The sequence below is a fragment of the Gossypium raimondii genome, chromosome 5 (assembly GCF_025698545.1).
Source record: "Gossypium raimondii isolate GPD5lz chromosome 5, ASM2569854v1, whole genome shotgun sequence".
NCBI classification, from domain to species: Eukaryota; Viridiplantae; Streptophyta; class Magnoliopsida; order Malvales; family Malvaceae; genus Gossypium; species Gossypium raimondii.
This window is the reverse complement of record NC_068569.1, coordinates 39,295,618-39,367,706: the sequence shown is the minus strand read 5'-3', so window position 1 is coordinate 39,367,706 and position 72,089 is coordinate 39,295,618. Positions and strand designations below refer to the sequence as shown.

General features: G+C 33.1%; 2 protein-coding genes across 2 annotated transcripts; one reads left to right on the top strand and one right to left on the bottom strand.

Moving 5' to 3' along the window:
• Positions 1–9,410: 9,410 nt before the first annotated feature.
• On the top strand, positions 9,411–10,379 carry LOC105766060 (uncharacterized). The gene has a single exon (XM_012585356.2). The coding sequence runs from the start codon at positions 9,600–9,602 to the stop codon at positions 10,062–10,064; it is 465 nt and encodes a 154-aa protein (XP_012440810.1). The 5' UTR covers positions 9,411–9,599; the 3' UTR covers positions 10,065–10,379.
• A 52,910-nt stretch (positions 10,380–63,289) lies between these two features.
• Positions 63,290–70,024, bottom strand: LOC105766059 (probable pectate lyase 1). Its single transcript, XM_012585354.2, has 6 exons — positions 69,781–70,024; positions 68,130–68,213; positions 65,284–65,926; positions 65,111–65,214; positions 63,867–64,005; positions 63,290–63,772 (listed from the first exon to the last, which is right to left on the bottom strand). Exons 1-6 carry the CDS (start codon positions 69,870–69,872, stop codon positions 63,551–63,553), a joined length of 1,284 nt encoding a protein of 427 aa, XP_012440808.1. The 5' UTR covers positions 69,873–70,024; the 3' UTR covers positions 63,290–63,550.
• Between the last annotated feature and the right edge of the window lie 2,065 nt (positions 70,025–72,089).

The window sequence follows — 72,089 nt, the reverse complement described above, 5'->3', positions numbered from 1 at the left end:
AGGTTGTCTTCGGCACATCAACATCTTTAATTTTAACCTGGTAATAGCCTAATCTCAAATCAATTTTGGAGAAGACTGAAGCTCCACTTAATTGATCAAACATGTAACAGCCCGTTTTTCTGTGGTGTCGAAAATAATGGTTTCGGGACCACAAATCTAACGAGTAAGTTCATAAGTAAGTTCATAAATATTATTATTTAACATTTACAAGTCAAACATGGTTTTAAAAATGTTTTTTAGATATAAATGATTTATTAAGTTCAAGTGGTAAGACCCTAAGGTCAAGTGGTTTTAGAAAATGAGGTATCAGAACCTCATTTTTATAAATCGAGTAGTAAATATTTTTATAAGTATTTATGGAGCTTCATTAAGGTGGTATTAAAGTTTCGTTGAAAAATTTTAATGTTTCGATAGTTAATTAATTAAAAGAACTAAATCGTAAAAGATATAAAATTTGATCATTATTTTATTTGAGTGATTAAATGGTTTATTGAATAAAGGAAAAGGGACTTAATGGTAATTAGACCATTTAAGGATTTAGTGGACGGTTTTGGGCCACTAAAAGCATAAAATTTGGAATTTTTTTATGGACAAAATGGTAATTTTTATTATCAAATGAATTAAAAGAAACAAATGGCCAATATGCTGTCATCTTTTTGAATTTTCTAAGAACATAACAGAATACCATGGAGGTAGGAATGAAGCTTTTAGCTAAGGTGATTTTCTCTTGCATGGTAAGTGATTCCTACCCGATTTTTAGTAATTTTGATTTTTTGAGATCGTTGCAACTAGGTTTAGCTATCCCGTGATTTCGATTTTGAAACTGTTAACGATTTTGAATGCTGCCATTAATGAATCTATGTGAGTTTAGTAAAATTTGTTAAAACTGTTAAGGGACTAAATTGTTGAAATAGTAAAAATACAAGGATTTGATGTGAAATTATTACAAATGTGGGCTATTTTGTGTGCCATGAATATCCGGCTAATTGAATTGGCATTAAAAATGGTCAATTTGTATGTTTTAGGCTCAGGGACTAAATTGAATAAAACTAAAATATTAAGGGCAATTTTGTAAAAAAGTCAAAATGAATAAATTGCATAAAATACATTGTTTTACTGTCTAAATTAATAGATTGAGTGAAATTATTAATTTAGATCAAGATCGAGTGGAAAATCGAGAATAATAGAAAATTACCAAAATGCCCTTGTACTTTGTCATTTATATAATTTAGCGAGTAAGTTTGTGCGGTTTAATTTTAGTACATTTTAAATGAAATATATGAACCTAATTTCATAATATTAGATTATATTAATGTGTGCAATTGAAAACAAAAATAATGAATTGATATTATGCCAATCATCGATTGAGATACTCTAAGCCATTACTACAAATTAGTCATGTAAGTTCATTTAATTTGAACTCAATTATATTTCTAATTGTTTATGAATGTTAGAGTTTGAATAATGTAAAATTACTAATATTAAATTGATTTTTGAATAGAATAGGAATTGTAAAAAGTTACGAAAATGATAATTTCTGATATCAATGGAGACAGGATGCATTTGCACGTAAGACCATAGGTAAGACCACATTTGGGCTATGGCATTCTGATGATAAGACCATAACTGTGTTATGGCATTATAGACGTAAGACCATGGTTGGACTATGGTAGTGTTTATATGTAAGACCATAGCTAGGCTATGACATTCTGATGATAAGACCATAATTGGGTTATGGCACTATGAATGTAAGACCATGGAAGGGCCATGGCAAATGCATATGTATGACCATAGTTAGACAATTGCACAATAAGAAACGTGTACCAGGGTTTCAATCGTCTTTACAATATTCATCGATTATAGAAAATAGATGGTTTCGACCATCGTTTAGCACCCTTTGTGTGAGCTCCAGTAAGGGTTTCAATTGACTTCATTATAAAAAATATGGAAAGGTATTATGTACCAATGATCAAAGTATGAATATTCATGAATATGAAAGGTGTAATTTAAGTGATGTTATGTTTATATACCAAATATTACCATGTGATGATATCGCTAAGTTATGTGTTCAATCACTAGCTTGTTGTAACACCCCAAACTCGGCTTAGACGTTATTGTCGAATCTGGCGTGTCACATTGAAGTGTTTTTCAAAAATCATGTTTTCATTGAAAACTCTTCTTGAAATTTCAAACTTCTTGTCATTTAAAACTTGTACAAAACCTCAGTCTGTGTTTGTTTAATTTCAATTGAAAGAAAAGTTGTTACCTTCAAAACCTTATTATTGCGAAAGCTTAATTTAAAACAAATGATTTATGAAAATGTGATATTTAAAAATTGAGTTACGAAAACGTAACATTTGAAAATAGTTATTGTTTTGGAAAACCGGGTTCTACTTCTAGCAGATAAGAATCTCAATCAATAAAATCTCGAATTTAAAATCCAAAATTTAAAGGCCTTATTACAACCCGAAACAAAATCAACTTACTTAAGTAGATGAGCTAAACAGAATAAAACTTGTGCAGTTATGTGGCCCTTTTCGAGTCCCTCGCAGCTCCGAACCGTCTGACGCTGTGGATTACCTGAAAGGTTAACAATGGGGTAAGTTTACAAAAACTCAATGTGTAATCCCCTATCATTCAATCAGTAATATAAGCAGTAACAGTCTGGGCCTGAGCCCTTTTCAGTAACAGAACAATGTGGGCTTTAGCCCAAAATAGAAAAAGTGTAGTGTGGGCCTTAGCCCATTACAGTATTAGAATCAGAAACATAACACATGTGGCCCTAAGCCCATTACAGTGACAGAATCAGTAATAAAAATGCAACAATGAAATCATGCAGCCTATCCCAATCCAGCCAACACACCACCCGTTCAAACCAACACACCATGTGGGGATAAAATTGACCCACCCAGCCAACACACCAATATCAGCACCGGTTGCGGCACTAATCAGTATCGTAGCAAAGCTGTCAGTAACCAGAATGGTTAAGAGCCGTAAACAGGATAGCTATAAGCTATAAACAGAATGGCTATAAGCCATAAGTACAGTAATATGATTGGCACAAAGCCTTCAATAGCAGTGATATGATCGACATACAACCATCAGTAACAGTAATATGATCGGCACAAAGCTATCAGTAACGGTAATATGATCAATACAAAGCTATCAGTAATGGTAATATGATCGGCACAAAGCCATCAGTAACATCGCAGCAAAGCTGTCATCAATAGTATCACAGCAAAGCTACCAGTAATAGTATATGTGGCCAAGCCACCAGTAACAGTGATTGTGGTAGAGCCACCAGTACAGTACTTCCTTCATAACAATATCCCAACCCCATGCAGTATGCCATGTATACAGAATGCCATGCTCGGAATCAGTTATACAAATCACAGACAAATCAATCATTTACATCATAGACAAATTAATCATTCACTCGAGGGGGAAAATAGTCATTTACCCTCCAAGGGCATTACGGTAATTTTACCTTACAGGGGCTTTACGGTCATTTTACCCTATTTGGGTATTACGATCATTTTACCTTATGGAGGTATTACGATCATTTTACCCTATGGGGGTATTACGGTCATTTTACCCTACAGGGGCATATGGTCATTTTACCCTATGGGGATATTACTGTCATTTTACCCTATGGGGTATTATGATTATTTTACCCTACAGGGACATTACGATTATTTTAGCCTATAGGGGCATTACGGTCATTTTACCCTATAGGGTTATTATGGTCATTTTACCCTATATGGGTATTACGGTCATTTTACCCTACAGAGGCATTACGATTATTTTACCCTACAGGGGCATTACGGTCATTTTACCCTATAGGGGCATTATGGTCATTTTACCCTATAAGGTATTACGGTCATTTTACCCTATGGGGTATTACGGTCATTTTACCCTACAAAGGCATTATAGTCATTTTACCCTAAGGGGCATTACGATCATTTTACCATACAGGGGCATTACAGTTATTTTACCTATTTTAGGGTTTTAATACCAATAACGACCTTCTCAAAGGTCTACAGTCGCCTCGAGCGACACAGATAATCCACACGATCAAAATAGTGTAAACGGGCCCAAAGCCTAATATTCGGCCCAAGTGGGCCCACAGGCTCGTGTGGCCTATTTGGCCCAAATTCAATCACGGCTATGCGAACTACATAGCCAAATCCAGTTCCTACCACTTTTCGTAGCTTTTATCCGTGTGGGACACACGACCCATTTCAGCCTAACGAGACCCATAACGACCCAAGAACACAAGAATGCTCGTGGTGGCCTCTACAGTCTAACGCCTATATTTGTGGGCTCGATTCACCACACGAGCATTTGCACGCCCATGTGGCCTCAATCTCCGTATTTTTGGCTTTTCGACTTTACAACAGTAATGATTTACGGTGTACAGATACACACCTTATTGTAAAGACACGTTAAATCCATGGATGCCGAACCTATATTTCGCAATCAAACTTCGTTAATCGATTATACAGTTGTACAGTTACTTAAAATCAAGTTGTTACGATCGCTCACTTACCCAAATTCGATTGAGCAAAGAAGAACAGTTTGCTTACTCAGGTATTCGCCAACCCTCGTCCCTTCATAAGATACCTAGGCACCAACTGTAATTGATAAGCACTTAAGTTAACCGATAAAGGGAATCACCATTCTATTATACTTACCAATAATGTATGAGAGAGCGACCACCCAAAAGACCCACAATCAGCCTCCAAGGATGGGAGGATTCGGTAATCAGAGAAAATAAAAGAGGAAAAGTTGTCTAGAGGAGAAACCGACAAGATGAGGAGGAAACATAAAAGAAGAGGTGGGAGAAGAGTGATGTAGAATTCGGCCACAGGGATTCGGCTTAAAGAAGAAAGAGTAAAAAGTTTAGGGTTTGGGAAAAGAAGAACGAGAAAGAAAGCAACATAATGGAGAGGGAAAAAAGGAAGGGAGATTTCGGCAGATAAGAAAAGATAGGGGAAAAGAGGTTCGGCCAACAAGAAGAAAAGCATTGGAGAGGTTCGGCCAAAAGCAAAAAGAAAAATAGAGAAAACGAGCAAAACGAATCGAAACTTGCCAAAATCAGTACCAATTGCAAAAAAAGAATAAACCGAAACTAACCAGAATTCCACCTGTGCAAGAGGGAAAACACTCCAATACTGAAAGCCTCAGAATGACCAATTCGGCACTAGCAAACCCCCTTAGCCAAAATTTCTAGAGTGCTAGAGTCCTGTTTTGGCACAACACCTCCTCTCCACAACCCCTCGATTTTCTCCACAAATCTCTCCCCTTATCACTCTACTGAATTCTCCTCAACTCCCTCCATGACCAGTTCAAACTTTCTTCAGTAGTATTCCACTCCAACTCTGCCACTTACACGGCTCAAGCAGCAAAATAACAATCCATTGCGCAACCCAGGACTTGAACCTCAAACCTCTCAGTTACATCACACGTCACCTTGCCACCAGACCACAAGCCTTTTTTGTGTCATAAAACAAACACTATTACTGATAAAGCCTATAAACCAGCGTCTAGATTCATTTTAGGGAAAAAACCAAAATTTTTGCTAAAGCCCAGGTTTGAACCCAGGACTTTTCCAACTCCTCTCAGGACCCTTAACCACTAAAGCAGACATACTTTTGTGCATAGTTTCCTAACCGTTCCCTTGCTTAAGGCCCAATACTTCTAGGCCCAAATTTCGGGGCGTTACACTTGTGGCTATGGTAAATGTTATGTTTAAGTCTTTTGTGTTATGCAAATGAAATGGTAAGTGTTCAATATGAACCAAGTCATGTGTGTATGAAACTTACTGAAATGGTGATACATGGAAAACATGATATGTTATGAAGGATGGTAAATCCAATTGGATTATGCTCAAGTATAATGGTTATATATGTTAAGTTCACATGAATTATATTCAATTATGCTAACATGTGTTGTTGTTGGTTCTTAGGCTTGTGCCAAGATTCTGATTGAATTATATCATGTTTAATCTTAATGAAATTCATTGAAACGGTAAGTGTTCAATTGGTAATGTTCTTATGTCCACAAAAAGGTGAAATAAATCCAAGTATGTAATTTCTTATACAATGGTTGATTATGTAGTTGATTCCAAAAGAGCTATGTTTAAATGCACTAGCTTGTAGTCATGGTTGAAATTATGCTTATAACTTGTGTGTTATGCATATGAAATGGGTGAGGAAAGGGAATGAAATGGTAAATTCATAGTTGAAATGAAATTTGAGTAAAAGGAAGTAATGAGTTTGAATAATTTATTACATGTGAGAAATTTACGTATGCTATGTTTGTATATACCTATAACATAGATAAATACACTAAGTTGGGAGTTGATAATGTTGTTTAGACTTATGATAAGCATTGAGAACAAAATGAAAAGTGAGTAAATTGAAAAGTGAGCAATCTTATAGAAAGGTTGATGATTATCTATTAAGTCTCATAAAATCCTATCATGTTATGAATGATAAATATATACGACATTAATGAACTTACTCATTCGTGAGTCGTTGATCATATCGATTTATGAATCTTATGGCATTGGCATAGATTTATGTGTATTCTATAAAGTTTATTATTGAAATGGAATATTATTCTTAAAGTTTATACGAACTTACTAAGCATTCATTGCTTACGTAGTTTTTCTTTTACTTTACAGATTATCGGAAGCTTGATTAGGTTGGAAAATAGTCAGAGATCTGTCACACTATCCATCGAATTTATCAGTAGATTTTGATGCTTTAGTTATGGTTATAATGACATTTATAGGTGGACTATGTCCAATGTTTAATTAATGATATTGGCATGTAATGCTGTTTTGAATTTGTGAAACTTATGTTATTTTGATGCCTTGATGGTTGGTGTGCTTTTGGCACTTTGATGCATAATGGTTCGTATTTATATGATCAAATTGATGCATGGTTTTTATGGCCAATGTGGTAAGTGTTGGCATTTTTGCAAAATGATCATTTAGGGCATGATTTGATATGGAATTTAGTCAAGTATAATTGGTTGAATTATGTCCCATTTGGTATGTTTGAATGTGAATTTGGCTTGTGGTCAATTATGGTATAACTTGGTATGGAATTAAGTTAAATATATATGGATGAAATATGGTCAAATATATATGAGTTAGATATATGTGTATTTGGGATGCATGAAAACAATGGTTCAAATGATAAGTTATATTGGACATGGTATAAGTCAAGTATGATAAGTTTTAAAATGGTATCAAGGTGACCAATTATGCATATGTTTAAGTATACTTGATTGTTTTGATTGAGGTGGCTTTTGGCATATTGGTTGAATGAAATTTTGGTTATTGAAAGTGGTCATTTTATGCATGTTTGAACATGTTTTGATACCTTGGCCATATGTGCAAATGGCTTGTAAGGGTGTGCTTAAATTGGGTGAAAGAAATGGCTTGAATTTGGCCTATTTCTTGTCCACACGGCCTAAGACATGGGCGTGTGTCTCAGTCGTGTGTGCCACATAGCCATGCGACACGGCCGTGTATCCTCTGTAGGTTTTTTTTAAAAGGTTGCATTTCGAGTGTTACACGGCCTGGCACACGGGCGTGTGACTTGGACATGCGAAGCAAGTCAGAGAGTTACACAGGTGAGACACGAGCTGGGACACGGCCGTGTGTCCCTGTTTCGAATGTGACACGGCCTGAGACACGGGCATGTGTCTCAACCGTATGAGTGACACCGCCCGGCCACACAGCCGTGTGACCCCTGCAGTTCAAATTTTTTGACTTTTCCCTGAACTTTTTGATTGTTTCCGATTTAGTCTCAAATCACTTCTAATGTGATTTTAAGGCCTTGCAGGCTCAAATAAAGGACAATATGCATGTTTTTGAATGGAATATGATGTGTTTTATAAAATGGTTGTAATTGAATGTTTTAAGTTAAAAGTTTTTGGTAATGCTCCGTAACCCTATTTTGGCGACAGATATGAGTTAGGGGTGTTACAAAACAAGTCTTCAATCCTTGGTAGAAGGTACCTGTTCTTTATCGTGACTTTATTCAACTGACGATAGTCCATGCACAGGTGCATAGATCCATCCTTCTTCTTCACAAACATGATTGACACACCCCAATGTTACACACTAGGCCTAATGAAACCTTTACTCGATAGATCATGTAACTACTCATTCAATTGCTTAAGCCCCACTGGCGCCATTCTATAGGACGTGCATGAGATAGGGGGCGTCCCTGGTTCCAACTCAACCGAAAACTTTATCTCCCTCTCAGGGGGCATTCCGGAAAGTTCATCAGGAAGCACATCTAGAAACTCTTTTACAATAGGAACCTGACTGATTTCAATTCCAAATTCGAGCATCTGTACCCTAGACAATCAAGTCCAATTGTTAACATTTATTACAATTATAAATATATCAATAATAATTTTTTTGTTGTATAATTGTTAAAAACATGTCATAAGTCTATGTACTTTTCACAAATTTAGAATTTTTGTACTTTTATTTTCAAGAATTTAGTCCCTCTACTTTTCAAATTTGAAAATCAAGTCCAATTGTTAACATTGTAATTTTTTGTCAATTTTGTTGATGTCGCATTTTTAAATAAAAATATTCGAATTCATGTAACTAAAAATGACATTATAATGAACATGAATTTAACAAAATATTTTTAATAATGCTAACAACTGACTTGAATTTTGATATCTAAAAAGTAGGACTAACCCAAAAATAAAAGTACATGGCCTAAATTTTAAATTTATGAAGAGTACAATTACTTATAACATATTTTAACCTAGTATAAGAATATGAATATTTTAATTATATAATTTTGATTATTTGTTTCAATAATGCTTAGCTTCATTTATCCCTACAACTCTAATGTGTCAATATGTACTCTCATATGGTAATATATGTAATTTAAATTAAGTTTCAATTAAGCATCATTTATTATTAAGTTTATATATGACATTGATTGTTACAAAATATTTTCTTATTATAAAATAAATTTCGATTGTTAAAAGGAAATTGTACCATAATATTTTATAACACATATATTTATGTGTTTTACAATGAACAATGTAAAATATAAATTTATAAATATAAAATAAACTCAATTAAACAATGAAAATATACAAAATTCTAAATATATACTAAATAACAAAATATATTTTATACAGATTCATCCAAACACTAAAAAATATTAATTTTTTAAAAAACGTAAGAAAATGATTTTTCGAGAATTCGTTTTCAGTGAATCAAACTCTACACTAATATAAAGTTTACGTACTATTGGTCAATCCGTACTGTTTAGTCGAACCGAACCAAATATTCATACAAATGAAGTGTTTGGTTTATTAAAGGCGATGCACTTTGGTGACAAAACACATGACTTCCTTAAATTTTCTCCTCTTTTCCTCTACCTAACACTCTGATGCCAAATTCAAAGAATTTCCTGTCTCGAGATTGTGATAGGCAATGTCTCATTTTCAACCTTTATTACCCTCAACTGTCTTCCACCTTTGAGTCTCCTATATATAAGGCATTTCCATGCAAAACTAGCTAGCTAACTCCAGTGAACAGCCGTTTTATGGGGAAAGAGGGAAAGATGGGTAGGGTTTTCGCAGCTCTCGTGCTTGTTTTGGTGGTTGTGCAAGCTAGCCATGCACGTAATGTGCCTAGCCATGTCGGCCTCGATAACCGACAAACAACGATGCCAGGTGGCTCAACGGAGGAGCAAACGTTGCAAGCCGATGCACCCAAGGCGGATTCACCGAAGGGTACGAGTGGCATTGATGACAAGAAGAATTTTATTTACGGTGGAGTTGGTGGCTTTGCTGGGATGGGTGGCTATGGTGGAATTGCTGGTGGAATCCCTTTTCTTGGCGGCCTTGGTGGGATTGGGAAATTTGGTGGAATCGGTGGTGCCGCCGGAATAGGCGGTTATACGGGTATCGGTGGCCTGGGCGGTTTAGGCGGTGTTGGAGGACTTGGTGGTGGTATTGGCGGTGGCGGCAGCCTCGGAGGTGGCAGTGGCATTTTCCCATCCCCTTGATGTTTCGTGATTTGGTGATGTCTAGATTTTAGGTGTTGTGATGTTAGATGTTAGATGTTCATGTCTTAAGTGGTTTAGCTTTTTTCTAGTAGTGTCTTCGGAGACAGCATGTTATGTTAGCTGTCACTTGTCTTCTGTTGCAGTGTTCTTTTTTTTTTTTTTTTTGGGGTAGTTTCTAAAATTCTTTCATCACAGCATGGTAATGTAATCGCATCTCAGTGATGAGGATTTAAATCACCATTACCAATGAGGTTTTATCGTTTCTCCTAGATGTAATAGATTTTATTTATCGTGGTAAATATTTTCATGCATGAATCGTGTTGTAATCTTTAACAAGTTTTTTTCCTCCCACAGCTCCTAAAAAAGGTGAAAAATAATTGATTTAAAGCATGAATTTATCCCAATAGTTGGTGTAACCCCAACCAATTCAGTAATTTTATTTAAAAAATATAAAATATCTTTTGATGATTAAAATAAATTATATCATTTGAGAGTATTTCATTTTATTTTAAAAATCAATAAAATATACATATTATAAGATTTGAATCTAAATCAATTACACTAATAAAACCTTTAATTTACTATAGCTAAAGTTTTATCTTAATATTTTTATACATTTTAATTTTATTACACATTTTATTATTTCTTTTATTTTTATTTTTATACATTTTAATTTTATTATACACATTATTATTTCTATCAATTATATATTATTTAAGCTTTCGATTGAGTTGGTGTCACCCTCAATCAAGTCACCAACATGATTAGAAAAATTACAAAAATACCTTTTAAATTAAAATAAGTTATATTATTCAATGTATTTTAGTCTTTTTAATTAAAGAAAAATAAAAATATGTATATGTTGAGATTTTAATCCAAACAAATTGTATTAACAAAACCTTTAATTTACCACCCAACTAAAGATTTGTTTTGAATTTTTATACATTTTAATTTTATCATACACACTTTAATACTTCCATCAATTGTAGATATATTACTAATGTATTTGATTGAGTTAGTATAACAACTTAACTTGACACCGACTGAAAATTGATAACGCAATGATGAATAACTTAAACACACATTTGTGTTCTATATTTGTAGTTTCCACACGCATACGCGTGTGATAGGATTTTTTGTATTAATAATGTATTTATTGAATTGGTGTCACAAATTAACTCAATACCGACTCAAGATTCACGAGAGCACCATAATAAACAATTTAATCTAATTTTTCATTTTAATATCATACATATTCGTGTATTATTATTAATTAGTTTCAGACCATGTATTTCGTTATTTATTTTATGTTATTTTTAAACATAAATTTGTGATAAGAAATTTTAGTATGGATTACATATTTGATTGAGTTGATGTCTCAAGTTAAATCGACACCAACTTATAAACAATTTATTTATATTTTTAATGTTAATATCGTGCATAGTTCATGTGTTATTTTATTAATTAGCTGCAAGTTATACATTTTATTATTTATTGTATGCTATTTTTAGACACATATATTTTTTATATTTGTGATTTTCACACATATACGTAATTTCTAGAATTCTAGTATAATTAATGATTGAGTTGAAATCAATATTTTTTTAAAGCGAAACCTAAAATAAATATCTATGTCATTTATGAATAAAATGAAGCTCTTCAAGTAATTTCAAGATTTACAACACCGCGGACGGCATGAATGCAATGCAAGGATTTAAGCTGCAAAATTATTCGCCTACAATTGAGTTAATTGAATTAATCACATAATTTAATTCGTTCAGTTTTGATTGAGGTTAAAAGAAAATTTCATTTTTATTAAGAGTAGCTGGGTTTGAATAATTGTTATATAAAAGAAATTGATATCATATTAATTTAATGTTAATGAATCTTTGATTTAATGATAAGACGAGGGTTTGTAAATTTTAAAATCTTGAGTTTTACTTTCACAATGCGTATATATTATATTTCGAATTTATTTAAATATATTTTAATTATTAATTAATTTATTTATGCATTATAATGATTGATTGATCTGATTGTAGATATATATATTATTTAGCATATTAATTATACTTACAAATCTATTTTATATATTGTACTTTAAAATTTTTATTATAATTATATAAATGTATATGGATAGCTGAACTAATTAAAATATTATATTATTAATATGTATAATAGTAAAAAATGGATGACATTTTCTTAACCCATTTATTCAACTTAAATCCATTCAAATAATTTCATTTTCTCCTTAAAAGTCAATTCAATCTCTGATTATTATTTATGGAAGATAAGTCAAGCTAAATTCTTCATTTCTTTGACAAAATCGAATGAATGTTAAAGCCTTTCACAGTGAGGCATGTGAGACATCACACGTTTATTGGTGTGGCTATTATTAATATATATGAGGCAACTGAATACTGAACTGCTCGTTTGCATGTCTACCATGTGTACGGCCTGGGTGCCATGAAATTACTTCTTTACCTTTAATGCCTGACATGTGTGTGTATTATAGCTACATATTAATGAAACTCAGAAAACATGAAAAGACAGAAAATATGCATGGAAAATTAATTCATAAACAAGAAACGGCATCCTACAATTTTAATAATATGAAACAGGTAAATTAATCAAACAAAAAAACCATAACATAAATTTATCTGAGTTATATTTTCATGATTTATTCACCTAGATTAAATACATAATAATATTTAACAACTTATTTGACATAAAAACACTTTCAATTGTCAAATATATTGATATAGACATATTTTCTATTGGGATATCGAATCAAATTGCAACTTTGCATTTAAAAATATTTTTATACATAATTGTTTACTTATAGTTTTAGACATAAAATATTAAAATATAATTTTAAATATTTTTATACATAATTGTTTACGTATAGTTTTACACATAAAATATTAAAAATATAATTTTAAATATTTTTCTTACGATTGGTCATTCAACTTTAATAAATTTTCATTTTAGACATAAAAAACTTTGCAAATTGAGCATTATCATTGACAATTACTTTTATTTAATCACATAATTTTAATAAATTTTATTTTGGTCACTCACTTTTAAAATTAATTTTATTTTTCAAAAAAGATCTTAATTTTTACAGAAAATTTCAATTGTGGAGATTAAAATTCAAAATTTTTCTTATAACTCAATTCTCTGTAAAACGCTCATGATTTTTCTCAAAAGAAATCGCTGTTTTTCCTTTTCTTTTAATAGAAAAACTTTCTAAAAATAAAAGAAATTAAAAAGATAAAATTATTTTTATAAAAACTTAATAATATTTTTGTAAAATCTTAGTTTTTCCTTTAAATTGGAAAAATACTAAATCTAATTCTAAAAAGGGAAAATAAAGAGATAAATTATTTTTCCTATAAAATCCAGATAATTCCTAGTAAAATCTCATTTTTTATTGAAAAATTAAAATTAATTTTTTAAAAGGGAAAATAAAATAAATTAAAATGATAAAATGGTATTCCCTAAAATCTAAGATCTTCCTATTAATCCTCTAAAACCCCACTTTTCCCTTTTACAAAAAGAATTAAACTTAATTCTTAAAAAGATAAATAAATTAATTTTTAAAAGATAAAATGAGTGACCAAGGTGAAAACATATTGGGTGGCTAAAATGAGTGTACAACAACATTAAATTAATAACAAATAACTAAATGAAAACAATTGTTAATGATAATGCTTGATTTGCAATTTTTTTTATTTTCGGTGTCCAAAATGAAAACTTATGAAACTTGAGTGACTAACTATTTAATTTACCCAAAATAAAAAGTATCTAATAAGTTATTTGATATAAATAAAATTCAACTGTTAAATAGATCTATATAACACCTCTGGCCCGACCTAGGAGTTTCGGCTTAATCAAAGGCGTTACATTTGATCACTGAAGTGATCCTGTAAGCCACTTTATTAGATTTGTATGGAAATCATTCTTTTTGTTTTTTTAGGAAAACATTCATTATTATTAAACTGGCTTTGCTTAACAATTTAATTTCATCTTTATTTTTCATGGTATTTTGAAAACGGCTAAGGTTTTCGACAAAAGACTTTATCAAACTCTTTTATTTTGAGAAACAACGGAAAACAATTATTTTAATGGTATTCTAACTAAAGATAGCATGCAAATAATATAATATCCTGCTTTAGTACCAATAAACTAAACAGAGTTAATCCTACTATATAAAAGTGGAAATATAATAATTATAGTCCTGAAAAATAACGAATAAGGAATACTTTAAATAAAACTTAAATATAGAAATAATGAACAGCAAATCGCTTGCTATTCCAAGGATCCTCCGATGCCATCCTGAGTCCTAATTTTCAGTGCTACCTGAGAGGTAAATGTTGACACCATTTTTTGAATGGAAAACGGGGTCGACTTGGGTTTTGAAAAATGAAACGAAAATGGGAGTCGCCACTAATCCTTTTTAATGAGGTGTGATTGGATCACCTCGAAAAGTGGTTGTTTTTAATAAACGATTTTAATTTTATTAAAACAACGATTTTGGTCCACGAAATTCAGAAAAACGGGTTCGGGAGTCGCTTACGCACGAGGAAGGATTAGCACCCTCGATACGCCCAAAATTGGTACCTAGTTGATTACTTAACGTCTTAATGTCGAAAATTGAGAACTTTGAAGAATTTTTAAAAATACGATCCTTGTATTAAAACGTTGAAAATTTTCAGGAAAATGAGCATATTTCACACTATTCGAGAAAGAGAATCATATCCAGTAAGTTAGGACACAATGTCTCGAATTCTCGATACGCGAATGAAAAATGCTTATTTAAAAGATATTTAGTTATCTCGGATTTTAAAAAAAGTATCACGACCAATAAGTTAGGACACGATCTTTTTTATTCCCTAGATCATTTAAAACTTAAGTTTGAAAAGATTCGTGTAATAAAGTTTAAAAAAATATTCAATTGTTTAAATCAAATGAAGAAATCGCAACCCAATACGTTAGGGCACAATTTCTCAAAATATTAAACATTGAATATTGCATTTATTTCGAAAAATCCTCGTCTCGAGAAAACAACGTGTCACATCCAATGCGTTAGGATACAACGTATTGAATTCTTGATAACGAGCTTTTTATCATTTTTTAAATGAGTAATCTCGATTATTTAGGTTTAACGAAGAAAATCGGAACCCAATACGTTAGGGCTCGATTCTCTCGAAGATCTAAAATACCGAATATTACTTATATTTTAAAATTTCTTTTTGAAATCTAAATAAAAAAATGGGTGTAATGGAATTATGATGATAATGTAAGTAAAATAACACGAAGCGAGATAAAAGATAAATGAATAATAAGACTAATATAAAAACAATCATGCGTGCACAATAACAAATAATAAATAGATAAAACTAAAACAAGAAAAATAATAGTAGCAGACATGTACATAAATAAATTAACAAAATTATAAAATTATAGAAAATAATATATATATATATATATATACATATATATGTGCGTAAAATTATGAAAAATGAAAAGCATATGTATGTTCACATTTTGAAACTATTATACATAAAAATATGTGGAAGTATGTATGCATGAATATATTTCAGAATTCTTAAATATAAGAGGCATATATATACGTATACATATATGAGTTATAGAATAAAGAATATATGCATATAGATATATATTATAGAAATGTATATATACACGTATATAACAAAGTTTGTAATAAAAAGAATAAAAGGACATAAATAAACAAACAACAATATAATGAGACAAATATCTTGAATATTTAAATAAGTATACGTAAACAACAGTAACAAATGATAGTAGTAGTAGTAATAATAATAATAATAATAAAAGTAATAAAAGTAATAAAAGTAATAATACTATAGTAATGATGACATTAATAATAATAATAATACTATTAATAATATAAATAATATTGCTACTAATAATAAAAATAACGATAAAATAACAAAGATGTGAAAAAAAAAGGATTAAATTGAGCTAAAAACAAAATTTTGGGGCAAATTCAAAATAAATAAAAAAGGAAAAAGACTAAAATGAACGCGAAAAAAAACTAGGAGGGGGCAAATGGGAAATAATCCCATTATGCAAAACGCAGAGTTCTAGTAGGGACTAACTTGAAAACGCAAAAACAAACCGGGGTAAAATTAAAATAAAAATAAAAAGACTTGATTACAAAAACATTAAAAAAACAGAAGGGCTAAAAGCGCAAATTTCCCTTCCAGACAAAACACGCGGACCCTTGGTGGAGAGGGTCGGGTTGACCTGATCCGGAGTCAAAACGACGTCGTTTTGGGGGGCCTAAGGACGCCGACCAAAACGGCGTCGTTTTGTTTGGTTATAAAAGGCAAACTTTTTCCAAAAAAAATATCATTCCTTCCTTTTCACACCAAAAAAAACTGATATGCTCTCCCTCTCTTCTTCTCCGTTCAGAATTCGGACAGAGGACGGGCCGACCACCGCCGTGCCGGCCGCCGGTCACCGACGACGGCGCCGCCGTCCACGGTGGCCGAAAAGTTGAAAAGGTGCGCTTTTTTTCTTTTTTCTTTTAACTCCTTTTCAATATATGCATAATAGTTAAAAAAAACTAAAGAAATATATGTATGTATATAAACAGTTTCAAAAGGAAGGAAAATAAAGAAAGAATAGAAAATAAATAAATAAAAGAGGAATAGATCTTATACCGAAAACAAAGTCCTTGAATGTGTTTTTTTTTTACTTTTTATTTCTTGAAATCGTTTCCCCTTCTCCTTTTACAATGGTTTTTCAATCGGTTTTATACCGAAAATCCTCCTTTAGATCTGTTTGAATAGCTTTTTTCATTTTTTTAGCCATTTTACAACACATTCGGCTTTATAGCCGAAAGAAAAAAAAGATCCCCGAAAATCTCTCATTGCTACTGCTTTCTTCTACTTTGCGTGTTCCTTTTCACTTTGCAGAGACTGATGGTGGCATAGCAGTGAGTAGGTGCGCAGCGATGGGACGGTGGCAGGTGGTGGCAGAGGTTAGGTGCGGCGCAACAGGGGGCTAGGGTTTCTGCTGAAAAGTTTAGGTTTTGGGCCAATTGGGCCTTTAGGTTTTTTTTATATTATTGGGTTTTGTTATTTTGTTAGGTTATTTGGGTTTGGGGCGAAATGGGCTTGTACAGCTGCCCCTCTTTGCTCATTGTCATGTAACGAGAATAGAGCAAAGACTATGAAAAGCCCATTTTGCCCAGTCTCGCCAAATCTTGACTTCTTCTGGCGCTTCTCTTCAAGTAGTATCATTCCAATCCACTGTGTCTTGTCGCTTCAATCTACTCCATTGCATTTCAGGGGGGATCTGACTTGTAGCTTCAATCCACTCCATTGTTACTTCTTTAGGGGGACGAGATTTGTGGTTTTAGTCTACTCCATATCTTTGATCTACTCCACTACTGCTTAAGGGGACAGAATCTGCAATCTTCAATCTACTCCACTACTACTTAGGGAGATAGGACTACTTAGGGAGATAGGACTGGATGCGATTTGCTCTACTGTAACTTTAGAGAGATAAGGTCTGCCATCTCTAATCTGTTTAACTGTAATGTTGGGGAAGTAAGATTCGCCGTCGTAGCTTCAATCTATTCCATTACACCGCCTGGGAAGTAAGATTCGCCGTTGTGACTTCAATCTTTTTAATTGCAATGTCGGGGAAAGAAGATTCGCCGTTGTAGCTTCAATCTATTCCACTGCAACGCTAGGAAAGTAAGATCCGTTGTTGTAGCTTCAATCTTTTTAACTGCAAGGAAAGCAAGATCCCCTGCTGTAGCTTCAATCTGTTCCACTGCAATGCTAGGAAAGTAAGATCTGCTATTGTAGCTTCAGTCTTTTTAACTGCCAGGGAAGCAATATCCGCTGCTGTAGCTTCAATCTGTTTCACTGCAACACTAGGAAAGTAAGATCCGCTGTTGTAGCTTCAATCTTTTCAACTGCAGGGGAAGCAAGATCCGCTGTTGTAGCTTCAATCCGTTTCACAGCAACACTAGGAAAATAAGATCAGCTGTTGTAGCTTCCATCTTTTTAACTACCGGGGAAGCAAGATCCGCTGTTGTAGCTTCAATCTGTTCCACTACAACACTAGGAAAGTAAGATCCACTGTTGTAGCTTCAATCTTTTTAACTGCCGGGGAAGCAAGATCCGCTGTTGTAGCTTCAATCTATTCCACTGCAATGCTAGGAAAGTAAGATCCGCTGTTGTAGCTTCAATCTTTTTAACTGCCAGGGAAGCAAGATTCGCTGTTATAGCTTCAATCTGTTCCACTGCAACACTAGGAAAGTAAGATCCGCTGTTGTAGCTTCAATCTTTTTAACTGCCAGGGAAGCAAGATCCGCTGTTGTAGCTTCAATCTGTTCCACTGCAACACTAGAAAAGTAAGATCCGTTGTTGTAGCTTCAATCTTTTTAACTGTCGGGGAAGCAAGATCCGCTGTTGTAGCTTCAATCTGTTCCACTGCAACACTAAGAAAGTAAGAAAGTAAGATCATTCAGAAGCTTCAATCTTTTTAATCGCTGGGAAGCAAGATCCATTCTCAGTAGCTTCAATCTGTTCCACTGCAATGTTAGGAAAGTAAGATCCGCTGTTGTAGCTTCAATCTTTTTAATTGCCAGGGAAGCAAGATTCGCTGCTGTAGCTTCAATCTGTTTCACTGCAACGTTAGGAAAGTAAAATCCGTTGTTGTAGATTCAATCTTTTTAATTGCAAGGGAAGCAAGATCCGCTGCTGTAGCTTCAATCCATTTCACTGCAACACTAGGAAAATAAGATCCACTGTTGTAGCTTTAATCTTTTTAATTGCCTGGGAAGTAAGATCCGCTGTTGTAGCTTCAATCTTCTTAATTGCAATGTCAAGGAAGTAAGATCCGCTGTTGTAGCTTCAATCTGCTCCACTGCAACGCTAGGAAAGTAAGATCCGCTGTTGTAGCTTCAATCTTCTTAATTGCAATGTTAGGGAAGTAAGATCCGCTGTTGTAGCTTTAATCTGTTCCACTGCAACGCTAGGAAATTAAGATCCGCTGTTGTAGCTTCAATCTTTTTAATTGCAATGTCATGGAAGTAAGATCCGTTGTTGTAACTTTAATCTGTTCCACTGCAACGCTAGGAAAGTAAGATCTGCTGTTGTGGCTTCAATCTTCTTAATTGCAATGTCAGGGAAGTAAGATCCGCTGTTGTAGCTTCAATCTGTTCCACTGCAACGCTAGGAAAGTAAGATCTGTTGTTGTAACTTCAATCTTTTTAATTGCAAACTATGGTTTCTTCGATTTGCTTCGCTGTCAGTACAGGAAGGCAAGATCTGCTATCTTCATTGATCTATTCTCTGGTGAACATGACCTTTATGTTCTATTTTATGAACCTAATTGTGCCTAGTGATTAGGATGGCATGATCAGAATGAATTAATTGCTCCTAACTAGATGTGTATGAATGGCATTTGAATGAATGCATGATTTCATGAAGATGATTCCTTAATGTTTGAGTTGTTATTGCTCATTGTTTTATCACTGACGTGTTACAACGCCTTCTTGCTTAGCTGGCATAGCCAAAGAAACACTTAATCTGATTGCCCCCCATTATGGACGTCAAAGTTCAATCCTACTGGATGCAAAATTTGAACCATCTTTCTCCCGCTGTAACCCAAGGGTAAAAATATATGACTTTTCTCAATCTTCTCCTATCGTAATTTAAGGATACAAAATGTGAAGCTCTTTGGTCCTTTACCCCATTCCCAAGGTGTCATACCAAATGCTCATGCACAATTGTAAAATTTTCCTCTCCGAGAAAACCTTTTCTTATCACTTGGTGATCATTGCTTGTTTGTTCATTGAAGTTTTGTCACAAACACGACATCTCGTCATTTTGTTCAATCAATGTTTGGACAACAAAATCCAAAAGGATAGTCTTTAACTTAGACTCTTCCTTCTTAGATATTTCACCCTTTAAACTTGGTGTTTTCTAAGCAATAGTCCTATTTCAGGTTCCTATATTATTTAGAAACTTCTAGAGTAATATGCAAAACTTCCATTGTGAAAGTATTATTAGTCCATTAATCATTATTCTAATGCAACATGCTTGCAAAAAATCATAACGATAGATAAAATAGAATTGATTTGAGAGCATAGCTCGAAATGAATAAATTATCAAGGATAGCAAGAATAAAAAAAGAATTGATTGGAACATGTATCTTGAAAAAGAAAGAAGTATTCCAAGAATGAAAAATTCAATATATAAATAGTATGAATGTCAGGTGCCCCAGAATCGCAGCTTGAACTTCTCTGTACAAACTTTCTGAAGACCTTTCTGAGTTTGACATGTGTTTAGGAAATCTACAGGACTTTGTGGATGCCCCAAGATGTCACCTTACCCTTTCAGGTATAGCAAGATCACCACATGCCCCATTCTGATCAATATTTGAGCCGCCCTTTTCGGGTTTTCAACTCAAATCCCCTTTGGCCTAAGGTGCCCTTTGCGGGTTTTCCCCTTAGCCTCTCCATTTTTCATCTTTCATTTTTTCATTTTTTTCATTTCATTTTTTTTTGTTTTTTTGTTTTGTTTTGTTTTGCTTTGTTTTTTTTTTGTTTGTTTGTTTTTTGACTCAAAGTGCTATTTGCAGGCTTTCACCTTAATCCTTCTTTCTTCTTTAAATGAAGTGTTTCTTAATTGGGTCCGAGTTTATAGGATTGAAAATCTCACTCAGGATCAGTGCTCCTCTGAAAATGGTCTTCTTTACAACATAGGGACATTCCTGGTTTGGCATTCAACTCCCTTTGGAATCCTTTCGTTAAGGAAGAATCTTTTTCAACATCCAGCCCTCTCGTGGAATTCTCTGAGACGAGCCTGTTTATTATGGGATCATATTATTTATTTATGGTACATTCGACCTTGATAAATAACTTTTAACCCTTTTCCTAGGGCCAACTGATCATATCGCGATTGGATCCCTCCAACAAGCAATGAGAGGATTTTAATTACCTCAATCCTGTAAACCAAGAAGAGAGGTGTTGCCCCAGTATAGATGTTCGACAAACAATGAGGGCAAATGGTAATTTCTAATGCCAGTCCTTGTTCACCTCTAGGTAATTCGGTGACAAAACGTGGTGCTGCTTCTAAATTGATTTCAGACCTCAATTATCATGCTATCATTTAAGTTCAATGCATTTTCCAATACCATCTTTTCTGAAATTCTGTATCGGTATAGGATAACCTTGATCCATGAAGTAGCCTCTCAAAATGAAGCAATGCCCATTAGAAGTCTTCGATAATGGTGATGTTCATGCCCCATTTCGCTCAAAATTTGAGTCGCCCTTTTTCGGGTTTTCAGCTTAGATCCACCTTTGGTCAAAGCACCCTTTGCGGTTTTCGCCTTGACCTCTCCTTTTTCTTTTTCTTCTTTTTTTCTTTTTTTTCTATTTTGACTTTGATTTTTTTTATTTTTTTTAGTCTGAACTCATGAGATTAGGCAAGTCCTGGTCATGCTTTTCGACCAGAATCAATGTTATTCTAAAGTCTTCCACATAAGATCTTCCACTTTCACCTTGTATATGAGAAACCTTCTTTGGTACCAGATTTCTTTCATAGAGCCCTTTTGGGACGCAACTACGACAGAAAAATTTGGATCTTCCTCTTTAATCAGGATAAAATCGAACAACATCTTGAAGGGATGGAAACTCAACTTCAAATGGGCAAAGCTATGCTGACTCAATGAGAAAGGCATTGCCCCGGCAAAGAATTGCATCGTTCAGACCTGTAAATTTCGATATCGTCTTTGTTGTGTGTGTTTTATTATAAGAATCGAGGCATACCCTGGTATGATCATACAAAGACATCTTTGAACTCTAGAGGTAACTCAATAAGGTCTTGCTTCGTCTCTGTGGTCAGGTCAATTCTAGTCTTCATTAAGCTCATAATTTCTAATGATTCCTTGAGAGGTAAGATCTATTTATCCTCTTGTTCTACCATCCTCAACAAGTCCGGAGATAGGCTACAATCTGTGTCATCTTCAAAGTCGTGAGATCCCTCTAAACACATGTCTCGCTCAAAAGGAGATTCTGAGTCTGTAGCAATGTCATTCATGTCGTTGATATTCAGGGACCTATTGTAGGTACAAGAGAATATACAAAGAATGTATGAATTTAAGAATAATTATCTGCACAGTATGATTATGAATGAAAGAATGATTTGGATGAAAGAATAAAAGAATAATCATTCAAGAAATGAAAGAATATTGGTTCAAAAGATCGCAAAGATGCATTCCATTGAAATAATGACGTTCAAACATGAGCCTATTTCACAAAAGACTTCTTGTTGCCTCTAGGCTAAAAGCAACAAGTGTGTTTTGAATATTACTCTGAGTAAGCTCTAAATACTACAGGGGTTTCTTTTGAACACTCCCAATTTTATAAGGGCGAACATCTAATAAGATCTCTTCTCCAGTTGTTTCTTCGTATTCAGCACTGATGTGAACATTTCCCAATATTTCTTCATTCATCGCATTCCCGTCATTATCCGTATGATTGAGTAGCGGGTTTTCTGTACTGAGTGAATCCTCAAATTTGACAATGCCCATATTGATAAACCTTTCGACTAGCTTTTTAAAGGTCGTGCAGTTTTCTATAGAATACCCCGTAATTCCCGCATGGTAGTCGCATTGTGCGTTCGTGTCATACCATTTGGGATACGGAGGCTGTATGGGTTTTAAGTAATGTGGCGCAACAACATGTGCATCGAACAAGCTTTGATACAACTTCTTATATGACGTCGAAATTTGTGTGAATTGGAGCTTCTCGGTACCTAGTTTCACTCTAAATTCTTGCTCTAAAGGACTTCGATGTCTGGTGGTTTCTGTTGTTTGCTGGCCCACAATGATTGGTTTTGAGTGGCCCTTGTTATATCTGTTTGTATTATCCTCCCAATTCCTCTTCTTCCTTGGGGTCTCTATAGTATCTAAGTACTCTGCCCTCACCTGCTTCATTTCTACTGGATCATCACGTGCAACAAGAAAATTGTTCCTTAAATTGGATCTTAGGCCCGTCAAGCCACTCACTGGTGATGTTGTACCAGTCTGATATTGTTGAGATCTTATGGTAAAGAGTGCCCCTTGTGGGTGCCCATCTGGCTGGACCTGGACACTTGTCGGAGTACAATCTAAGAAATAAGCAAAATACTCATTATCAACCTTAGAGTGGTCTATCAGGTCCTTCCTTTTTTTTAACTCTCCAGCTAGCAATGGATTGAATTAGCTTATCATAGTTCTCTGTAATTCTAGCATCTGATCTCTCATCTCCTGTTGAAATTCGATCAATTGCTCCTGTATCTGTATCTGCACTCGCTCTAATTTTTCCAACCTTTGTTCCATTTCTCTAGTTCCTGTTCGGGTAGCGCAAGGGTGTTGGTTTGGTAGGTTGGTTTCCATTGACTCTGAAATGATTTCGTTTGATTAGGGTCTTTTAGTGAAATTTGATGCATGCAATGAAATGCAATGCAGATGCATGAAATGAATGCAAAAAAGAGACGTTGATTCTTGGTTCAATTCTATTAGAAGAACTTTACTAGAAAACAAATCTCTTTACATAAAGCGGATATATATATACGACTTTGCCCTTATATTCCAAGTCAAAGATCCTTTTCTTCATTCGAGCGTTAAGATAAATCTCATGAACTCTTCAAAAGGAACGTCTCTTCTATCTCCCTTTTGCTTGACTCGGGCCGTTGCTCACTCATCCTCGTGATGCTCGTTAGCTTCTCTTTAAGAAAGTTCAGCGGCTCTCGAATAATCCTTGAATTCTTGAGGCAACAAAGCAATAGTTGTGTTGTCCTCTATTAAACTATCATCTTTCTCTTGTTGTGTTTTCTCCGAACATATTCGGGCAACCATATTATTTTCCACTTTATCAAAAGACCCATTTTCTTATGACAAGCTCTCTATTTAACAACCGAACGTGAATCAACACCTCTTTTTATAATGCAATGCAATCATAAAAAAAAAGAAAAACATGTTAGTACTAAGCAAAAGCAAGCAAGAATAATTAGAACACCTATTCGGGTGAATACTAGGGGTTCAAAGTGGTTCTACCTAGGGTGGGCTCCTAAGGTTCACTACATAAGGTTTGGCTCTAAAGTAAAGGTACCCGAACCAGCAGATTCCTCGATCCTCACCCATTATAGGCTCATATAGACCGAGTTCGGTTCAGGGGAATACATTTCCCTATGGCTGCACGGAGATGAAAATCTCACAAAGACATAGGTACAAATGTATCCCGAAAGCGATCCACTATCCCGCATGGAGGTGAAAACCTCACGAAGGACTAACTTCTCACTCCCACTTAAAAAGGTGTGACCAACGGTCATGCAATGCAATGTGCAGAGATATAAAAATTTAAAATACAAAACATGATGAAAACTATAACTCAAAACAAATGAAATGAAATGAGAGGATCGTATATTTAAATCACATTTTCAACTTTCGACAAAAAGACAAGAAATAATCAACTCGTGGCTTGACTCTCTTATTTAAATTCCCCAGTGGAGTCGCCAAGCTGTTGACACCATTTTTTGGATGGAAAACGGGGTCGACTTGGGTTTTGAAAAATGAAACGAAAATGAGAGTCGCCACCAATCCTTTTTAATGAGGTGTGATTGGATCACCTCGAAAAGTGGTTGTTTTTAATAAACGGTTTTAATTTTATTAAAACAACGATTTTGGTCCACGAAATTCAGAAAAACGGGTTCAGGAGTCGGTTACGCACGAGGAAGGATTAGCACCCTCGATACGCCCAAAATTGGTACCTAGTTGATTACTTAATGTCTTAATGTCGAAAATTGAGAACTTTGAAGAATTTTTAAAAATATGATCCTTGTATTAAAACGTTGAAAATTTTTAGGAAAATGAGCATATTTCACGCTATTCGAGAAAGAGAATCATATCCAGTAAGTTAGGACACAATGTCTCGAATTCTCGATACGCGAATGAAAAATGCTTATTTAAAAGATATTTAGTTATCTCGGATTTAAAAAAAAGGATCACGACCAATAAGTTAGGACACGATCTTTTTTATTCCCTAGATCATTTAAAACTTAAGTTTGAAAAGATTCGTATAATAAAGTTTAAAAGAATATTCAATTGTTTAAATCAAATGAAGAAATCGCAACCCAATACGTTAGGGCACAATTTCTCAAAATATTAAACATTGAATATTGCATTTATTTCGAAAAATCCTCGTCTCGAGAAAACAACTGTCACATCCAATGCGTTAGGATACAACGTATTGAATTCTTGATAACGAGCTTTTTATCATTTTTTAAAAGAGTAATATCGATTATTTAGGTTTAACGAAGAAAATCGAACCCAATACGTTAATTTGGATTCTCTCAAGATCTAAAATACCGAATATTACTTATATTTTAAAATTTCTTTTTGAAATCTAAATAAAAAAATAGGTGTATTGGAATGATGATGATAATGTAAGTAAAAGAACACGAGCAAGATAAAAGATAAATGAATAATAAGACTAATATAAAAACAATCATGCAGGCACAATAACAAATAATAAATAGATAAAAACTAAAGCAAGAAAAATAATAGTAGCAGACATGTACATAAATAAATTAACAAAATTATAAAAATTATAGAAAATATATATATATATATATATATATATATATATATATGTGCGTAAAATTATGAAAAATGAAAAGCATATGTATGTTCACATTTTGAAACTATTATACATAAAAATATGTGGAAGTATGTATGCATGAATATATTTCAGAATTCTTAAATATAAGAGGCATATATATATACGTATACATATATGAGTTATAGAATAAAGAATATATGCATATAGATATATATTATAGAAATGTATATATACACGTATATAACAAAGTTTGTAATAAAAAGAATAAAAGGACATAAATAAACAAACAACAATATAATGAGACAAATATCTTGAATATTTAAATAAGTATACATAAACAACAGTAACAAATGATAGTAGTAGTAATAATAATAATAATAAAAGTAATAAAAGTAATAAAAGTAATAATACTATAGTAATGATGACATTAATTATAATAATACTATTAATAATATAAATAATATTGCTACTAATAATAAAAATAACGATAAAATAACAAAGATATGAAAAAAAGGATTAAATTGAGCTAAAAATAAAATTTTGGGGCAAATTCAAAATAAATAAAAAAGGAAAAAGACCAAAATGAACGCGAAAAAAAACTAGGAGGGGGCAAATGGGAAATAATCCCATTATGCAAAACGCAGAGTTCTAGTAGGGACTAACTTGAAAACGCAAAAACAAACCGGGGTAAAATTAAAATAAAAATAAAAAGACTTGATTACAAAAACATTAAAAAAACAGAAGGGCTAAAAGCGCAAATTTCCCTTCCAGACAAAACACGCGGACCCTTGGTGGAGCGGGTCGGGTTGACCTGATCCGGCGTCAAAACGACGTCGTTTTGGGGGGCCTAAGGACGCCGACCAAAACGGCGTCGTTTTGTTTGGTTATAAAAGGCAAACTTTTTCCAAAAAAAAATCATTCATTCCTTTTCACACCAAAAAAAACTGATATGCTCTCCCTCCCTTCTTCTCCGTTCAGAATTCGGCCAGAGGACGGGCCAACGACCGCCGTGCCGGCCACTGGTCATCGGCGACGGCGCCGCCATCCACGGTGGTCAGAAAGTTGAAAATGTGCGCTTTTTTTCTTTTTTCTTTTAACTCCTTTTCAATATATGCATAATAGTTAAAAAAAACTAAAGAAATATATGTATGTATATAAACAGTTTCAAAAGGAAAGAAAATTGTGAAGTATGACTCATATTTGTAGTCAAATTAGAAAATAATCTTTTAGTTAAACTCTGTTTATTTATTTCAGTCAAACACTGATTAGTTTAGATTATTTTATTATTATTTGACATATGAATTTAGCCTATAAATAGGCTCTTTTACAACCTTAAGAAATACACCCATTAGATTAGAACTCATAACACATTCAGAGAATTTTGTGTTTACGTTTTGAGGGTTCTTTGTTTTTCGGGTTTTCGGGGTTTAGTCTTTATCTCCATCTTTTGTACTCTTCATTCTTTTGCCATTATAATAAAATTATCTTTGGCCGTGGTTTTTTATCCTCTTAGGAGGAGTTTTTCCACGTTAAATTTGTGTGTTCAATTTCTCAATTTATTCCGCTATTTTTGTTACTTGTTGTTTAATCGGGACGATCCCTAACAAGTGGTATTAGAGCTAGTTCAAAGATCAACCCATTCAGATATGGCAACAACAAGGTTTGAAATTGAGAAGTTCAATGGTGAGACAAATTTCAATCTGTGTCAAGTTCGGATGATGGCAATTCTAGTTCAATCCGGTTTGAAAAAGGTTGTTATCGGGAAAAAGCCTGAGAATCTAAATAAAACAGAATGGGAAGAGCTTGATGAAAAGGCCTTGTCTGCAATCCAGTTGTGCCTCGCGAATATGGTATTGCAGGAGGTATTGATGGAGAAGACCTCATCCGCCTTGTGGAAAAGGTTAGAAACTCTTTATGCGACTAAGTCTTTGGCTAACCGTTTAGTGTTGAAACAACGTCTATTTACGTTTCGCATGAACGAAGGTGAGCTTCTTAGAGATCACATCAGTCAATTCATTACTCTTTTAAATGATTTACAGAATGTTGAGGTTCATATTGATGATGAAGATCAAGCTATGCTATTATTGTGCTCTTTACCCCCTTCATACAAGTCTTTCAGGGAAACCCTAATTTATGGCAGAGACAAACTCTCGTTCGAAGATGTGAAGGGTCATTTGTTGAGTAGAGGCAAACTCGACAATGAGCTTCATTTGGATAGCAAGACAGATAGGCAAGCTTCCGTTTTGATAGCATCAAAGAAACGAGACAAAAGGTGTCGCTATTGTAAAAGGTTAGGTCACGTCAAAGCAGATTGTTATAAACTGCGAAATAAAAGAGCTGCTGAGAGTAACGAGGAAGATGTAGCTGGTGCTAATTTGGCCGATGAAAGCGGTGATGATTTCTTGTTAGTGTCAACGAGTGATAACTCCAAGCTCACGTCCGAGTGGATCCTAGATTCGGGATGTTCTTTCCACATGTGTCCCAATAGAGAATGGTTCTCTACATACAGTTCGGTTGAAGGTGGAGTTGTGCGCATGGGAAACGATTCATCTAGTAAGGTAATTGGTATTGGTACTGTTAAAATTAGGATACACGATGGGACGATTAGGACACTCTCAGATGTCAGGTATGTACCTGATTTACGAAAGAATCTCATCTCATTGAGTATTTTAGACTCGAAAGGATGCAGAATCAACATCGAGTCGAGCGGCATTAAAGTATCTCGTGGAGCTCTCGTTTTGTTCAAAGGTAAAAGAACTGGCAGTCTTTATATTCTGGAAGGTTCTACAGTGGCCGGTGAAATCGGACGTCCCTCGTCCGTTACAGAGTCTAAGTCAACTCGATTGGAGCGGAGGCAACTTAGTCATAGGAGGGAAAAATGTATGACCGTTTCGTTGAAGAGAGATTCTCTTTTAGATGCAGGTTTTGAAAAGTTAGGGCACTGTGTTCGTGAAAATCAGACCCGGGTTAGTTTTGATTTGGCAGTGTACAAGTCGAAGGCTAGAAGTCTTCCAGTTTCTAAGCACAGATTCGACTCAGTTAATTCCCTGCATAGTTCAAGATAGGCTCGTGGCGGGCTTTGGCAAAGATGGCGTTGTAGAAATATGAGTCAAGGTCGAGATTTGTTAAGTATGACTCCTATTTGTAGTCAAATTAGAAAAATAATCTTTTAGTTAAACTCTGTTTATTTATTTTAGTCAAACACTGATTAGTTTAGATTATTTTATTATTATTTGACATATTAATTTAGCCTATAAATAGGCTCTTTTACAACCTTAAGAAATACACCCATTAGATTAGAACTCATAACACATTCAGAGAATTTTGTGTTTACGTTTTGAGGGTTCTTTGTTTTTCGGGTTTTCGGGGTTTAGTCTTTATCTCCATCTTTTGTACTCTTCATTCTTTTACCATTATAATAAAATTATCTTTGCCCGTGGTTTTTTATCCTCTTAGGAGGAGTTTTTCCACGTTAAATTTGTGTGTTCAATTTCCCAATTTATTCCGCTATTTTTGTTACTTGTTGTTTAATCGGGACGATCCCTAACAAAAATAAAGAAAGAACAGAAAATAAATAAATAAAAGAGGAATAGATCTTATACCGAAAACAAAGTCCTTGAATGTGTTTTTTTTTTACTTTTTATTTCTTGAAATCGTTTCCCCTTCTCCTTTTACAATGGTTTTTCAATCGGTTTTATACCGAAAATCCTCCTTTAAATCTGTTTGAATAGCTTTTTTCATTTTTTTAGCCATTTTACAACACATTCGGCTTTATAGCCGAAAGAAAGAAAAGATCCCCGAAAATCTCTCATTGCTACTGCTTTCTTCTGCTTTGCGTGTTCCTTTTCACTTTGCAGAGACTGATGGTGGCATAGCAGTGAGTAGGTGCGCGACGATGGGCCGGTGGCAGGTGGTGGCAGAGGTTAGGTGTGGCGCAACAGGGGGCTAGGGTTTCTGCTGAAAAGTTTAGGTTTTGGGCCAATTGGGCCTTTAGGTTTTTTTTATATTATTGGGTTTTGTTATTTTGTTAGGTTATTTGGGTTTGGGGTGAAATGGGCTTGTACAGTAAAGAAAAGTGTGAGTGAGCTTACAACGACTCAGTGTGAGTCTAAATTCTAAACAATTATACATATTTGAACAAACAAAAAACAAAAAAATTAATAGCATAGTATCAAATTTGGCATGACATATGGAACATATAATAAATTAGTGTAAATACAGTTTATAGTATAATGTAATACAACTATAGTTTTTATTTCCCACCAATCCATCCTAACCTTCCACGAGCATTGCTCGACACTCCAAATCCCACATTAAGAACTGACCATCCCGGATTTGATTTCCAGTGATGATGGTTGTTCCGCTTATCATATGTGACGATGATTTTTACTACAATAACTTACTATCTTGGTTGCCCGATTTTGATAGCTTTTTAAACTATCATCTCAGTTTCATCCGGTTTAGATGATGTTTTAAGCTACTACCTTAGCTTATCTGGTTTGGATGACATTATGTCCTACTTCATGCAGTACTGACTTTCGGTGTGTACTTCAATTGCTACAGTCCACTACGAAACTCATTCGTCCTCCATACTCGATTTTGTGTAATTATGCACATATACTTAGCATATTTATACTTTTTATCATCAATTGATGCAACGTTCAAACTCTCATGCTTAGCATTACATGGCATGTGATCATGCATTCATCAATCTCACATATACAAACATGTAATTTCTGCGTGTAAAAGAAAACAACAATGTCACATGTATAGAGGTTCGCATTTAACATATATATAGGGTTCGCATGTGATGTATATAGGTTCGCATATATACAGTTTTGCATGTAACATATATAGGGTTCTCATGTAACATATATATGGGGTTAGCATACTACTATCTTAGGCTTTGCATGCAACATGTATAGGTTTCACATACTACCAACTTAAGGGTTAAAATATAACATGCATAAGGTTTGCATATAACATATACAGGTGTTCACATATATATGAGTTCACATAAAACATACTTATGGTTCACATATAATAGTAGCATTCGTATTTGATATTATATAATTGGCTCACACTAGTGGTGGTTCGCATGTAAATATATGACTTGCATGTATTACTAACTAGGGTTCGTAGGTGAAAACCTAAGGTTCACATGTAGATCATATGGGTTTGCCTGTATGTTTTAAGAGCTTACGTGTCTAATCCTATATTGTTTTACATATGGGATCGCACATGAAGTTGCCTACTCTAGAGCTTCGCACAATATGGGGGGTTCTCCTTAACGGTTCGCACATGCTAGTTATCTACTTCTTTAAAAGTTTTCAATTAAACACAAATATTTAGCTTTAGATCTCACACCTGATTTGAAGACTTAAAAACCTTATCTTTGGAGAGGAGAGTGAAGATCCACTTTGACGAAGAGGGACGATTTTCAAAGTTTGACTCCTTTATCTTGAAGGTTGATTTGGGACAAAAAAAATTTTAGGGTGTTTTCTTGAAAATTTGCTTGATAAAAATTTTAGGGTTTGTTGTGAAATTGGCTATTTCTAAAAAAAAAATTCCCTAGTTGTAATAGGTTTTCCAAATTCATGTAGGATTGTGATAGATTTTATAACAGCCTATTTTCAGTGAAATCAGAATAGTGGTTTTGGGACCACAAATCTGAAGTTAAAAAATTTATTTTATTACCTACAATAAGATAGTAGTACCGTATAAAAATTTCGTTAAGAAATTTTACCGTTTACATACTCAATTTGATAAAAAAAGACTAAATTACATAAAGTGCAGAAGTTGAGTTCTAGTAGCTAAAAGTATTAAATAGCTATAGAACCTTAAAGTATGAGTCTTATATGGCTATTAGACCGTTAATGTTGACAGTGGATGTACATGGCTGGGAATTTTGTGTAATTTTTAAAGATTTTAAAGGTTAATTAAGTAATTAAGTAATTAATGATAAAAAAACAAATGAAATAAAACAAACTATCATCTTCCATTATCATCATCAATCAAATTAAGAAGAAAACAAAGAAGCCATTGGAGACTTAGGTTCGGCCAACCTTAATATGCCAATAGGTAAGTGATTTTTGTCCCGTTTTTAATGATTTCTACGTTTTCAAGATTGTTGTAGCTTAATCTAGCTAGCCCGGTGACTAATTTGTGAAACTATTAAACTATTAGGGTTTTGTCATTGTTGAATATACATGATTTTTTATGTTTGATGATAGAAAATGGATGGTTGTTGTTAGATAAAAAATTCTTGATGAAATTGTCAATTAAGGATTAAATTGAAAAATAGAAAATTATACTTGGTGAATTTGTGAAATAAATGGAATATAGGGCATGCCAAGGACCTAATTAATATTCGGCCATAGTGGGTTGTGATGGAATTTCATGGATTTCCATTTTAATGAGATAGGGACTAAATTGCAAAAAGAAATAAAAGTATAAGGGCAAAATGGTAATTTTGCCAAAATATGATTTCAGGCTAAATTGAATGAATTATATATTAAATTGAGTAAATTTATCCGTATAGATCAAGACAGACCTTGTACAACTTTAGATCGGGGCAAAGAGAAAGTCTCGGATTAATCACCTCAGTATCTAAGTATACTTGTCAAGGTAAGTTCGTGTAATTAAATCAAGTTTATGTGTAATTATACATGTGTTGTGAAATGTCATACATATATACTTATTGCATATCCAATGACTTACAATAATTACTGAGTCCCGTTTGAACCTTAGGAATTCGTAGGATACAAATGACATGTCATTAGGGTTTACATGATTCGGGTACTGGTCCAGAACGTCCTACGAGGGCTGAGGTTCGGCATGTGTTGTGGATACTCCACAACTTCTGTGAGTAGCATAGTATAGCTATGTTCCAACCCACAGCTCATGTGAGCAGCATCGTGTAGCTACGTTCCAACCCACAGCTCGTGTGAGCATACCGATTTATAGCTCGTGAGAGCGTACCGATTTACAGCTCATGAGAGCATACTGATTTATAGCTTGAGTGAGCATACCGATTCACAGCTCGTATGAGCATACATGTACAGGATTTGACGGATTATAGTTATATGATTTAGCACACTATACGTGAGCTATCCCGGGTATCAAACGATATGTTCAGATACAAAATGGTGGTAATAGTTTGATACGAACTATACAAGGATTTATATGAATTACAAGGCAATGTTGTTACATGGTATATAGAAATGGATGATACATGTATATGAAACATAATTATATGTTGTGCTCATCCATGTTTACTTAGTTTATGTATATGTTCACATGGCTAACTTGTTTGATGTATATGTATAGGCTTAGGCCAAATTATGGTTGGAATATGCTATGTTACTTATTAATATGTGATTAAATGGTAAGTTATGTTCTATGTTATACGAACTTACTAAGCTTAAATGCTTACTCTATGTTATTTTTAGTGTTTTATAGTGAATCGGAAGTTCATTTGGGTTCAAAGCTTGTTGGAGCTATATCACACTATCCATCGGCTCTTTTGGTACATTCGGTTGTTTAATTTTGGTTATAATGGCATGTATAGGTATTTTGGCTAATGTTGGCCATGTGTTTTGTTTGTAATTTGGCCATTTGATTTGGGTTGTGCTTTGGCATATTTTGGTATGTATACAAGTAGCTTTACAATGGTTGATGAATGACTTAATATGGTTGAATGATGGAAGATGAAATGATAGATGAATATGCATATTATATATGACTTCGGACTTGTTGGAAATATTAAGGATTAGTAATTTGTTTGAATGACTTAAATGGTTATAGATGCTAGTGGTTGAATGGCATGATTAGTACCATTTGGTATATTTTTGGTAAGTAAATTACATGATATGTATTGATGGAAATATGCATATAGGTTAACTAATCATTTTGGCCAAATTGAATACATGATTATACATGTTTAAATGTTGTCATTTGAGGTGCCATTGGGTATATTGGTTGTATGTTATTATACCATATGTTTTATAGCTTGATTATGCATGGTTTGGATGACTTTTTGATGGCTTGAATATTAGTACAAAGTTGGTTGTAGGTACTTGTGGTCATGGGTGAGAAAATGGCCTATTTTTGTCCATACACGCCTGTGTCTCAGCCGTGTGTGACACACGACCAAATGACACGGCCATCTGTCCCCTGTAGCTTTCAAAGGGTTGTAAGTCAGGCTGTTACACAGCCTGGCACACGGGCGTGTGGCTTGGCCGTTAGACCCAAGTTAGTAAGTTACATAGGCACGAACACGGGCTAGCACACGGGCGTGTGGCTTGTCCCACACGACCTGAGACACGGGCATGTCTCTTGACCGTGTGAGTCACACAGCCTGGCCACACAGTCGTGTGACCCCTGCATTGTTGAAAATTGTCCTTGTTTCTAGAAGAATTCTCTGAGTTTCTGATTTAGTCGTAATTTGTTTCTAATGAGTTTTTAGGGCCTCGAGGGCTCATATAAGGGACAATAAGTATGTTTTGACTTGGTTTTATTATGTTTATTGATATGATTTAAAAAGTTTAAAATTTAGGTCCGTTTTATTTGAAAACTCTAGTAATGCTCTGTAACCCTATTTTGGCGACGGATATGGGTTAAGAGTGTTACAGATTTTAAATCAATGACTAAATTAAAAAAATAGTTTGTTGCCTGCGTTGTTTAAAAAATTCGTCTCTTTTGGGGCAAAACAAGGAAATAAAGATATTTTGGTTGTATGCACACTAAGGGGTTCAAACATGGGACCTATGAGTGGGTTTAAGGCATTCTAATTCCCTTACCCTATGTTAAAGAAAAAGTAAAAAAAACATAAATTTTCTCTTGTTTTTTTTAAGCCCAATTTTGCATCTAACAAGTGAGGATATTGTTGACGAATCAACTCTTCGGGTTCCCACGTCGCTTCCTTGGTTCCATGGTTTTGTCACAAAACCTTAACTAGAGGGATTTGCTTTTTTATAAGGGTTTTAACCTCCCTATGTAAAATACTTATTGGTTCTTCCTCAAAAGATAAGTGCGATCGGAGTTTGATCTCCTTAATGGGGACATCGACACATCAACACATGGAACAAATTGAGGATTCAATCTAACTCAAGAGGTAGTTCAAGCTTATAGGTACTAGGCCGATTCGCTTTTGTACTTTTTAGGGACTGATGAAATGAGGGCTTAATTTCCCCTTTCTATCGAACCTTAGAACCTTTTTCCATGGCGAGACTTTGAAGAAAACTTGCTCACTGACGTGGACTTAATATCTTTCCTTTTTACGTCAAAATACAATTTCTGTTGATCTGAACCCGTCTTTAATTTTTATTGAATTAATTGGGTTTTGTTTTTGGTTTCTTGTACTAATTCTGGACCCATTATTTTTCTTTCTTTCAATTCCATCCAACATAGGGGTGTACACCATTTTCATCCATAAAGTGCTTCGTGTGGGGCCATTTTATACTTGCTTGGTAACTATTATTGTATGCAAACTCGGCGATCGGTAGAAATTCCTCCCAACTCCCGCAGAAGTCAATGATACAACTTCTCAACATATCTTCTATGATTTGGATTGTTCTTTCAGATTGTTCAACAGTTTGTGGGTGGAAAGCTGTGCTAAAGTCAAGTCTCATTCCTAACGCTGTGTAACTTTGTCCAAAACCATGAAGTGAAATGAGGGTCTCGATCTGATATAATCAAAACTGGTACTCCATGTAATTTAACAATTTCCTCAATGTAACTTTGCTAATTTTGCTAGAGGGTAATCATTTCAAACTGGAATGAAGTGAGCTATTTTGATGAGTCTCCACTATCACCCATATTGATTCCTTTTTCAAGGGCGTTAGAGGTAACCCATTTACAAAATCCATTGTTACTCTTTCGCACTTCCATTGAGGAATTGTGATCGGTTGTAGTAACCCTGATGGAAATCGGTGTTCCACCTTTACTTGTTGACATGTCACCATCACGTCTTTTTTTAATCTTGGCCACCAATAATTATTTCAAGTCTTGATATAATTTATTACTTTTGAGTTGTATAACATATGGACTATGATGGGCATCTCAAAGCATTTTATATTTCAATTTTGGATCAATTGGGACACAAAATCTTTTTTCTGAAGCAAATGACTCCTTTTTCATTTATTGAGAAGTTTTCTATCGTTCTATCTTTCACCCTTTTTATTTGCGGCAACAACGCTATGTCTAGGGGTTGTTTGATTTTTATTTCCTCTTCTAAGTTTGGTTTGACTTGTAGTTCTGCTAGGATGCTTCCATCATCATAAAGACATAATCTTGTGAACATTACCCTTAACTCTATTTTTCCTTTTCTACTTAGGGCATTTTCTGCAACATTTGCTTTTCCTAGATGGTATTCTATGGTATAATCATAATCTTTAAGTAGCTAATCCACCTCATTTGCCTTAGATTGAGTTCTTTTTGAGTTAAGAGATATTTCAAACTTTTGTGATACATATAAATCGTGCACTTTTCTTCATAAAGTTAATGCCTCCATATTTTAAAGGCGAATGTAACACACCTAACCCGTATCCTTCGCCGGAACAAGGTTACGGAGCATTACCGAACTAATGGAATAGTAAACCATTCATTGTATACATCAATGCAAACATAATCTAATTTCATTCAAATACATTCATAATGTCCCTTAATCGAGCCCTCGAGGCCCTAAAAATACTATAGAAATAGTCTGGGACTAAATTAGGAACAATTGGAAATTTTAGGAAAAGAATTGAAAATTTTGGACTGCAGGGGTCACACGGCTGAGACACACGCCCGTGTCTCAAGCCGTGTGGACATTTGAAATAGGGACACAAGGTTGTGTGACAGCCTGTGTCAATGCCCGTGTGACTCGCTAACTTGGGTCACACGGCCAAGCCACACGCCCATGTGCCAAGTTGTGTAACCCTCGAAATGGCCTCACATGCTTGTGTGCTAGACAGTGTGCTAGGCCGTGTAACTACCTGACTTGCATGCCTTGAACCTATAAGGGACACATGATCGTGTCGCATGGCCGTGTGTCACACACGGCTGAGACACACACCCGTGTCTCAAGCCGTGTGGCCCTAAAATAAACCTTAAAACACAAGTTTACCATTTCAAGTTTGCTTGGACCTTAAGAAACTCAAATACCAACAAAAACACCAATTCAAAATTATATAAATCGAGCCATAAACACACCAAAACCAACCTAATAATTGCCTAACCAATGTACCATCATTGGTACCACAAGTATATATATAATTATACATCAAAATAAACATAATTTCAATTCATCAATTCCTTCAAGCAATACCTAATCAATACCTATCAAAGGTATCGCACTCACAACATTTCATTTATAAACACCATTCATTCTAGCATAAAAACTATACCTTATTCTCAAGTAATATGCAAGTTGGTTATTTGCACAAAATATCATTCATAATATTTACATAAGTCAAACATTAACCAAAACCACACAAGAGCCTATACATGTCATATAATCTATATTAAACGTTCCAAAAACTACCGAGATGAGCTAGATAGTGTGACTTGAGTGCCGGTCCTATTGTTCAACCTTCCGAGAATCTACAATGACATTAAACAACACAAGTAAGCTTAATGAAGCTTAGTAAGTTTGACGTATTAAACGATAAATCTTACCGAACTAATTATAATAATTCAACAATAATAATCATACATGAGAACTCCCTGTCATTCACAATTTCAATTGATAAATTCATCTATGTTCAGATCAATATTGAATAAATAACATATCTTTCAAATTCATTAAACAGATTAATTTATCGAGATTTTCCATTTGAAGAACGACTTACGGATAAGAGTACATTGTCAGATAGACAGAACACACCAAACAGAAACTCATAAGAGCTGATCCAACTGAAATATGTCAAATAGAAGCTCATAATAGCTTAACAGAAACTCATAAGAGATGGTCCACCCGAATCACGCCAAACAGAAAGTATAACGCGAGAGTTCGCAATAAATGCTGAACCTCGGTTTACTTGGGTAATATATAGATATCTCCCTCCAATACCATCTCCACTCCAAACCCCCGTAACACACCAAAACACGAATGTACTTTATCCTGCATTCAATTCAAATCGAACATCAAATTCAATATTATAACTCAAATAATGATTCATTTCCAACAATGGAACTCATATATATATATATATATATATATATATATTTATCCAGTAATATCAATCACCTATGTATATAAATATTAAATTTAACTGTACGAACTTACCTGGACTGAATTGTAGAAATTGTAGAAGTCCAGGGACTATTCTGCTATTTTTTCCACAAATATCTACGAGATCTTGATCTAAAATGTAAACTTACTCACTTATTAGCATATATTTCATTTCCAATCCATTATACCATTAATACCCTTCTATTTTTAAATTTACACAATTACCTAAACTTTTACAATTTAGTCTCTTAACTAGAAATTCATCAAATTAACCAATTTTCTCAAGTTAATATTTTATCCAAATATACTAGGCCCTCAAAAACCCTAATAAACATCAAATTCACTATCAAACCCTAATATTTTGACATTTTCACAATTTAATCCTAAAATTAAAATTTAATAAAAAATCTCTTTACAACATCATCAAACAACAAAATCAAAGCTCCAAATACATGATATTCATAAAAAATCCAGTATTAAATAATGGGAACTTCCAAATTTTTTAACAGAATCAGAAACGAAGGTACGGACTAACTGGACCTAGTTGCAACGATCTTAAAAACATAAATATTACAAGAAACGAAATCAAAACATACTTACATACAAAGAAATATGAAAACTGAATCTTTCTCCTCGCCCTAGCTATGGCATTCAGCCATTTGAAGAAGATAATGACATGAAATTTTCTTTTTCACTCTTTAATTAGCTTAATTTTAATTAAACTTCAATTTATTTACAAAATTGCCATCTAATTCACACTATTTTATTATTTTCCATTTAATTGCCGTCCCACTATTCTAATTAAGGCATAATTGTTTCTTAAGTCCTCCCTCATTTATTAATCAAGCCATTTAATCCCTTAATTACTATAATTACTATGTTTCGCACCTTCTACAATTTAGTTCTTTTTCTTTAATTAACTATCTAAACGTTAAAATTTCTAAACCAAATTTTAATATGACTCTAATGATTCTATAAATATTCTAAAAATAATATTTACGAGTCGATACGAAAAAAATTTGTGGTCCCGAAACCACTGTTCCATCACCACTAAAAATCGAGTTGTTACAACTCTCCCCCCTTAGAAACTTTCATCCTTGAAATTGTTACCAGAAAATAGACTCGGATATTGTAGTTTCATTGATTCCTCAATTTCCCAGGTAGCTTCTTTTGAACCATGACGATGCCATAAGACTTTTACTAATAGTACCCGTTTATTCTGCAGTTCTTTGACTTCCTAAGCTAATATTCTTACAAGTTCTTCTGAATACGTCAAGTCTAGCTGTAGTTCAATCTCACTATGAGGAATCACATGCGAAGGATCAGATCTGTACCATCTAAGTATTGAAACATGAAACACATTATGGATTTTCTTGAGTTCAGAAGGCAAAGCTAATCTATAAGCTACAGGGCCGATTCTTTCAACTATCTCGTACGGTCCTCTAAATCTCAGACTCAGCTTTCCTTTCTTTGTCAAAACGTAGCACTTTCCTCCACAGAGAAACTTTCAATAATACTCGATCGCCAACCGCAAATTCTTTATATTTTTTTCAGATCTGCATACGATTTCTGATGGTCAAATGCAGCTTTCAAACAATCCCAAATAATTCAAACTTTGTCTTCTATTTCTCAGGTCAAATCAATTCCCACCATTTTAGATTCACTCAACTGTGACCAATATAACGGTATTTTACATTTTCTCCCGTAAAGAGCTTCAAATGGTACCATTTTATACTAGATTGATAACTGTTATTATAAGCAAATTCAGCTCACGGAAGGTACTTTTCCCAGTTACCTTCAAATTCAAGTCTACAACATCTCAACATATCTTCTAAAATCTTAATCACTCGTTCTGTACCTGTCAGTCTGAAGATGAAACACTGTGCTGAAATTAAGCTTAATGCCTGGAGCCCCGTGAAGTTTCCTCCAAAATCTCAATGTAAATCTCGAATCGCGATATGAAATAATAAATGTTAGAATTCCATGTAATCAAAAAATCTCAGATACATATAGTTCCGCTAATCTCTCAAGTGTTAAATCTGTTTTGACTAGAATAAAATATGTCAATTTAGTCAATTGTCAAGAATCACCCAGATCGAACCTTTCTTTCTCAAAGTTACAGGTAAACCAGATACGAAATCCATCATGACTCGCTCCCACTTCCATTGAGGAATCATAACAGGTTGTAGTAAACTCGATAGTATCTGATGTTCTGCTTTCACTTGTTGACAAATCAAGCATTTAGCTAAGAATTCATAAATTTCTCGTTTCATACCCGACCACCAGTACATTTGTTTCAAGTCACAATACATCTTCGTGCTACCCGAATGAATAAATTACGTACTGCTGTGAGCTTCAGAAAGAATATCATGTTTCAAATCTAGATTATTCGGAACGCAAATTCTATCGCGATAACGCGATAACGCAATGTACCATTATCATCAACACTGTACTCCAAACTCAAATTATTCTGAACCATCTGTCATTTGAACATCAACTTCGGATCTTCATCTTGCAATTCTCAAATTTTTTTGTAGAAACAGGGGTTTCATTCTTAACTCTGTCATTTAAATGCGTTTTCAACACTCGTAGTGCAAACAATGATGACTTTCGACATAGTGCATCTGTAACTACATTAGTCTTTCCTGGATGATAATCAATAACCATATCGTAATCTTTCAGTAGCTCTAACCACCATTTCTATCTAAAATTCAATTCTTTTTTAGTCATCAAATACTTTAAACTTTTGTGATCTTTGAACACGTGACATTTCTCACCGTATAAATAATGTCTCCAAATCTTCAAAGCGAATACAATCACGGCAAATTCAAGATCATGAGTGGGATAATTCTTTTCATGCGGCTTTAACTGTCGAGAAGCATAAGCTACTACTTATCCTGTCTACATCAGCACACAACCCAAACCATTGAGAGACGCATCACTATAAGTAACATGTGCTACCTCAGACTCAGGATGAGTCAACACTAGAGGTTCCGTCAACATGTTCTTCAACTAATCAACACTCTGTTGGCACTTATTGGACCAAACAAACTCAACATTTTTCTATAACAATTTGGTTATCGATGAAGCAATAATCAAAAAGTTTTTAACAAAACATCGATAGTAACTTGCTAAACCCAGAAAACTTCGCACCTAAGAAACATTCTTCGATGTTTCCCAATTCATCACAGTAGAAACTTTACTTGGATCAACTCGAATCTCATCTGCTGATACTATGTGACCCAAAAATCCAACCTCGCGAAGCCAGAATTCACATTTACTAAATTTTGAGTACAACTGTTTTTCTCTCAAAGTCTGTAGTACGATTCTCAGATGTTGAGCATGCTCGGATTCGATCTTGGAATAGATCAATATATCATCAATAAATACAACAACAAATCTATCCAAATGAGGTTCAAAAACTTGATTCATTAAATCCATAAAAGTAACAGAGGCATTAGTAAAACCAAATGGCATTACCAGAAACCTCATAATGACCGTAACGAGTTCTGAAAGCAGTCTTTGACACATCACAGTCTTTAACCATCAATTGATAATACCCGGATCTGAGATCTATCTTCGAGAACACTATGCCGCATTTCAATTGATCAAACAAATCGTCGACACGTGGCAAATGATACTTATTTTTTATTGTGACTTTATTCAACTGTCTGTAATCTATACACAATCTCAAAGAGTCGTCTTTAACTCATAATGACTGCAACGAGTTCTAAAAGTAGTCTTTGACACATCACAGTCTTTAACTTTCAATTGATAATACCCATATCTAAGATCTATCTTTGAAAACACTGTGGCACCTTTCAATTGATCAAACAAATTGTCGATACGTGTCAAAGGATACTTATTTTTTATTATGACTTTATGCAACTGTTTGTAACCTATACACATTCTCAAAGAGCCATCTTTATTTTTCACAAACAATAAAGATACACACCAAGGAGACACGCTCGGTCGAATAACCCTTAATCTAATAACTCTTGCAATTGTGCTTTCAATTCTTTTAATTCAACTGGTGCCATACGGTATGGTGATATTGATATCGGTGCAATTCCAAGAACCAAATCAATCACAAACTCAACTTCACGATTAGGAGGTATACCCGACAACTCTTTAGGAAATACATCAACAAACTCACTAACGACTGGCAACTGATCTAGCTTCGATTCTGAATCTTTGTTATCAAGAATATATGCAAGAAATGTTTCACTACCTTTTCGTATCAATCTTTGAGCAAAAAAACTGAAATAATTCTAACATCTTTCGGACTCTCAAACTCAACTGAAATCATATTTCCTGCCTAACATTTCAAATCAATCCATTTCTGTCTACAGTTTACTATAGCATCATGCAACGATAGCCAATCCATACGCAAAATAACATCAAATTCTCGAAAGGGTAACAACATCAAATCGACAGGGAATTCATAACCTTTAACTTTTAGTTGACAATTACGACAAACTAAGTTAACTATCACACTTTGACCTAGTGGATTAGTAACTTGAATATCATAATCAGTATATTCAACAGGTAATTTCTTTTCGATTACTAATGCAGTGCAAATATAAGAATGAGTTGACTCAGGGTCAATCAGTACGTACACAGTAACATCAAAGAGATAAAATATACCAACAATCACATCTGGAGCAGTGATAGTACTAGAAAGAACATATGTTTTCTCCCTACTTATTTGTTAATTTCTCCCCATTTAGTTATCTTTAGCACATATTTTAGCATTTTTAGTTCAGTAAATTACATTTTATAACTCAGTGGATCTTAGCCTATTTATCCTTAATTTTTTCATGTTTTGGTATCGATGTCGCTGTATGAGTATTTCCAGATTGCGCCAAGAATTATTGCCGCACCTGACAGCTGTCCAAATAAGAACAAAAATGTGTAAGCTATCCAGTCTAGTATAACCAACTTGTACATACAGAGGCAACATGATTCTGATGAAAGGACACCTTGCTATTTGGAAGAATATAAATTTTCACGTGAAAAGAAAAAAAGAGGGAGGCTTTTGGAGGGGTATTGTTTTCTTGAACCTATCTTTTGAAGCTACTTGGCTATGGCGGCTTAAGTCTCCTACGGGTGAACCAACGTGAAAGGGATGCAAACCAGCTCCTGATAAGGAGCCATGAGTGCAACACAAGGGGGAATAGAGAGATTCAAGTCGAGATTGTCTAGGACTAGTATTCTCCACTTGTTTCTTTTATATTCCTTTTTTAAACGATGGTGATTATTTTCTATTTCATGTTTGTACGAAAGTACAAATGATTTTTGGGTTAAATGTTATTTTATTCAATCTTGCTTCTACTGTTTAATCTTTGGGTTTGAATGTTTTTAGAATGGAAATGTTATTGCGGTCACTAACACTGGAAAGTGTAGCGATAGTTCAAGCAAACAAGCATGACAGTGGAAGTTGCTTAAGGATTAGAGGAATTTAATCCACTTGTTCTTAATAATGATCCGTTGCCATCATCGGTAGGTGTGGTTAATGTTCATGTTTAAGTCTTAGATTAAATATAGAAGTTAAGCTTGGTAAGATATTCATTGCAATTTAATGCATCGACAATCACCTATCCTTTTATACCTTGTGAGCACTTAGTATTCTATTGAATATACACATTGGGGATCATTGTTTATCATTATCATATTTTATCTAATTTTTTTCAAGTTATTGCTTCTAAAACTACTCTCATAATTTATCTCGTTTCTATCTATTTATTGCACTGACATTTATAGACAAAAAACAACCATCCTCGTGGGATCAAATATCCGACAGACTCATATCTGTCTATTATACTTGCATCGACAGTGTACGCGCTTGCACATTATTACTGTGACGTTAAACAGCCGATCAAGTTTTGGTGTCATTGTTAGGGATGGCATTTGTTTGATATTTATTTTTATTTTTACACTGTGTTTTTTTATTATATAATATTTAGTTGCCACTAACTTGTTTTCTTTTGGTCGCTATTTTTACATTTTATTTTAGGTGTTTGATTACCAGAAGCAATTCAGAGTTTATTGTTGATTTTGATCCAGAAATTGAAAGAACCATTCCGGGAAGACTTCAAGAACAAAGGAATATGGCTTTACCAAGAAACACTGAAGCCATACCCCAGGTGCAGCACCAAAATGCTAATGACCCACCGTTGTCGCAAGACGCTTAAATACAAAATAGGACTATACGAGACTTTGTAGTACCTATCTTGGATGACTTACAACCGGGAGTAGTTAGGCCATCAATCCAAGCTGAGAATTTTGAACTCAAGCCAGTAATATTTCAAATGTTAAATTCTAATGGGCAATAAGCTAGACTGCTACATGAAGATGCACAAGAACATCTTAAATCATTTTATTGATTTGTGTTTCTTTTAGTCAACAAGGCATTCCTAATAACACTTTGAAGATGCAATTATTTCCTTATTCCTTGCAGGGAAGAGCTCGAACTTGGTTCATTGGGCTACTTACTGGATCAATTACTTCTTGGAATGTACTAGTAATATAGTTTGTTTTGCTCTTTAACCCACCGATAATGAATGCTTGTCTCCAAAATGATATTACAGCTTATCATCAGTTGGATGATGAGAATCTTCACACTACATGGGAACGTTATATATCTTTGCTTTGACGTTGCCCTATGCACGACGTTCAACAGGAAACACAAATTGAAATTTTCTATAATGGGCTGAATTCACACACGAGGAATCTTGCTGATGCATCAGCCAATAGCCCTATGCTGGATTGTACTTATAATAGTGCTATTAGAATTTTTGAGAGAATTGCTCAGAATGATTATCAATATCCTATCTCTAGATTTGCACAAGCAAAAGCTACTTATTGAATTGGAAACAATATCTGTACTTAGTGATAAAGTTTCTTCCCTTACAAATATAATAAAAAAAATATGCAAGGGACTAGTGACGTTGCACCTATACAAGTCACTCAACAAGTTGGTGTTCCTACCCTTTGTTGTGAGATTTACAGTCACAACCATAGCTATGAAGATTGTCCACAACATACAGAGAATACCTTTTATGTTAGAAACATCCGCAACAATTCTTATAGAAACTCCTATAATAATTCTGCATGAAATCAACAATCTTGGGAAACTCAAACTGCTGAACAAAATGCTATGACATTCCGATATGGGAATATATCTACTCAAGGCAATTATAATCCAAGACAAGGGGATTGCAATCAATAACAGCACGACATTCTGATATGGGAATTATAATCCACAAAAAAGCCAGATGTATCCACACAAGAATCAGATATAGCCACAACACTCTTCAATGTCGAATCAGCATGTTCAAGGACATCAACAACAATAGTTCACACAAGCTTCTCCTTCTGACCCCTTAGCAGCTCTACAGGCTTTAATTTGGAAGCATATTACTCACACCAGAGCTATTGTGCAAGGGAGTTCATCTTCTATTCGAGCGTTGGAGGCACAATTAGAACAACTTACTTCGAATCTGAATACTCGACCACTAGGCACAGTACCTAGTGACACAGAAAATCCCAGTCCGAGGGGGAAAGAACACTGCAAGGCTATCACTTTTAAGAGTGGGAAACAAACTAGCGAGCCGATTACAGACTCTACTATAGCACCTCAATATATTAGTGAAGTGATCCCTAGTGAGAAGGTTGAATCTAAAGAGCTTGTCGATGTACCAGACAAAGAAGTTCCACAAATTGTCACTCATATGCCTAATGTTCAACCCTCAAAACTGTCGACTCAATCAAATGTGTCGAGGCAATCATATGTATCTCCACCTTCACCTTTTCCACAAAGATTCAGGGAGAATAAGTAGGATAAGCAATACCAACAGTTCTTGAACACACTGAAGCAACTTCAGGTCAATATTCCTTTAGTAGATGCTCTTGTGCAAATTCTGAATTATGAGAAATTTATAAAAAAGCTCTTGTCCAAGAAGAAGAAGCTCAGTGATATTGAAACTATTGCACTCACAGAAGGCTGTAGTGCTATTTTGACAAATAACTTGCCCCCCAAAATGAAAGATCCTGGGAGCTTTACTATCCCATGTTCAATTGGTAACCATTATTTGGGTAAGGCTTTATGCAACTTGGGAGTTAGCATCAACTTAATGCCTCTATCTACTTTTAGAAAGTTGAGAATTAGTCACATGAAACCTACTACAGTGACAATACAACTAGTAGATCGATTTTTGGCTCAACCTGAAGGGAAAATTAAAAACATCTGAGTTCGTATGGATAAGTTCATTTTTTTCAGCTGATTTTATCATACTTGACTACGAGGCAGACAAGGAGGTTCCCATAATCTTGGGACAACTATTTTTAGCCACCGAACAAACTTTTATTGATGTTTACAAAGGTGAACTGACCATGCGACTTAATGATGAGCATGTTACCTTCAGTGTTTTTGAATCTATTCAATGCAAGGATAAAGTAGAATGTCATACTGTTGATGAGCTAGATGATTTAATTGAGGAAGAATTCAATGACCATAGCACAATACTTTCTGAGTAGTTTGCAGTGACATCTGATTATAAATTCTTAAATGATTGTGACAGCATGGTTGAATTAATAATATTGAACTCAAGCATGGATGGAAGATTGAATCCTTGGACTTAGTGAACAGAACAGTTCCAATTTGGATAAAGTATTCAAGCAATGTGAAGACACACATCTTGTTCTAAATTGGGAAAAATGTCATTTCATGGCTACTGAAGGCATTGTGTTAGGCCATCACATCTCTAGTCAAGGCATTGAAGTAGACAAATCTAAAATGAAAATCATTGAAAAATTACCTCCACCGATAAATGTGAAAGGTATTCGTAGTTTTCTTGGGCTGCGGGGTTTTACCAAAGATTTATTAGAAATTTCTCAAAAATTACAAAACTCTTATGCTCATTGCTGGAACAGAATCAAAAATTATTCTTTGACGATACATGTCTAGATGCTTTATTCAATTAAAAGGCATGCAAGTCAGGCAGTTACACGGCCTAGCACACGGTCTGGCACACAGGCGTATGAGGCCATTTCGAGGGTTACACGGCCTGGCACACGGGCGTGTGGCTTGGCTGTGTGACCCAAGCCAGTGAGTTACATGGACATGGACACGGTCGTGTGTCCCTATTTCGAATGTCCACACGACCTGAGACACGGGCGTGTGTATCAGCCGTGTGAGTCACATGGCCTTGCTTACAGTCCAAATATTTCAATTTTTTCCTAAAATTTTCAATTATTCCTAATTTAGTCCCGGTCTATTTTTATAATATTTTTAGGACCTCAAAGGCTCGATTAAGGGACATTATGGATGTATTTGAATGAAATTAGATTATGTTTGCATTGATGTATAAATTGAATGGTTTACAATTTTATTAGTCCCATAATGCTCTGTAACCCCATTTTGATAACAGATACGGGTTAGGGGTGTTACAGCGAAAACCACCGCGACTGATTCTAGGTCGTGCGTAGGGTAATTGTGTTCGTGAGTCTTAAGTTGCCTTAAAGCATACGTGACCACTTTTTATATAACCCTTCAACCGGACTTAAACGTTATGGCCCAATCTAAGCGAATAAATGGGCCATAGAAATGGTGAAAACTTGACTTAAAATAAACTGATTTAATCTTTGGAAATTCATGCTAGTTTTTCCCTTAAATACAATGTTTTTAAATATTACTTTGAAAGAAATCTTGTTTATTATTTGTAAAACATTGTGATGATCTTTAAAATTTAAGTTCGTTCAATTAAGTTTGCAAAAAAGCAGATTTTATTAAGTAAATACTAAATCATTTAATCCATGTTAAAAACCCATGCAAAATATCCAATAACCAAATTTTTCAAAACAAACATCCCATGCCACAGTTCGATAGTTTACCACAAAATAAAATCTTAAATAAAAATAGTAAAGTCCATAAAAGTCCCAAATTAAAATATAAGTTCATAACCATGAAAACTATTTTTCCAAGAGCCTCTTCGATGACTGAATCCGAGTCCTAACCATGAGGATTATCTGAAACACACAAGTAATGTGAGCGGACTTAAAAAGGCTCAGTGTGAGATCAATTAACATACATATCATAGTATATCAATCAAACACCATAATATTCAAGAATTATAACATTGTTACTTATGCATGGACATATCGATGCATATTTATAAATGATGAACATTTTATAAAAGTTCCTACCCATCTCCGCTACACACCACATATCGAGTTCCCAAGAATTCGTTCATCCAAAATACCATTTTTGGACAAGTCACCACTAATTTGCAGATAAACTGTCACTGGTTTGCAGATAAACTAACATTGATAACACTTTTGTGGACAAGCCACCACTGAATTGCAGATATACTACCATGATACAATTTTGTAGACATGCCACCACTGATTCGCAGATATACTGCCACTACTTCCACCTTTCACAAAATTCCACCTCATACTTGTGATATGGCAAATTCACTTTTTAACACATATAAATCACTTTTTCACTTGTACATGTAAACATGCTCTCATAATCATATATCACATAATAATCACTTTTAACATGTTAAACATGCTTCTCACATTAGATCATGGATCACAATTTTTAACGTACACATATATAAGTCTCACATGTTTAAATCATCATATAAATCACATAAACCATACATCACATATCATGAGAATGAGATTTACTCATACATCATAATCACAATCATAATCACATCAATTATCATGTGTTTTATAAAATTATTCGGTTAGAATCACTTACTTGGTATTCATCTTGATACGTTTTAAACTCTCCAATGAATATTTAGTGTACTCATGATTTATTATAATTAATTTATTAATCTAGTAAAACAACTATATCCTATAAAAAATAGTAACGATCACGCACCTTATATTGTAGATTCGATTGCCACAATCCTTATTAGTAATTTCATTTGATCTATCTTGCAAGACAATCTAACACATAAGTAACATTAATTGATTAGGATCCTTTGAAAATATTATATCACTTAAAATATTGATTATTAATAGTCTTATCAACACTTACCCCACGATCGAAAACTCTCAAAAAGAGGATTTCTAACGCGAAGTTAAGGGTCCCCCCTATGATTATTGTTTAGTCCTTAAAAATGATATGAAATCATATTAGTACGATAATAAATAATAAATAATAAACAATAAATAAAATATTACGATGTCCCTATGACATTATACCATTTGACCATGATAAGAAATCACCAAGAGAAGGATTTTATGATCTAAAATAACCCACACTTACACTTGATTAAATCGGATTAGGCGATTAATCGAGAAAGGAAAGAAGTCGATGAAATGAGTGATCTAAAAGGATTGTTAAAGTGAGAGAAGATATGAGTTTAATCAATTATAAGAAATCAAAAGTGAAAGAGGAAGAGGAAGAGAAAGGAAGAATTTCGGTCACCGGCAGCGACGACAATGGCGGTCTGGCGGCGAAAGGCTATGGGGGTTTCGGGGCAAAAGGGGGTGAATAAGAAAAATAAATAAGAATGAAAAAGAAGAAATAGATGAGGAAAGGAATCCATGGTGTCTCGCGGTGGTGGTCACGGCAACGATTGACAGTAGTGGAAAAAGAAAGACGAGGGAAATGTAAGGTAACGAATGAATTAATTATTAAACGTATTGAAATTATAATTAATTGACACAATATTTAATTGGTGCATGTTTAATCTTCTAAGGTAACTGAAGGTTAAATTAGCAATTATATTAAATGGTACATTAGCCTTGCATAACTTGCAAGATTATTGTGATTAAACTATTTCAATATAGAAATATAGTGTTACCTCACTTAATCTTTTATGTGCTTATGAAGATTGACTAATTGTTAGAATTGGCATTGAAAATGTTCAAGAGATTAGTTAATTTAGTAAGTACGAATGAGCGATAGTTAGCAAATTACCAAGTTGCCATGAAAATATTCTTAAAACATGAACATGGGTTTAGTATTTTAAAGTTAAGGAATGTAATTGATCTAACACAATTATGTAATCTTGATTAAAACCATCTTTTTGAAATCGTGCATTGGAATTTTTACTTTTTATTTTATTTTACTTAGTTAAATTTTAGTTTTTAATCACTTCCACAAAATAAAATATTTTTAATCACTTTCACAGTGCTTATGGGTATGAGAACTCGACATTTACTTGTCACTTTATTACTTGATACGATTGTTTACACTTGCACATTTTTTTCGTTCCACCCCTCTCAGCCACCTTTGACATTGGGCAGCCAGTGTCACAGGGCGAGACCTTTTGTCTCGCAATCCATGTGGCTTTAGGCGATCCGTTTGCTCCAAACACGCCTAAGTCAGCCTTTACGCCCAAAAGTGAAGATTCTTTTAGAACTCCTCCAAGACACCAATTTGTGTAGAGGAAGCGATTGTGCCAAAAGAAACTACAAGTGAACAACAGAAAGCCAAAGAAAGAATGCACACAAAGTGTTTGAGTAAATGCTCAAAGAATTCTATTACTCTTAAGAATTCAGCTTACAATGGATGAGTACAAATGAGGGGGAGGCTCTCTATTTATAGTTGAGCTCCCCCAAAACCGACGGTTAAGATACATTTACATCAACAAACGAGATTAACCATATCACTTGATTTTTGGGATTTACAAGATATGTCATATCAAATCTAATCTAATCTTTACAAGATATGATTCAATCTATCTTCTAAGATTAGTTAACAAAATTAGCCTAAGTTGTCATATCTTCATTATTGGGCCAACCAGGTTTCAATCTGATAGGCTTCTCCAACAGTTTTTTGAATCGGGCCAGTTCTCGTGGGCTAAATGTTCCCTATCTAATCGATAGACCTCTATGGGGCGCATCTTGTGACATGGTCACAGGCTTTGCACTTTGGCTCGTGACATTCTCCCCCACCCATTCTCGCAACGCCCTCGTTGTGACTTCTGAATGACACTGACTTGATTCACCTTGGAACTTTCTTCGTTGCCTTGGCTTTTTCCTGAGTTGTCTTGTGATCGGGTTGTCCCTTGCTTCGGAACCTTTGCCTCGGTTTTCGTCGCCTCTTAACTTGAACCGTTGCACTCGTTGGTACATCCCGTTGGCAAAAAGTCTCCGCTCTAACTTGTCCAACTTTTGACTTGTTCTCACTGGAATTCCCTGGATTCTCACATCTTGGCTTCGTACCACCTATAGTCCCTTTGCCTCATTGGTCATGAACTTTGAAAGGGCCCCTACGATCTTGCCAAGCCAACAAGTCAGAATTCAAAACACTATCAGAGTGTTTGCAATGTACCTTACTCGCAGTATTTACTCATCCCGACTATTTTTGCATTGCTTCTTTTCCCTCGAAGCCTGATGCACAACCCACATTTCCCAAAAGTGTCAGCTCCACAGTCGAATCTGCAGGCTTCATATTGATCTCTTGCGCCACTAACACTTCCGAAGGGGCTTTCATAGCATTCTATTCTGACGAGTTAATGTTTCTCCCATACGAAAGATCTTCGACTAGTTGGATTGACGATAACACTTTGGTCCCAACCTTCATATCCCGATGCACCGGCACAACAATTTTTGTTAACGGACCGGTGACAATATGGATTTGATTGGCCCATGGTTGCAGAGTTGCCTGAATCCTGTCAAGAAAGTTTAAGCAAAGCACATAATCGTAATCATCTAATTGAAATTCTTCCTTGCTCTTCCATTCGTCGATTTGTAGTTCCACATCACGAACTACTTCCACAATTAGGGCATCCTCGAAAGTTGCTATCTTGATCTTCTTATTCAATTTTCTAATAGACAGACCAAGCTTCTTCGTGGCTTTTTCTGATATGAATAAGTCTGATGCTCTCGTACCAATAAGAGCACTCCACTTCTGGCCTACAATGTTGATGTCCACAAACATCAACCCTTTTTCACCATTCCTCTTCTTAGGAATGAGCACCATCGAATTGACCCTCGATGCCTTCCCCTAATAGGCTTCGCCTCTTCCTACGGCTCATCTTTCTTTTTGATCACCGAAATCATCAATTTATTCAGACATTTTCGTGCCATGTATGGTCCTTGACAAAGGAAGCATTTTTTTTTCTTTTTCCCTTGTCTTTTGGGCTGTTGGATCCCTACTTTGCATCTCGTGGTTTCCCATTGCCACTTATACTATCGGTACTGTTGCCATCATCGCCATGTCCTTCTTCATCTTCTTCATGATTTCTCTCACCATTGCCCTTTCCATTGGGCTTAGACGACTCGAACTTGTCTTTCGTTGGACCAAGCTCAACAAAGGACTCTGCTTCGGCCATGGCTACAGTAAGTTTAGTGATTCCTTGCCCACGCAACTCATGCTTTTCCCACGGCTTTAACCTATCCTTGAACCAATAGAACACTTCTTTCTCGCTCAAGTTGGAGATTTGAAGCATCAACTCACTAAATGCCCGAAAATACTCTCGAACAGTGCCTTGTTGCATGAGACGATGCAACTTAGCTCGAGCCTCCTTCTTGGCTTTTTCTGGGTAAAACTGCATCTTCAACTCTCTTTGGAACTCCTCCTAAGTCCCAATTGCGTTCCCACCACGTTTCTCATCCATGGACTTACGACGCCACCACAAGAGAGCCACATCAGTAAAATAGATTGAAGCAGTGTTTACCTTAATGGCATCATCCTCAATGCCCATCGCTTGAAAGTATTACTCCATTTCCCATAAGAAGTCGTCCACATCCCTTGCGGATCATGCAACCTTAAACTTCTCCGGTTTGGGAACATCCATTGCTTGTTGCTTCGGCCTTGAAGACAACATCCCATTACTCAAAGCGGCTTTGTAAATCGTGAGCTCCCCCTTGAGCTCCTTCATTTCTTTCTTCATGGCTAACAGTATATCCTCGAGATTCTCATCCCTCTCTGTCAACTTTTTCGTAGTAGACTCGACTAATTCATTCTCCTTTTCTGCGTTGGCATCGAGAGAATCCAACACAAAATCTCTGAGTTGCTCTTCCATTGAGTCAAACCGATCTGTGCGTCCCTCGACCAATTCAAATGTCTCTTTCATGTTCCTTACGGATTCCTCAAGATTAACCACTCGATTTTCCAAAGCTGTCAGCATGTCCCTCAAGTGACTTACATTTCTGGCCCTCCTACGGGTCTCCATTGGCTTACTCGAACCAACAACTTCTTTCGACATCCCAACGGTGCCTTCAAACCAATAACTCAGATATCACTTGGTTCAAACCTACAGCTCGGATACCACTTGTCACGAGACTAGACCTTTCGTCTCGCAATCCATGCGGCCTTAGGCGATCAGTTTGCTCCAAACTCGCCTAAGTCAGCCTTTATGCCCAAAAGTGAAGATTCTTTTAGAACTCCTCCAAGGCACCAATTTGTATAGAGGAAGCGGTTATGCCAAAAGAAACTAAAGTGAAGAACAGAAAGCCAAAGAAAGAATGCACACAAAGTGTTTGAGTAAATGCTCAAAGAATTCTATTACTCTTAAGAATTCAACTTACAATGGATGAGTACAAATGAGGGGGAGGCTCTCTATTTATAGTTGAGCTCCCTTAAAACCGACGATCAAGATACATTTACATCGACGGATGAGATTAACCATATCCCTTGATTTTAGGAATTTACATGATATGTCATATCAAATCTAATCTAATCTTTACAAGATATGATTCCATATATCTTCTAAAATTAGTTACCAAAATTAGCATAAGTTGCCATGTCTTCATTATCAGGCGAACCAGGCTTCAATCTGACAGGCTTTTCCAACAGTTCTTTGATTCGGGCCAGTTCTCGTTGATACGAACTCGTTTCGTGATTGGTTCGAGTCGTATACTGCCCGATCGTGAATTTGAGTAAAAGAATGGATTGTTTAAAAGAAACAAAGGCTTGACAAATAAAAGGCTTAAAGAAAGAAGAAGATGGCTTTGAAATTAGTAATAAAGGCTTAACAAAACAAATGATAAATTTACTAAGGCCGAAAATAAACCAACAATACTTGATTGTTGACCAAATCTCAAATGGCTCTTAGATGATTACGGTTTAAAAGACTTCAACCCACTATCAAGAATGATAGGAACCTTGGTATATGATGAACCTCGACCCACTATCAAGGATGATAGGAACCTTGGTATGATGAACGTCACACTATGAAAGTGATAAGTTCGGAAACAAGAAATGGATAGATGCCACATGCTAAGCTTGATAAGTCAAATCAATTCTGTAAGAACAAAAAGAATTGGATAACTCACAATTCAAAGATTTCATGTATATTCAGCAAAAGGTCCTTTTTTTCTAAGGCTGATTACATCTATTTATAGTGCTAGAACAAGCTAGCCGAATAGTCAAAAACATTGAACTTAATGTTCCATAAAAACTCAAGTCTTTTCGTATGCTTGAACCAAATAACTCCTTCCTTGAAGTCACTTCAATTTAGCTAATTTGAAGGTCTTTAATTGCTTGAAAAGGACAACTCTTGAGTTGTCCTTGGCCAGCTGAAGAGACACCAACTTATTAACCAACTCCTTAATGATATTTTAAAGGTTTGATTAATTTTCTTAAAAAGTCAAAAACTGCTGGTAGAAGAAAGGTTGCTGCTGAATTTTAAAGGGCATAAAAATGCTCTTAAAAACTCCTTAAATGATGTTTAAGTCTTCTTTATAATAGCCTCTTTAATTTGTAATTGAAAATAACTTGAATAGCCACTTAATTCAATTTATAACAGCCTTGAGTTCTTGAGTTATGAGCTGAAAAGTCACCTGCAATTAACACATTAAAATGAGTTAATTAAACATATGAAAACACTTATTAAACATAACACACATTAATACTTACTTAAATAATGAACTAAAACATATGCAACATTTATTCCAAGAACTTGTTTAATTAAAGAAACATAATTAAATGAACTTAACTCATGCATCAATAAGTAATCCTAGGAACTAGATTAATTAAGAAAACACTTATTAATTAAACTAAGATGAGTTGAATAAATGTTTAGCAACTCATTTATTAAACTAAGATGCTTTAAATGCATGCAAATTAAAGGAGCAAATGAGTTACATAATGCAAAACACATATTAATGATGTGCAAACTATGACATAATTAAAACACAAACTAAAATAACTAAAAGTTAATGAATCAAAGTCCTTATTTTTCAGCTGCCAAATTGACAAACTGAAATTAGAAGCTTCATTTTGCACTTGGGCCCCTCGAGTTTGGGCCAATCTTGGTGGCATCGAGTTGTGTCATAACATGATGCGGTTGGGATTGCATCACTCGTGGGCTAAATGTTCCCAATCTAATCGATAGACCTCCATGGTTACAGGCTTTACACTTTGGCCCGTGACACTAGAGTGTAGATTGGACAAGCAAACGCAGTCTTCCCAACGTTCTTCCGTTATTTCTAGTTTGTTCCTTCTTGAATTATAGTGATGAAAATGATGTTTGAGTTTAATTTTATTTGCTAGCCTATGAGTTAAATCTCATAGGGTGGGGATTACTTTGATGAAACTTAACTGTCTTTAATGGCTGCAGTATAAATCTGAGTTATTTTACTGTTTCATTCAATTATTTTATTCTTTACAATGTATGTGAGCAATCCCTAGATATAGTCGATTGTGCAACATACCCTTAAACTAATTTAATTCTTAAAATGTTAGATTAGTAGGACCGTGATTGAATGATATGAGCAAGTACTCGATAGATACTTGTAGTAGACTCTAAACATAGAGCATCGATTATACAGAAGGGAAACAATGCAAGGTACCATATTAAATGCTTATAGACACAGCCAATGTAACTTAAGGATTTTGCTCTCGAAAGAGGCAGGCCACTTAAGAACTCTTCTGAGCAGTAGGTTAAGTATGATTTTGCTGAGGCATTACTGACAAAAAAAGTATATTCTTAGTAATACCAACCTTCCCACTCAACATCACATAGCCCTTATGTTTGTCGTAGTAGCTATGCCATAGCATTCTTAGTCGTTTATTTATTCGTTGCATATTATTCAAGTAGTTATTCTCATAATTATCATTGCATTTCCAAGTATTCATTAATTCCACATATTGCATACGTTATTTCCTATTAAATGTTACTACATACTTACCATAGCTTTACCATAACATTAGTCACATTTTACTATAATAACTTAACCACTTTAATGCCTTAATCTGATCCTCATGGGAATGATAATAGCTCATCATTTTATTACTTGATCTGACATGTATACTTGCACAATATCAGGATCAAAATCTCGTAAATACTCCTTAATAAATCTACGAAAATTTGGGTGCCCTACACCTTAATAGTTCCACACAAAAATATCAGACTTCATAAACAACAAGAGTGAATTAGAAATATTCTAACCTGGAAATACATAATTAATCTAGAGACCCAACCATCCCAACTGTATTAGCCTCCCCAATCTGTCCATCTCCATTTAAAACTTCCATGCTTTGTTCGTTTGATTCCAGTCTGCTCACCACTCCTTGGATCGCATGTTCAATAGGAATGGATATCTTCATGCTGACCTGGTTCGGGTGGATGCTATTATCCCCAATCTTTCACATATCTTTTATTATATTCTTCTTTATTGGCCAAAAAAGATGTAGGGGAAATTAAGTTCATGAATCCCAAAGTCTCACTTTGATTTGCAATTTTGGCTGAATCAGTATCTAGGTGTATGTTCTCTTTCAATCTAATCGCCGAATGGTGATTTGGATCTAGTAAACCTTACCCATTTGAAACATTCCCAACCATCATACTTGACCCAACTTTTGACCTGCCTACATAGCTTCCTATATCAGGCCTTATACCACCTTTTTGAGTACCCGTTATTCCATCCATCGGCCCAACAACTAACTGCTTCTGTTTTGTTACCTTGGTAATAAATTTTTACCCTTTCCTTTTACTGCCTTTTATTTCATTAACCTCCACCTGCGTTTTACCTCTAGAACATTCCTTACTTACACTGATTTGTTTCCCATTTCCATTCCTCGAATTAATATCCTCCATCCCACTAGATTTATCCTGTTGTTTACTAAAAAGAAATAGTTCCATTGATGGTGCCTAAATTACATCATCACTTTCCCCAAATTTGGAAAGAGCATTAAAACGCGATCTGGAACCATTATTTTCCTGATTTTCTTTCAAATCCACCGTTCCTCATCTTGCCTGACGTCATTGCTGTTGGCCAACCATCATCCATTCTCTAAATTCTCCTTTTCAACCCTCTCATGGACATCCGTCACACCATTTTGTTGAGTCTCTATACTCTTCCCTTGATGGTGGATTTCATCTCCTTCCATAGCATCCTCCTTGTTAACAATAGGACACCCTTCCTTCAGATGACCGAATCTCCCACACTAGTAACAAATCGAAGGAAGAGATTCATATTCAATTCGTTGGATTCTATTTGCAATCCTTATCTTAAAGACAAGAGGTTTTGACAAATCCAATTGGATTACGAATCATGCAAATTTGCCCCTTGGCCCTTTATCAGTCTGGAAATCAATCTTAATGACCTTTCCAAACATACTTTCAATCTCCTAAAGAATGCTACATTTGTATAACAACCCAGGAAGTCTAGGTATACAAACCCAAGCCACAACACTTTGAGGAAAACCCTATTGAGTCGAGAACTGAGCCGACCAAGGCTGGACAGTTAAGTAATGTCCAAAAACCACCCAAGGGCCATTAGATAAGGCATTATTATAGTCCAATTTCGACTTGAACTTCGCTAGGTAATAATTATTATCAATATCCATCAATTGAAATCTCATCATTGGTTTCCATAGGGCACACACCTTATTCCACAGAGCATTGTAACTAATTCTCCTTCCCAATAACTTCACAACAACAGTTGTAGACATGCTTTCTTCAATGACTGCATCGGTCCTGTTCGAGAACTCAATAGAAAGCACACCATCCACTATATCTTTCCTCACATCATCCTCTCTTAGTTCAAGATCATCCACTCCCAATGAAACCTCTACTGGATTGTTCAAAGATCTCGAGTTCAAGAGAGCATCCCGAAAAAGAGAACGACTTGGATGTCCCAACACCCACAGATTTCGAACCTCCCCCTTCATGCGGTGGTTCCTCCTCCCTTCGCCTACTTTTCTTCATCACCCTTCCAATGAAGATCATCGGTTGTCCGCTTGCCATCTAACATTAAAGTGAAAAAAATAATACAATAAAATCAAATATTCAAAAGTGAAAAAGTTATAGAAACTAAAATAATACAATAAAATTATTGAACTGTACTTGTTTATCTCATTGCTGAAAATTCTAAATTTGGGTTTTGAAATATAAATATTTAAATATTAAGATTCAAAATTATAGTAACAAATTGGTTGACATTATGAATGGGGAAAAATTGTCAACAATTTATTTAATTTATTTTGATGTTTTGAATTCAAAATTATCAATGAAAATTACTATATTTAATAGTTATCTACAAAACCCAAATTTGTTTTGACTATAAGCTAAAAGTAAAGAAAAATTCTTGTAATTAATTTAATTAATTAATTTTATCTTCCATGCATAACAAACCCGTTGACATTACCAATGGATAAAAATTAATTAAGTAATTAATCAAAAGAATTTTAAGTTTCATAGACAATTATTAAATGAGTTATTCGAGTAGACTTGGTTAATTTTAAAATTTAAAAGGAGATTAAATTAATTAATTTTAATATTATAGTAACAAACCGGTTGACATTATCAATGGATACATTTTTTCAACAATTTATTTTTATGTTTTGAAATTTAAATTTTAATATTAAAAAATTATAATTTTCGGCAATGGGATAAACAATTACAAATTGACAATTTTATGTATTATTTTAGTTTCTATCACTTTTTTACTTTAATCATTGATTTTTTTACTCCAATCAATACTTAAAAAATATATTTGTGGGTGACCAAAATGAAAGCGACTTAAAATTTGGGTGACTAAAATGAAAGTGTAAACATGATATGACGTGCATAGTTAACTGTCGTTATAGATTTAACGCTTGAATAACTAAAATAAAAACGTCCTAAAAGTTATGACCCATTAAGTAATTTACCTTTAATGTAAAAGTTAAGAGATAGTTGAATTAATAAAATGAATGAGGTTTAATTAAAAATAAATAAAATGAATGAAGTTTAAATTAAAATTGTTACTAAATTTCATAAAATTACAAAATTTTAATAAAATAAAATCAATACTTTAATCAAAATATAGTTTGGCTATAAAATTAAGTGATAGCATACTGTATTAATTGTAACAACAATAAAATTAGAACCGCCCAAATTCGTCTATGACGGTTGACCCTATACATATATATAGAATTTGAGATTTGATACTTATATTTTAAAGTTATTTTTTTAATATTTTTAATTTAAAATTCTAGTTTGATCATTATCATCATTAATGATTTCTGTCAAATTTTATAAATTTAATATATTTATTTTCTATCAATTAAATGACATGTTATATGAGGACAAATCAATATTCTAAGTTGACAAATTTTAATAAAAAACAGTGGTGAATGCAAAGGGTGCAAGTATACAGTGCCCTAAGCCCCAAGAATGAAAAATTACATTTCAACCCCTTTAAAAATTGTTAAATTATAAAATTTATATATGACAAAATTGCACTCTTTCCCCAAATAAAAATATGTTTAATTATTTTCCAAAATGATGAAATCATAAATTAATATATGATAAATTTATATTTTGACCTCTTAAAATTTTAAAATTTAATTTCGACTCCTCATTAAAAAATTTCTAGATTCGTTTCTAACAAAAAATACGAGTGCCATTTTTAAATAAAAGATGGACTTTTAACACCAGATTTTAACCGTAAGCTAAACTAATTGTTAGAGCAATTGAGCAAGCTGGCATCATTTTGGTAAAGACCAAAAGAGCTAAGGAAAAGATAAAGGTGAGCGCATATTGGTGGTTGATGATTTTTGGGTCATGTGGGGATATCGGGTGCCCACAACAACAAACCACCAAAGCGGGCAAAGGAAACAACATGAACTGGGCAGCATTACTCAGATCATCATGATTTTATTGCAGGCATTATTACTCGTAGTGAATACTATTAGATTGTGTCCTTTTTTTCATTTTTAAAAGAGTAGTTAAGATATTATATACAAAATTAAAATATACAAATACTTGTTTAGTAATTTATAATAAATTACTTTTAAGTAAATTTTGGTATACCTTTATTAAGTGACATAAATTAATGCAATTTGATTCAGTGAACTGAATAATAGTTCAATTGACTACTGTGGACATGTTCTCTAATTGTAATTGATTTTGATAACCAAAGAAATAAAATAACGACCATCATGCATGGCATCTGGTAGTCATTATCTAAATCTCTTAGCCATAATTGCAAAATCAAAAACTAAAATAACAAAAACATATTGTTTTTATTGGATTTTATTTAAATAATATAAAAATATTTACCAAAATAGAATACATCCCAAATTAATTACCAAAATAACATAAAATCTTAGTGTAATTGGAAGTTGCACACCCCATAATTTATGCTACGTCAACTTGAAAAAATAGTTATTTTAATATTTCATTTAATTTTTATTTTTATGATTATTAAATTTATAATTTTTATTAAATTATCCTAAAATAAATGAAAAAGTTAACATTTATTAAGTTTTTTGACGTTACATTCATGTGGATTGTCATGTGAATATATCATCATTTAATTAATTTTTAAAATTTAAAAATTAAAATATATAAAAACTATTTTAAAATTATTAAAATTATTAAAATTATTAAAATTATAAAAATATTTTTAAATATTTTTAAATTTTAAAAATTAATTAAATACTTATGTGTCACCTACATGACAATTCACGTAACTAATTTTTTTTTTGTAAAATTTGAGGGAAAAATAAAATCATATTCAAAAAAGAGTAAAAAAGATAAACAAAAAGCGAGTCCGACTCGCACGGTTATCACGCGACTTCTTAAGATGTGCCACTCCTTTTAGCTAAATTTGAATTTATTATTATTATTATTATTATTATTATTATTATTCGATTAAAAAGCATGAAAGTATATATATATATATATAAAGAAAAATTTTGGATTAAACCAAAGTAGTTTAGGTTCCGTTTGATTTTTGAAAATATTCTCTATTTTCATTTTTAAAAAGAATTTTATTTTTTAATTTTCTAAAAGTTGAAAATACATTTGACAAATAAAAATAATGTTTTCAATAATGAAAACATGTTTGGTAACTATTTTTCTATAATAGAAACATGAGAAATAAAATAATACTTTTTACATTTATATAGAGTTGCTAGATTTAATATTTGAAAATTTGTTAAAAAATACATTTATATGAGTTAAATACTTTTGTTTTCATCATTTTCATTTTACAAAAGCATTTTAAATAAAAGTAATCAAAACAATTTGTTATTGTCTTCTAATTTTCAATGCTTTCATTTTCATTTCTCAAAAATCACTTTTAAAATTTTCAAACAAACACATTTCCTTCAATGTTTCCATTTTCCAAATAAAAATAAAAATAAAATGATCTCCATTACTGAAACTAAACGGGCCTTAACTTTTGCATAAGTAGTTTAATTAATTACACTTCTAATTTAGAACAAAAATAGTTATATATATATATAGAAAGGCTGCTTAAAAAACCCTTTAAAATAAATAAATCAATCTATTAAGCCCTCTCTTAATATTTTTGTCTTTAACCACGATGATCGTTAAAATTAATTAGTGGATCAATAAGAACGACCTTAGATTTAATCTTCAATTTTTCTAATAAAATCATTAAAAATTTTAAAAATTATTAAAAAGTAAAACTTTTAAAAATTTATAAAATATATTTAAATTTTATTAAAATGTATATAAACATATAAAACTTATTAAAAATAAAAATTTATAAAGCTTTTGAATTTTAAACTAAAAGATTATTTAAAAATATATAAATTATACCAAAAAATATTAAAATTGTTGAAATAAAATTTAATAATTTATAAGTTTTTTTGTAATTTTAGATTTTTATAATTTTGTATCTTTATATAGAATTTTAATAATTTTATAATAATTTGTATATTTGTTTTATAATGTCTATAATTTTTACAATTTTTATACTTTTTATAATTGTTTAAGATTTTATGGTTTTAAATAAAATTTAAAGAATTTTAAAATTTTAAATGTTTTTTATATTTTTATAATCTTTTACAATGTTATTTGATTTTTAATTTTTATTTAAAATATAGATTATTAAATATGAAGTTGCTACATGTTGCCATTTGATTAGCAAATTGACTAAGTTTAATAGTTAAAATGGTTAAAGTCGAAATCATTAATGGAAAGGTTTAATTAATATTTTTTGGTTAACGGCAATAACTCAACTATGTGCGAATTAAGTCGATGGGCTTAACTAATATTTTTTCTTAAGAACTTTTTATACCTTGAAGCAAATTTAGGCTTTATATTTCCAAATTTTTAAATTAAATTTTATTATTTTTTAATTGAAATATTTTAGTTCAATAATTAACACCATAATATATTTTGTCAAAAGTTATCAATTTAACGTATTTTTTCCATCAATCATATGTCATTGCATATGAAATAAAGCAGTATAATAGACAACTTAATTCAAAAATTTTGATGAAAAATATTAATAATGTTAATGATTAGACTAAAATTTTAAATTGAAAATATAATATGGTTTCATTTATAATTTTTTAATTATAAAATTTAAATTTAAATTTATTCAAATTACAGACATGGACATCATATTTTAATGTTGTCCGAACCAAATCCCGAAGGAATGGGAATCCAAGCTTTTAAACTTAAGCGAGTGACTATAAAAAAGGACTCGTTTATGATTTTTGCTAGTATGATTTTTAGAACGAATGTAAGTGGCTTTTGGGGTGTGCGATTTCTAATTACATTGTAGCTTTCATCTTATTCCGATAATTAATTTAGAATGTATACTATTTTGATCAACATTTTCTTTTCTTTTTATCTTATTTAAATTAAAAAAAAAAACTTTCCTGTGAGAAAGAAAAGGCAAAGAAATCTTTGTAAAAAGAAGGGAAAAAAAACAAAGAAAAGTTAATACAAACGTCACTACCATTTACCATGCGTCATTTGTGATAAAGTCTTTCAATAACAAGGTTTGACATTCATATTAATTATTATTTATGCCTACACACCTTTTAGGGAAAAAAAGAGAAAAAAATCTCCAAATCATTCAGACTTATAAAAGCCGAGAAGATAAAAAGTGTATGTAAAGACCAAGATTGATGCTCTAAATGGTGTTTTAAAAAGGGAAATTGGGTGAACCTTAAGAAAAGTAATAAAATTAAAAACTTGGATAGGGGGAAATAGGAAAAGGAAAACATTTGGACAACACTTCAGCACCAAATGGGCGAGGTTGAAAAAACAAACAATCAAACAAAAGAAACAGTTTGTGACAAATAGAATGATGGATAAGTAGGAGAATATGATGACAATGTGGTGATAGAAAAGGGGAAATCAAAGAGTTCTGTAAATGGCTGATTTTTTAGCCAATTTAGTTGAATGGGGTGGGGGAATTATGCTAGCACTGCCTGCCTCTACGGCAAGGAAGTGAGCCAGCATTTAAAGTCATGGCTCTAACCATGGAAGAGGACTTGGCACCTAAACTTGAGGCCCTGGCATAGCTGGCTGAGGCTCCAGCACCTGATGGAGTGAAGTAGGCACCATTGACCAAGAGGTCACCTTCTGACCTCCAGTTCCAGTTCTTCCACTTACTTTCGGCAGTCTCCACTCTCTTGGTGACCTACTCAAGTTCAAGAAATCACAAAACGATAAACATATTTCACAGTGAGAGACTAAACTAAAAAAAGAAAAAGAGAAACTGAGACAATTAATACCTCCTTTGCAAATGGGTTCATTGGAGCTGCATATCTGTTACCTTGACTGTTGATGGTAGGATTTCCACTTCCACCAATTGCATACATTTCCCAGTGAGTGTAGTCATTGTTCACCACATGGAAATACCCATGTCTACACCTGTGCTTATTCATCAAAATCCATTTCAATTCTCATATTAAGTATGTTAAATTACCTGAGAACCAAACGTAACCTACGAGATATTGGGTTAGTTTACCGTTTAGATTGAAACTACTTTTAAAAAGTTAAGTGCGGACGTTTTAAAAAGTGTTTTTTTTTATTATTAAATTTGATCATGTTTATCATTATGGGAAAAAATGTTTTTAAGAAAATAAAATAATAATTTTAAATATTTTTTATAAAATAGAAAACTTAATAGAAGATAAAAAGTAGCTTCATTAAAAAAACACTTTTTCAAAAGTTAATTGTTAAAAATTTTGATATTTTGACTTGGGTAAAATTAAGGTAGTCGGTACCGTATTGGCCAGTACATGTTGTTTTGGTCCTAAATTGGTAGCAAGTAATCTATATTCCATTCCGATCAAATTTTTGGGGCGTTTCAAACATTTCAGTGTGTTTAGGCATGTTTTGGTTAATACAGGCTTGTCATAGTGCGTATTGGCCTGTATCGATTGGTATACGATTTAATATTTTAAACTATTTTTTAAATTTTCCATCTTAACTATTTTAATTTTTCTATAATTATATTTAAAATTAAAAGTTATTAAACTTATATTTACATATAAATATATTTATATGAATGTAATTGAGATATATTTGTATGTATATATAATTATAATATATTAGCAAAATAGTACATAATTTATTAAGAAACAAAATAATTTAGACTATAAATATATATGAAAAATATTTAAATATATGTATTTTAATTTATCAACAAACTAAAGTTGAGACTATATATATGTGTGAAAATATATAAAATATTGATAAACTCAAAATTGTAAACCAAAACATGTAGATACCGGTACATATCAGTACAAAGACAAAAATAATATATCTACCGATACGATACTGACTACCTTGATTAAAGTCTCAGTTTAAAATTAAAATTTAATTTAAAAAGAGGCTTTTTTACCAAAAAAAATTATTTGAAATTATTATTTGGGTTGAAAAGTTTTTCAACCTAAATGGAAAACAAATCCATTTTCCTCTTTTACCCAAGGATTCTTGGCTTCCCTAAAGCATCTTTATACACTTAAAGTACCTTGGCATTCTTTGGATAAGTCCCTTTCCGAAATGGTTATAGGCAATAGTCACTTGCATCTGCTTATCCCTTGTGTAAGAGTCACTATGACCTAGCAACATCACCTACATTTAATAATTTCAAAACAGTTAGCACTGCCATTACTAAGAATGCTAAAACTGCAGCAAAATTACCTCATTATGGTGGGTGAAGTGGTTATTTGATATGGTAATGGCGGTCGAGCCCATGACAGCATCAACAAGACCATCAGCACAATTAGAGAGAGAATTGTGATCAACCCAAATATGGCTAGAACCAAAGATGGAGATTGCATCACCATCAGCCATTGTCCTCCACCCAAAGTGAGACGGTGAGTTTCTCACCATAGCATTACCAGTAGGCTTACAGTCATGGATATGAAGACCATGAATAATCACATTGGTAACAAATTGGATTGTTATACACCCTCCATTAGCAATATGAACATTAGCTCCACGACCATCAATGGTCTTAAAGCTGTTCATTATCAGCTCCTGCTTCAACTTAATGACCATGTCCCTCTTAAACACGATCCAGACAGGGCGGTCCTGGATCACAGCATGACGCAATGTCCCAGGTTTGGGGTTAACAGGGTCATCATCAGTGTGGTCAGTGACGATATAGAAGCGCCCATCACGCCCACCAACTGCATTCCTTCCAAAACCAATGCCACACTCAGCTAGTCTCTTTCGGCGCTTATGCCAGTTAGGGTCACAACGCCAGCAATCATCAATGGGGTTACCGGTTCCACATGAAAAGAACCCCAACTTCCTCCTTTCGGTCAAATTGCGAATATTCCTACCATCACATTCATGCATAGAACAAAATTATTCTTAAACAATACACGGGAAAAAAATCCCACTTCGAAATATTTGAAATAATATCATATGTTTCATTTTTTTTAAATACTTGATTTTTTTTATATTATTACACTTTAAAGAAGAATGTATTAGGGTGTAATCGAGTCGAGCCGAGCTCGAATACTATCAAGCTCGAGTTTGACTAAACATCTATTTTTAAGCTTGAGCTAAGCTCAAGATACAATCGACTACTTGAGCTCGATTAAGCTCGTTTACCGATTTTTATACTCAAGCTCGAACTCGAGCTCAGCTCAATAATTAAACTTAAAGTTAATAACATATATTAAGGACAATAATGTAATTTAATAATATAAAAACATGAGAAACTCGATAAGACTTGTGAGTCGTTCGAGTCAAGTATTACTAAGTTCAAATGCGGCCCAATCGATAGCTCGAGCTATTTGAGCTCAAGTCTGCTTGAAAATTATTAAACCGAATTCAAATTTTTTTCAAATCAAACTTAAAATGTTTACGAGTATCAGTAACTCATTTAGACCCTAATATATATCACTTTATTTATCATTGTTTGTAAACTTTGTATAGAACCTTTAATATATTGCCTATATAAATTGTTAAATTATGAGCATCTCTTAAATTTACTATAAAAGGTGTTAGTATATGATTGTCGGTGAGTGTAAATTAACCCCACTTAAGAGTGAGGACAAGTAATCAGATCCGACTAGGAGAGCTAATGAATAAAAAGTAACGTATAGTAGAATTTTTGTCAAATTGTGAGGACAAGATATGTTATTGATATATATAACGGCTAGCTTGTCCTTTGGGCTTTAGCATCTTCATTAGTTTAAAACAGGCAAAGACTAAATTATATTGAAGGGAAAAATACCCAAAGAAACGAACAAATATAGTCAGCTAGGAAAAAATCCCGTTGTAGAAATTGTCTCTTTCGAAATTACACAATTAATAATAAATTGAGAAAATGAGCGGTAAGAGTATCTCTCTACTATATTTTAGATAAATTAGCATATGTTCGTAAAATGAGTGAGTAAAATAGTTCTTTTGTTAAAATTTGATATTTATATATAAAGTATCATAATAAATTTAATTCTCAATTTTACACATTTATTCAATTTAATCTCTATTCTTTTATTGAAAATAAATTATAATTTTTTAAACTAATAAGGCTAAATGATAAAATAGACATTAGCAACAAATTCTAATTAAGCCCTTTTAAATTTTAAAAATCATAAAAATTATAAGTAAAATTTATTAAAAATTATAAATATTTTAAAATTATAAGTATTATTAAAAATAACATAATACAAACAAGATGCAGAAAATAATGAAAACAAGAAACATAACACAACAAAAATAAAAATAAAATAAACATGTCAAAATTTAAATAACACAAACTACTAATTTATAAAAAAATTAATATAAAAATAAATGCTATAACAAAAAATGACACATTCATAAGACGCGAGAACTTCCTTTGTTTCCTTATTAATTACGAGCATTTGCACTTTCCCATATGATTAAAGTAAATATAGTAAAAAGAAAACAAATATGGGGTGAAAGTAGGAAGAAGGTTTTATATTACGAGTTAAATAATTTTTTATTTAAAAATTAGTAAATTAATTTTGTATGCTTAATTCAAGAGTAAATTAGTCATTTGTGTTAAAAATTCTACTTTTATTGTTAAAATTTGGTGTCGATAAAATAATTAGACAATACCTTATTCGACATACATGACTGGTTTTCAAAAGTAAAACAAATGGAATTTTTAACGGAAAGACCAATTTGCTTTTTGGTCTAATATATGAAGAATAATTTGTTCATTTTTAAATAAAAGAAACAAAATACAATCTAACTCTTAATACAATATTTTGTATTGCTTTTACTTTTAGTCCATTATGTGATGATTTATGGGTTAAAGCTCTATAAAAAAAAGGTTGTTGATTAGGAGAATTTTCTTTGAACAAGTGTGTGAAAAGAAAAATAAAATATTGTACTATCAAGTATATAGTATGTGCAATGGGGGAAAAGACAAAAAGAAATAGAAAGAGCCTTCAGACACAGATATGATGAAATTGATTTTACTTAGAATGAAAGTGAAAAACATGGTAAAAATTGTGTCATTGAATCTGCAAGTTGGCATAAATAAAGATAGAAGAGAGACTCACAAGTCAATGATGGTCTCGACCTCCATAGCAACAGCCTCTGGGTCAGCCACCGCATGCTCGTTCAATGGATCAATATCTTCTAACCTGTAATTATGGGAGATTTTCATTTACTAGCGTTGATTACTAAACAAATTATTTACCTTTTTTACCGTAATGGCAAGTTTTCTAATGTAAAAAGAAGAAAGCAATTTTTTTTTATGATATAAAAATAAATTCGTAATCATTAATTTGTTTTCCATTTTATCCCTTTAAATTGAATAGTATTTTCTCTTTTATTAAAAATAATAAATTAATCTTTATACATTAGATTAAAGAATAAATTGGTCATTTCTATTAAAAATTCTATCAATTTGTCTTGTTAAAAAGCGAACAATGACATACCACATGTCACATGTACATCATCTTGATATATAATAATAATTTTAACGGTAAAATGAATAAAAATTTTAACAAAATGATAATTTTATTCTTTGATTTAATGTAAATTAAATTATTTATTTTTTAGTAAAAAAATATAAAGTTTCGATGATATTTTTTCTTATGAATAAGATTCGAACGGATGGTAAAGAAATATGTCTTTTTCATGTGTGTAACAGTACACCTAATCATAAAGGCAAAAGTGAACTGTCTACCAACATTCCCGAAATCCGTTAAAGAAACATTTCGAGGGAAAAGGGAGAAAAACCGCGAGAGGATCGGATCGGCGGGAATTATTATAATGACTAAAATGTCCTTCAATTTACGATATTCTCTTTCCTTTTATAGATCGAAATTCGAAGGGGGCATTTGTAGTAAGAGGGTAATTCTCGTTAACTAACAAAAGAAAAGAAGTAACGAAATAAACGGTTGAGATCTAAGGATCTGAATCTCAACGGCTAGGATTGTTGTGTTTGGCTATAATGGATGGATAAAATGGTAGCCGTTGCATTGATTCAACGGTCTAAACATGAACGAAAGTAGACAAAACTAACGGCGGAGATCATTACTTAGCTGCCATTTTTGAGTTCTTTGTGCTCTGCAGTTTCTCTGTCTCCACATTGCGGTATATATATAGAAGGAAGAGATAAATTGATAAATTATAGAGTAATTAGAAAAAAAAAAAAGGGGATTTTATAGTAGGTCATTTTCAGAGGCGAATTTGAAAAACATTCAATTCAATCTTTATTATAAAATAAGGAAACTATAAATTAATATATAATAAAATGAAAATTTCAAATCATCCTATAAATAAGGAAATTGTAAATTAATATATAATAAAACTGCACTTTAATTCTCTAATAATAATAAAATAGTTTAATCCATTCAAAATTGATGAAATTATAATAAATTTATATTTGTATCTAAAAAAAATTATAATTAAATTTCCACCCACGTTTAGCCTTAAGACGAGTGAAAACTTATTTTGTTGGTGTTAAATGAAGGTTTTGAAGAGGGTTATTGATGGAGTCGTTAAAAAATACAGCTCCAATTTGTTTTGTTGAGAACTGAAGGAAATAACGAAGAATAATGTAGCTTAAATTTCCTTGAATTTATTTCATGATATCGACATTATTTGCATTATAATCCTCTTCAAATGTAGATCTAAAATTCAAAAGAAGGGGAAAGAAAACAGAGGAAGGTTGAAAGTGAAGTAGAAAAGAGAGAGAAAGACCTGGAGGTGGTGTTGGTGGCAATTGATCCTCCAACAAGAAACAAAAAGAGAAGAGCTAAAGAAGAGAAAGCCCATTGCATAGGAACCGCCATTGCCACTTTCGATGCTTCTTCAGCACTTAAGAGCTTTCCCCCTGGTTTCTCTCTCTTATCTAAACAGACCACAGAAAGCAAAAGGAAAATGTGAGAGAGAGGGGCAGGGAGAGTCAAGAGCAAAACCTCCAAGGAAATGGCTTTTATAAAGCAACGAGTCACCCAAAATTAGAAAACCTAAAACCTTCTTTAATTCTCTCATGTTTAATAAACTGTTTTTTATATTTTAAATGTTTTGATAATCAATTTAATTTTTTATTTGATATAAAAATTTTAAAAAATATATTAAGTTGATTTTATTCTATTAAAATAATATAATATTAAACTTAAAAATAAATAATCTTTTAAAATTAGTATTTACTTTTATTATACAATATAATTATATTCAATACTCATATTTACTAATTTACTAAACAATTTTCTAATATAAATTTAAAACTTATAAAATTTAACCATAAAAATTCAGTAATTAATTTGTTAGCACTTAAACTTTCATTTTATCGAACACATTAAATTACACGTTGACTAAAATTCATAATAGTTTAAAGGCCCAAAATGAAAAACTACACTATTAATTTCTCCAACATTTACAAAAGTTTAAATTACTGTAAATGTAAAATCTCAATTCCATTGTAGAATTCAATTATAGCAAAAAATTTTATAATTCAACCTCTTGAAAATTGTAAGATTTTTCATTAATATAATGATGACTTAGAAAAAAAATTACTTTAGCTGCTGAATAGTTTAAGATTTATCGGTTTTTGATAAGCTAATGTGAAGTTGAATTCTCAAGTGTTTGGCGCGGTTAAAAAATGTTAACGGCGAGATATTACGGATTTACGGGGGAGCAGAATGTCAGTCTCCTGCTTATTTTGCGGTATTAATATAAAAAAGTAATGAACTAGAAATTTGGTGGCGCCAATCACGGTGTTTGAAAAAGGTGAGGAAATTTGAGGTACAAGCCTTCAAGGGGTAGGAAGTTAGATATAATAATTATTCCTTAAGGAATATTTGTTACTTTGGTTAGCGTCGGATAAAATAGCAGAGATCTTGTTAGCTGAATTTTAACCTTTTTTGCTGTCTAAGAATTTAGAGGAAAATAGTAATGCAAGTAAAGAAATGAGTGGATAAAACCGTCTACTTCGACGGTGAAGTGTCACATCCTTCTCTCTATCCATCATTTCCTCATATGGAATTATTTTCTTTTTGGTATTTCAAGTTATGACTATAAATTTACATATCCTGAGTTAAGATTACCATCTGATTTTACATTAAATGTCACCTAAATAAAAGTATTTTATTTTAATTATAAAAATATTAATATAACTAATTTTTCTTTTATCATTTCAATGAGAAATTTGTTATTTTAAAAGTTTTGAATCTTATACAATTATAATTATGGGTCTTGTACAACATTAAAAGCAACAAAATTCATCCAAAATCACAACTTACTAACAACTAATCATTTTTTATAAACAATATTACATCATACTAAAAAGCATTACGGAGAGCAATATTTTCTATTAAGCTATCACAAAACTCGCAAAGTTTAGCTTGTAAAACTGATTAGACTCCAATGCTGCGACTAAAATTAGTACTTTTTTAAGAAAAACAAACCTCAAATGAAAGTAAAAGAATAATTTGGGTATATAAAACTCAATTAAATACTTCGAGAGTCCAAAAAATTAGAACTCACATTCTATGAGAAAATTTAACTAAATTCTAAACAAGACTGATACAAAAATGTATGTCTAAAAAGAACAGTCAAGGATAATATTATATATATATATATATATATATATAATAACAATTTTAATATCAAGTATATAAGATTCAATGCTAAGTTGGAATATTGTACTAGAGGTGTTTATGGGCTGGGTTAGACTCATGCAAGGTATTTTAGATCAATTTTAAGCTCGGGTCTAGCTTTGTCCAAAAATGGTTTTATTTTTTTGTCCAAGCCTCACCTATTTTAAAAAAGGTAAACTCGGGCCTGACCCAATCAACCCATATTTCTTTTTTTATATTAGTTTTATTTAAAATAATTTTTTTAAAAAAATACAATACACTAAATGCACTAAAAACACTAAAATTTTTTTTTCTAGTCCATTAAAAATATTTATATTAAAAACACTACCATAAATATAATGCCCAAAATATATGGGGTTAGAAGTAATATTTAACCAAGAAATTATCTTAGTCTAGTGGTTAAGTAAT

Bases quoted from the DNA above. Each gene is read 5' to 3' on its own strand.
- LOC105766060 (XM_012585356.2), top strand. From the start codon at position 9,600: ATGGGGAAAGAGGGAAAGATGGGTAGGGTTTTCGCAGCTCTCGTGCTT.
- LOC105766059 (XM_012585354.2), bottom strand. From the start codon at position 69,872: ATGGCGGTTCCTATGCAATGGGCTTTCTCTTCTTTAGCTCTTCTCTTT. The intron at 65,927-68,129 runs GTGAGTCTCTCT...ATGTGATGGTAG, and splicing joins GTCGAGACCATCATTGACTT to GAATATTCGCAATTTGACCG. The intron at 63,773-63,866 runs GTATTAATTGTC...GAACTTGAGTAG, and splicing joins TGAACCCATTTGCAAAGGAG to GTCACCAAGAGAGTGGAGAC.